Raw genomic sequence first — 72,089 nt, forward strand, 5'->3', positions numbered from 1 at the left:
GGGTAAGATTGAGATATGATTTGGAAAGACATGAAAGAACTGAAAGAAAGAAAGAAGGTGCCAGTGACTTAAAGAGGAGGAAAACAGAAGATCTGAGAGCCCAACCATATACTCTAGTGGGAAAAAAAACAAAGAATGAAAGATAGATTAGCAAAACTGTTAGGGGGAAAAAAAAGAAGAAATCAGACTGAAGGCCAGAAGACCCTCACCTATGTATTGAATTGATGCTAATACATAATTTTATTCCACTATTAATTGACTTTTCAGTAAAGTTTATAGAACTAATATATTTCATTCAATTATTCTTAAATTTTACAGAATATATGGTTGGCATATCCTGAAATAAGTTAACTTAATAGGACTGAGCTATCGCAAGACCTGTCATTTAAGGTATCTTAAAACAATTTGCAAGGAAACAACTAATTTACATTACACACTTAAGAGCCAATGGAGGAATTCAACAGGGTGGAAAGCTTTGAAAGCTCCACCTCCATTAGCAGTCTTTTAGCACCAGGAGGGAAATTGTCATTTCCATAGTAGCTCAGCGAGACCTCAGAATTTCGCCCATCCAAAATCCCTTTTGGACGATTGAAAGCATTCCAACATTGGTCCTTTGAAGAGATGCCAGTGCTCCCTTCATTTGATTAATGCCTTGAATTTTGCTCCCCAAAACTGATTTCTGAACCTTGTTAGATCTCTTAATGGAATGTTAATAGGAAAGTGAGCAGTGTAAAAAAGGTGCTGGCAGGAGACGTTTTTCAAAAAACTTGTGAATTGAAAGAAGTACCTTTTTCTCGGCAGAATGAAAAAAAGTGAGAGTTCTTTTCTCCTCCTAGCCCAGGGGTGGTCAACAAGCAGCTCTGGAGCCACATACGGCTCTTCAGAAGTTAATGTATATGTCTCCTTGAATCTTTGCATAAGCACATGGTGACCAGCTTCCACAGCCATTACATAACGTCACACGATGCGACTACTCGCATATTGCATATTACTGTGGCTCTTCAGCAATGCACGTTCCTAAATTCTGGCTCCTCCTCAGTTTGGCCACTCCTGTTCTATCCCCATGTCTCCCATGAATTATATGCTCATCTGTTATACTTTAGGTGTAAAGTAGGATTGGAAGAATTTTAAAATATTACTTATAGATGCTAAGTTGCAGTTTTTATAATGCAGCAATTTTTTCTCGTTCAAGTTTTGCCTCACACTGAGCACAGGTTTTCTGAATTACACAGACTAACTTTACCAGCACAATTACACTTGACAATTCAAATTCTCTGAACAGCTTCCATAAATAGTTTATAAAACCACCTGGGACACTAAAGTCATTAAGAATAATCAATTTCTGAATCTAATGACTCTGCTGTTACCATTGTATCAAAACTCGAATCTTTATTTTGCTTAAAATTTATCAGCAACAACCGGCTAACTAAACATCCCATTGCATCATTGGGATCACAATGCTGTATTTTAAGTTCTGTTGGCAGATCCTTGCTAAACCCCAGTTTCCAGGGGTTTATTACTCCTTTATCTTATCTCTCTCGGAGCTCTCTTATGATAACATGACATTATTATGTCTCTGACTTAATTAGTTCATTTTTATTGACAATATGGATTAGCAAATCCCCAGTCTCTATGCTTACAACTAATGGATGAAGACAATGCAGCTAGAGAACCCATCAGGGAAAACTTTTTTTTTTTTTTTTTAAAAATCAACAAAAACAGAGAGAGAGAGAGACAGGAAAGAACTGACACTGTGCATTATTAGAATATGTTCTTCATAGTTCGGAAGGGACCTGAGCAGATTATCAAGCCTGACCCCCTGCCATGGCAGGAAAAAGTACTGGGGTCAAACGTCCCCAGCAAGGTGTTCATCTAGCCTCTTCTTAAAGACCCGCAGGGTAGGAGCCAGCACCACCTCTCTTGGAAGTTGGTTCTAGATCCTCGCTGCCCTGACAGTGAAGTAGCGCCTCCTGATGTCTAGTCTGAATTAAATCCTTGGCCACTACAACAGTGGGGTGAAGGACAAATGGCAGAGAGGAAGTATAGGCTGTACATAGGCCAGTGCAGCATAAACCATGGGTAAGTTAGTGCCAAGCTTGATTCAACAAAGTTTTAGTTTTAAATTTTAAAAGCTTATTTCTTCAATTAAAAGATGCTAAGAAAGGAAGCTATAAAAGTAACATGGATGTGGAAACTTGCACTGATAACTTCCTCTCTATAGAAATATCAGTAATGAGCCAGACTATCCATAAGTATCGGAGACTGGCAGGGGCAGATCCACTGAGGTGGGGGTGCCTTGATTCCTGTTCCACCCAAAGTTTAAAACCAATTACCTTGCAGTGGCAGCAGCATTTCTCGTCAGGTAGTGCCAATGGAGTCAATTAGCTTTATGGCTCATTCTCGTCTACCTGACCCCTTCTAAACTCTTCATTCTACTGGTGTTAAAAAAGCCTCTCCTTTTTAATGGTCTGAATATTCGACCAATCAAATTATCCTTTATTGTGCAATTCTGCTATCTTTTAGCTGCTTCTGGTAATGAAGCTCCTATTTCACAGCTATATAGTTATCTCTGTCTTTGCTTCATTCTGAAACTGAATAATACCCTCCTAGACCCGTAGCATATCAGGAAAAAAAGTCTAATTTATATTTAGCTGGAGAGAAATGTATGTTTTATATGTGAGGATGAACGTCAACATCCTCACCATTTGAAAATGTTCTGCCCATGAAGACTGGTGAGGAAGGAATATTGTGCTGAGTCAATGCTTTCTTTCTAGGGGCTCTGCTGATGGATTTCCTGCACAGCCTCTGGTAGAAAATTCACCTTACATATCCTGGCACAGATCTCATGGGACAATCTCAAATTGATTCACCCTAGAGGCAGAGGGATTTCCTATCTCTGGAAAATGTCAGTGGAAAAACTCTGCACATTATTTGTCTATACATAAGCCAAAGCAAATCTATCAAGAGACGCATGAAGTACTGGTATTTTTTATCTACTCTATTCTAGTAGAGAACAAAAGGATGACAAATCATGAGGGCATGTGGTATAAGTATAATCCATATAAGGGGTTATTTTTCTTTGAAGCAATGTAAATCTTATATGATTTCAGAAACACACGTACACTTTGGACAGATATAGATGTTCAAAAAGCCCAAGGCAGAAGTCAGGGGTAATGCGTAGGGGGTGCATGCATGTGCATCCCCTGCAAAAAGGCGCCACTGACACTGTCAACAGTGCTTGTGGACGGTCGCTGCTTGCCACCCTGCTGCCAGCAGTGTTTGTGGGTGGTCCATGATCGCCCCTGGCTACTGCTGCTGCTTCTGCTGCTGGCAGTGCCTGCAGGTGGTCGCCAGCCCATGGTTGGTGTTCACCACCCACCCTCGCTGCCAACAAATGCCAGTGGTGTCTGTGGTAGCTCTCTGCTCCCCACCCCCCCGCCGCCATGCTGCCGCCACCACTACTGGGCTCCCGCCACCACCAGCACAGCTGTGCCCCCCCCAATGCCGAGGGCGTGTGCCATTCATGGCAGAAGTGGTCTAAGATTTGCACTTTAAACACCCAAAGTTAGGTCAGGAGTGAGCCAAACAGATATTTACCCTTCAATGGGTTGCAAGAGAAGGGGGCACATAGGCTACTTGTGCTGGCCAGGGCCAGCAGGTTCTAGTAGGCTCCCCACTGCTGAGTATAGTCAAGCACAGTCCAGCAGCAGGGCCACCCCTCACTGGCTGCCAGGAAGGGCCAAACATACTTCCTCCCCCCATCACTGCTGGCATCTGTCAACTGCAGGTAAGCAGTGTGCTTCCTCATCTCCCACAACCAGGTATGTTTCTTGGCACTGTGCCTGCTCATGGGGGCGCATGGGAAAACCCTGGCTGGGTTTCTGTACACCCATCCAGGGACCTACATCCCCATGAGTGGGCACAGTGCCTAGGAATGTAATTGGGCTGTGGGGCACAACAGAGCACCCTTTCCTCATCAAGAACAGACATGGGCCTCTGTGGCCAGTTTGCTCCCTGGCACTGAATCTGCTTATGGGTGCAGCACCAGGGAGCCCAACCAAAGTTCAGGTCACAGTCGAGCTCCCCTCCCCTCACTTTATAGTCAGCATCAGCCACTGTGATGACTCAGCTCTGTGACAGATTGAGGGTGGAGCAGCCAAGTGGCAGGCTGCTAGCATACCTCCCTTCAAGTTGGAGTTAGCAGGGGGCTGCAAAGACACCTGTGATCCTGGCAGACTGCAACTTCACTTGAGTTGGGATCTATTACATAAGATAGATAGACCAGTCTAAACTAAATAGCTTAAGCCTGATACTACATCAATCCAGGTCTATCTTAGACATTTTTAAATTGGTCTATGTACACTGAACTTCTGTTCTGCTACAGGTTTAGACTGGTTTTTGGTCACTTATACTAATTTGTGCATAATGTCTGTGTTTGGCCCTAGTCCATTGTAATGAGGACAAATATTCAAAACCTGCCTTAAGTCAAAAGAAAGAATGAACTTGGTAGGAAGATGAAGTCAGTCACAAACTGGTATCTGGTAGGGATATATAGGTGTGAGTATATATGTGATGTGTCATTTTTTTCAGAACTGCATTGCAGAATCCTGTTGTAGATTATGACAATCTTAATCTAAAGAAAAAGGAAGTGATGTGGATAAGCAAGGAAGGGACACTGAAAAGCTCATGTGGATGTTGACTCCTTTTATAAGCTTTAACGACATCATAAATTTGATCCTTCAAGCAATAGTGTCTCGATTCCTTTTTGGACTCACCATGTTTCTTGTTCAAAAGGTAGGTAACATTAGTTTTTCTCCACTTTCAGGAAGCCAGGAGTTTGAACCTATTCTTTTAAGTTTGGGACAGCTTCATATTAGTTTCTTATTAGACTTGTGCAGCTCTAAGCAACATTTACTATATATAATAAAATGCTAGTGACACATTACATTAACATTTAGTAGAAACTTCAAGATCTTCATATAATTAGTGAGTTTTAGTCTTTAATATTCAGCGGACTAGATACTACTTTTCCCTTGTGCAACTCATTAGTGCTACAGCAGGGTCCTAACACCCAGATCTGGAGTAGAGGTCAACATTCTCTGGAGCACTATCAGCTGTGATAAATCCTTAACAAGTAAGATCAGAATAAAAAAGTCACTTTTAGATGATTATGTAGACTTGTGTTTTCAACTCTTTATCATGACAAAGGCAGCTGCAGAACCCAAAACTATTCCTTGTGGAATGACAGGGACAGAGGTAAGGTGGATTAAATAAGAATCAATTGGATAAGGAAGTGGTAGATAGGAAGGTTTATTGTAAAGGATTTTATGTATTTAATGTTGTATGCAGTTTCAAGATAGTGAAGTGATAGGTGTCTCCAAATGCACCCAAGATAAATCAATATAGCATCATTCAGTAAGAAATGAATAGAATGAACTTGAATAATGATTTGTTAGCAAGGCAGAGTTGTGTTTGTTAGGGTGACGATATTTGGAAATTGGAGAGCATTGAATCTGCAGCTGAATACAAGGCGTCAGCCTGCGGCCAGCAAAGCTGCTAACCACAAGACAGAATGATATATTAAAAGTAACACTGCAAGACATTAGGCAAGCATATTCTTAACAATATAGTAGTGTTGTAAGATATATAGCTCTTATATATAAGATTTTGCTTATGAATACTTATGCTAAGCCAGCCATTTGCTTATGCTAAGTATGCTAAGTAACCATCTTAACTGTGCGAACCGTTTTTTCTGAAAAAGCAGCGAGTCTGCATAAGTCTGTGTGCTGTGAATGAGGTGAAGTCTCAGGAATGTGGAAGATGGTACAACATGGAACTGAAAAAAAAAAAAAAAAAACACAAACTGGAATGTGAAAGAAAACACGTAACTGATAACAGAATCTGAGATGAACGTGCGCCGAAAGGTGAATGTTGATTGGTGAAGAAGCTTCCAGGTTTTGGTCAAAGTCCGCCCATTGACTGAAGAAGTGAAGTCAAGGTCTTAGACATGCGCAAATAGCAAAAAGACATGTAAATAAGTGAAATGCATAGGTAATCCCGTGCTAATGAAACAATCAGTAAAAAGAGGTGGAGCTTGAGATAGAAGGAGATATGGGTGGAACAAAGGAGGGGCAAAAGGTGGAGTAAATGTTAATGAGCATAAATCAAAAAGTGTATACACATGTGGAAAAACACTAATGTTCAGGGTAGGTCCCCGGTTTGTTGGTTTGTTGGGACCTGGCCCAAAGCCATCTCCATTCTGAATAAGGCTGCTGTGAGCAATGCATGTTGGCGTTTGCTCCCTGCTTGCTCTGGCTAATGAGTAACAGGATCCATGAGAAATTGGATCATCTCCCTAGTCATTGGGCGCTGCATGGAGTTGGAGTCTAACAGCGTTTTCCTGCTTTATTCATATTTTGGGTGCTTCCATAATCTAACTTGTCCTTAACCCTATAAAACAGAGGTCTGGAACAAAGCCTCTAGATCTAGTTTTTACCTACATCTGTGGAGCCACTGGATCTAGTTTTTACCTACATCTTTGCTCATGCAGGGGCTGAGCAGTGAGGAGATGCATGAAGACCAGTACCTATGCTGCTGCCACTTCTCCCTACCCCCACCCTTTCCTTTGCTCCTCAAGGCTTCTGTTCAAGTACAGCTTCCATCCAGATGGAAGTTATGCTGGGGCTCGCTTGGCAGGACAGAGAATGGAGAGGGCAAGGATAGGGAAAAACAGAGCTCAGTAGTGAGGGCTTGAGACAAGCAGTTGAAGTGTGGGCACAGGTCCCAGCTGGAAGATAGCTGTGCCAGGGCCAGGGAGTTTGAAGTTGCTTCCATATTGGTCCTGCTCATTCCTTCCCCCACCTCAGCCAGCTTGGCCCTGGCACAGTTCCTTTCCACTTGGAAACTGCACAATCCAGATATATAGCAGAACGCTTGCATTTGGATATCACCAGGCCAGAAAGAAGTGGTGGGTGAGGCTTTCTTCAAAACAGGAAGTGGAAGTTTCCTGATTTCAGTCACCTTGATATCTGTTGATCCGCTGGGAGGGCAATCCAGCAGTGTGCAGGCAATCGAGGAAGTTTTTTGGACAGCACTGGGGACAATTTCCTGGTACAAGTGCTGGAGTAGACAATTGAGGCCATGCTCTTCTTGACCTCTTGCTCACAAACAAGGAAGAATTGGTGAGGAACATAGTAGTGGATAGGAACTTGACCAGTAGTGACCATGAGATGATTGAGTTGAGAAAAAGAAGGATGGAAAGCAGCAGAGAAAAGACTCTGGACTTAAACAAGCTACTTTTGACTCATTCAGAGAACCCATAGGCAGGCTCTCCTGGGAAGCCAGAATGAGGGGGGAGAGGAGAGCTGGCTGTACTTCAAAAGAAGTCTTACTGAGAGTGCAAGGACAAACCATCCTGATCTGCAGAAGGACTAGCAATTATGGCAGATAACTTGTTTGGCTTAGCAGGGAGCTGTTCAGTAAACTAAAAATAAAAAAAAAGAAGCTTATAAAAGTGGAAACTTGGACAAATAACTAGGAAAGAATACAAGAGCACCACTTGGGCATGCAGGAATGAAATCAGGAAGGCCAAAGTGCAATTGGCAGCTAGCAAGGGATGTGAAGGGTAACAAGAAGTGGTTCTACAAGTATGTCAGTAGCAAGGAGGATCAGAGAAAGTGTGGGTCCCTTTCTCAAGTGGGGGAGGCACCTTGTGGCAGAGGATTAAGAAAAGGCTGAAGTTCTCAATGACTTTTTGCTTCAGCCTTCACAGCCAAGGTCAGCTCCCAGACTAGTGCACCAAGTAGCACAGTTTGGGAAAGAAGCAAGCAGCCCTCAGTGGTGAAAGAACAGGTTAGGGACTACTTGTACACATCCAGCTTTTCTAAGTCCATGGGACCAGATAGGATGCACCTGATGGTGCTGAGGGAGTTGGCTAGTGTGATTGCAGAGCCATTGGTCACCCTCTTTGAAAACTCATGGCAATTAGGACAGGTCCCAGATGTTTGGAAAGGAGCAGAGTACCCATAATTAAAAGGGAAGAAGTTGTATCCAGGGAACTGCAGACTACTCACCCCCACCTCAGTTCCTAGAAAAATCATAGAGCAGATCCTCAAAGGATCCATTTCTAAGCACTTGGAGGAGAAGGCAATTAGGAACAGTCAGCATGGATTTACCAGGGGCAAGTCATGCCTGACCAACCTAATTGACTCCTATGATGAGGTGACTAGCTCTGTGGATGTGCAGAGACTGGTAGGTGTGATGTACCTTGATTTTAGCAAGGTTTTTGATATGGCCTTCTACAACATTCTTGCGGGCAAGCTAAGGAAGTATGGGATGGATAAATGGACTGTAAAATGGATAGAAACCTGGCTGGATAATAGGGCTCAGAGGGTAGTAATCAATGGTTTGAGGTCTAGGTGACAGCTAGAATCAAGTGGAGTGACCTAAGGGTTGGCCCTGGCATCAGTTTTGTTCAGTGTCTTTATTAATGACCTGGAGGATGACAAAGTGTACCCTCAGTAAGTCTGAAGATGGAACCAGCATATCTACTACTCCCCATAGTGTGGAGGGTAGGATTCAGTGACCTAGACAAATTGGAGGATCGGGCCAAAAGGAATCTCATGAGGTTAAACAAGGACAAATACAAAATCCTCCACTTAGGATGGAATAATCCCATGCACCAGTACTAGCTCGAGGTTGGGGGAACAGCTCTGCAGAAAGGGACCTGCAGTGGACAATAAGCTGAGTATGAGCCAACAGTGTGCCCTTGCTTCCAAGAAAGGTAATGGCATACTGGGCTGCATTGGAATGTGCGTTTCCAGTAGGCCAAAGAAAGTGATTACTCCCCTCTTCAGCACTGGTAAAGCCACATCTGGAGTACCATGTTCAGTTTTGGGCCCCCAATACAGAAAGGATGTGGATGAATTGGAGAGTCCAGAAGAGGGCGACAAAAATGGTGAGGGGCCTGGAGCACATGACTTGAGGAAAGACAAAGGGAACTGGGCTTATTTAGTCTAGAGAAAAGGAGACCAAGAAGGGACTTAATAGAAGCCTTCAACTACCTGAAGGGGGCTTTAAAAGAGAATGAAGCTAGACTTCTCAGTGGTGGCAGATGACATAATAAGGAGCAATGGTCTCAAGTTGCAGCAAGGGAAGAGTAGGTTAGATATTAGGAAGAACTTTATCACTAGGAGGGTAGTAAAACACTAGAACAGGTTACCTAGAGAGGTGATAGAAGCTCTATCCTTGGCATTTTTTAAAACCTGGCTAGACAAAGCTTTGGCTGAGATGATCTAGTTGAGGATGGTTCTGTTTTGAGCAGAGGATTGGATTAGATGACGTCCTGAGGTCCCTTTCAAACCCTAACTTTCTATGATTCTACAATTATGTTGTTGAGGAAAGACTGCAAAGTGTACATGTAGTTGCTATACAAGATATGAGGTGAGAAGTTAATACAAAATAATGGTACTAAGTAATTTTACTGGCAGAAACCTTCTACACTTTGTAACAATGTGCTATTCCTTTAGTAGATTGTTAGACATACACATGGGTGAAACCAGGACTGTGATGGGCCTGTGGCCACACCTCCTTTGGCAGTGTGGTGCACAGCAAAGAGAGCATATTGTGCATGTCACAGCCTTTCACTGTGGTCCTGGAAGTCATTTAGCTTTCAGAGCTCACTAGTATGTCAGCACAGCTCCTGCTAGAGCTCTGCATGTGCTATGAGCTCTAAGGTAACTGTCAAACTCTGGAGCTGCTTGAAAGCAGGGACTCTGGGCAGCTTCTCTGCTGAGCTGCTGGTGAGCTCAGAGAGGTCACATCATTTTTGACTCCAGGATGAACATGAACCGCCAATGCGAGGAAGCAGTCAGTAAGGCTAACTGTACCTTGTTGTGCATCAACAGATGCATCACAAGCAGGTCCAGGAAGGTGATCCTTCCCCTCTATGTGGCATTGGAGTACTATGACCAGTTCTGGGCACCGCGCTTCAAGAGGGATATGGCTACCATTGAGAGAGTCCAGAGGAGGGCCACTTTCTTGGTCAAGGGGCAGCAGGGCAGGCCCTACGAAGAGAGGCTAAAGGGCCTGAACCTATTCAGCCTCCACAAGAAAAGGCTGAAAGGGGATCTCATGGCAGCTTACAAACTCACCAGGGGAGGACCAGTGGGAATTGGGGAGGCTGTTCCCCCAGGTACCCCCTGGGGTTACTAGAAAAAATGGCCACAAATTGTCAGAGAGAAGGTTCAAGCTGGACATCAGGAGACATTACTTTACAGTTAGGGCTGCTAGGCTTTGGAATGAGCTTCTAAATGAGGGGGTACTCTCTCCTACCTTGGGGGTGTTCATAGAATCATAGAAGTAGGGTCAGAAGGGACCTTATAGATCTTCAAGTCCGACCCCCTGCTAGGGCAGGAGGAAAAAAAAAAAAAAAAAAAAAACTGGGCTCAAATGATCCCAGCTAGGTAGGCATCAAGCCTCCTCTTAAAAAACCCCAAGGTAGAAGCCAGCACCACTTCCCTTGGAAGTTGGTTTCAGATCCTAGCCACCCTGACTGTGAAGTAGTTCTTATGGATGTCTAACCTAAACCTTCTCCCCAACAACTTGTGGCTGTTATTCCTTGTTATGCCAGGGGGTGCTATGAGAAACAAGGTCTCTCCCAAACCCTTCTGGTCCCCCCAGTGAGTTTAGAGACTGTCACCACGTCCCCCCTCAGCCTTCTCTTGTGAAGGCTGAACAGGTTCAGGTCCCGCAGTCTCTCATTGTAGGGTTTGCCCTGTAGTCCCATTCAGGTGGCCCTCCTCTGGACCTCTGTTCAAGAGGAGGCTGGACAGATATTTGGCTGGGGCACCTGTTCCTGCCTGGAGTAGGGCATTGGACCTGATGATCTGTTTATGTACCTTCCAACCTCAAGTACTATGATATGTGGAACTCCCAACAAGAGCTCCATCAACATGCCAATGAGTTCTGGGAGCCTGCTGCATATGTGATACATGCATTTTCTCTGGAACTGCCCCTAGACATGTAACTTCATTTTACAAAGACTGTGCAGGAAATGTAATGTTCCCTTAATTTCAGACTGCACTTGGATTCTCCTGAAACAAACTCACTGTATATTTCTATACGTCGATTCAAATACAGACATTATCATATGCACTCTGAGGCCCCCATGGCAAGGGAAAATCTGGCCTTCACCCCTTCCCTCCCCCATGGACTGACTTGCACATGCACACCCCACTTCTAACCCAGCATGTATGCACTCAGCCCTGCCCAGCTTCAGATAGACTCCAAGAGGTTCCTAGATTAACCAGTTCATCAGGATCAACCAACTGGTGATCACTGCCATACTTGAAAAGCAGTGTACAAATTTTGCAATCCTGTCAATGGATTTTACTACAGATGTTTTCCTTTTTTATAACAGCATAATGCAATTTAATTTGGGAAGTTAAGTTTTGCTTCAAGTTCACAGATTTTAGTCATTTTGGCTTTTTTTAACTACAAAAAGGCAAACATGTCTCCGTTTCAAATGGCTAATTGGCAATATCTTAGTGCTGTTAAGCACATAACTCAGTTTCCTAACATTTGATAATCGGTTGTATTTTATTTAAGACTAGAAGCTAAGACAAGTCAACAGATGGCAGTATATGTACTTTAGAGAAAGCCACAGTAGTTTACTTTTTTAAAAAACAAAACAAAAAACAAAACAGTGTGCTTTTTACTGAACCAGCTTTTCAAATGGGAGGAGATTCTTGGACAAAACTATAATTTATGGAAGTATTTTTTTTATTTCCTGACATGGTATTAGTACAGTACGAAAATAAATTTATATTACATGGAAGAAAGATACATAGAATCATTCAATTCGGCATTTACTTCAGAATGTACCAAGATGTAGATTCTCTTGTAGACAATGTGCTGGGGTGTTAATACATGTGGCATAGTTATAAGTAAAGATTAAACAAATCTTATCCAAACCAACAATTATTCTGCTAGATTAACACAGTGAATAAGATGTCATACACTAATATTTAGTTACAGTAAAATCTGCCACCACATGTTAAATACAGCAGTAAGAAACAAAAGTTTGACCTTTTCAGCCAATTTATCCATGTGTTATGATGAAATTAAAAACCCTACACCACTTTACTATGCAAGAAGATGATTTTCCAGATGTCTTTTAAGAGTGCTGGTAAATTCATGGAAGGAATGAATTTCTAATAATAAGGAACAGAAAGTGAAAAACAAACCAAAAAGTGGCAGGACTCAAGACCAGGAGAAATGGTAGCCCATACCCAGGAGCAGTACTATAGACACCTCACCTCATAAGCACATCACTGTGACTCTGAAGTCTATGTTCAAGCAAGTTACAAGAGCGAATACTTCAGGCCTGCCCTCAAGTTCTATGTAAGATCATGCACAAGGCTGCCAGGAGATGGGAAAGAAAATAAGCAATGCTATGTAGGACTCAGAGAGACTTTCCTTGGTTAGTTTCTCCTTAACTGAAAGGTAAAGGAGTTACATATTCATTCCTGACCATAGTGGAGTAATAATCAGCTGTCACTGCTATGAAGAAGTTGACAACCAGGACACATTACAGATCCTAGGATTTAGTTGATGAAGTTGCTTAACTGACAGCATAAACATTTTCAATTTGTATGAAGCAAAGGGATACTGGAAGTGTCCATAACTGTATATGTAGCATATGCGAAAATGGATTCAGCTGTGAAGGACTAAGAGAATGAGATACATCCTCATTCAAAAATCCCCCTAATTGGATAATTGACAAAGAATTAATCAAAATGAAGAGAAAAACAGACGAACTAGGAAGACTAATGAGAAATTTAGGCGTAGAACATAAAACTTGTTATGCAAAAGCCAGTCTCCCTAATCCTTTTATACATTTTACAGCTTTTTTTTTTTTTTTTTTTTTTTTTTTTTTTTAAGAAGAGCTCTCATTTTTTAAATAAATGTTCAGTACATCGATAGTCCTTTGTCTTCCTACTCACTGCTGAACTAAACAACTGCATTCTGTGAAAATTAAAGAGAAAAAATATAAGATCATTCTCAGAAAGTGGAAATGCAGGTAGAGGACACCGTCCTCTGCTTGTCCTCTAAACAGAAGAATGTTATTGTCAGTATCAAAACTGTATCCATCTTTTCACTGTGACTTTGAATATTTTAGCTTTATTTTTTAACAGTTGCCTATTCACAGCATTCCACAATGGATAATTCACAGGAACTCATCTAATGTGCATGTTATTACACATTTCTTAGTATAAGCTTCCATATGATCAAGCTCCAAAATAAGCTTCTATTAAAAAAAAAAAAAAGCCGCTTTTTACTTTATAGCTTTAATACAATACTAGGAAGATCACATTGCCTTGTTTAAAATGTGTTGAGCAAGTAGTGGTTTATTTAATTTAACAGAATTGCCTGAATGTAATGAATAACACCTTCTTTCTAAGTGAGCATTTTATTAGAAAGAAAAATTGATATATAAAATATAGCTTTCAGAAATTCTCTTTGAATTCAGCTTGTGTAACTAGCTAAGTGTAAAGTCTCATCTCATGCATATATCTTTCAAATTGTTATCTAGTATGCATATATTATACCTTTCTACAATATAATGCATGGTTATTATTGTTTTAAAAATATAGGTTATAGCAACTAGACAAAAAGAATCATAGTTGACAACCTGTTTTTTTCCCCCCAGTAGCAGTTGAGCAGACAGGTCTCCTTTATTTTTATATGATACTGTATTATTTGGGCGGGGGGAGGAGGGAAGAAGACTGCCTTATCTTATGTGAGAATAAGCTAAGGAAAATAAAATATTTACTTTTTAGTACTTGTTTTTGGAATGGCCTGGGTGTAGAGTACGTCATTTTTTAAGTCCTTGTCCTCCAAATTGCTTAGTCGCTTCAACCCCAACTGAAGCCAGAGGTGCCAAGTATGTGGGGGCCAAACAGCCTTTGCCCACCTTGGGAAGAGGACAGTCATTTGGACATGTAGACAGTTTTATGTTTTTCATCATCTTGCCCCCACCCCAGCAAAAAATAAGAGTCTGCACCAATTACTGAAGCCCATTGAAATTGATTATGAAATACTTCCTAGGAGGGGCTTACTAGAACTCTTGGGATTGGGTCCAAAAGTAGTTTTTAAAACATAAGGATCATCAAAAATGTCCTCCATATTCTAATAAACTAGCAAATAGAAAACAAGTTCAGTAACCACAAAATATAAAATGAAAGAACCAAATTAAAAAAGGAGAACCATATTTTAGCCACAGCAAGCAACAGTCACAGCCCTTAGTGACTACTTCATAATTTGTTTTTTCTGAAACAAAAAACAAATCCTGTTTCAGATTATGCAAAGGAAAAGATATTTTGTCAGTGATCTCTTTTATTAGATTAATTGCATGTTTGGGATACAGTTAGCAAGCTTTTGAATGCAGCGAATTCTTCTTCAGATCACATTGTTCAACTAAAGAGGTTTTAGTTCCCTTCCAGAACCTTCATATCTCCATTACAGAGGTATTGTAAGTATCCAGGCTGATTCTATATAGTTCCAGGCGCTACTTGCATCATACAGCAGGGCTGCATGAGAGCACCTGAATCTAAGGCCATTTTAAACCCTTTTCTTGAGACCTAAATGGGTGAATAAGCATATAAGATATAAGTAGTATCCCAGGAAAATGTCATTCTTATTATATTCAACCAGATGTGTTTAACATATCCATTTTACTCATGATGTAATCAACTCTAGCGAGATTTAAAATGTCAGAACTTTAGGAACCTGGTATCAACTTTACAGTTTTAGAGGACAAATTATCAATACATTCTACGTAGGACCGCCTTTCTCCTCCTCCACAGTGCAGCCAGTTTTAAGACAGGATGCGATTGCTCGATGTCAGCTCTCACAAATATTACATAGTAACTTAGAGCAAAATACTACAGCCAATTGAAACAGCAGGAGAAATGTAGGCAGAAAAGTAGTTACTAATTACCTTTAAAAGTTCCCTAGTATCTTCATTGACCCCAGATCAACAGACCTGCTGCTTTATGTCTGATAAAAGGATACTTCTTTTAGTACAGAGATGCCCAATAACATTAGTCCCAGAACTCCAGAAAAAGTGTATCATTTGCTGATAGTGGCACCACCACAGTACTTTGGGTTTTTCTTTAGTAGTCTTGGGCTGTGATGTTGGCTTAGTTCAATCCTCCTCAGTTTGCAAGACTCGGTAGTATCACAGCTGAAAGTGTTTCTTTACAACAAATAGCTGGTTTCCTTATACCATTTCTCAAACAGGGAAAATTTCAGAATAGAAGTGGGTCAAAAGTAGCTTTAGTTTTAAAGGGCATTTATACACATACATTCTGGTCCCGTCTGCCGCTTTGGAGCAGACTTAATCGATTCTGTTCCGCACATGAGCTGAAGTGCACTGTGCTGCATTGCATGCAGTTGTATAAGCATCGGAATGCACAACAGCGCACAGGAAGTGGTGGCAGTGTGCTTTTGAACTAAAGTACCTTCTAGGCATTTTAGTTCAAAAGCATGCTGCTGCCATTTTCTGCATGCTGTTGCACAATTTGCCACTGATAAGACTGCAAGTGTCAAAGCACCCAGTGCTATGATGCTTGCATGTGTAAAAATATCCAGAGAGTTTCTGAAAGTCATAGGAAACCAATCCTGGAGTCCATTTAACAGCTGTGACAGGACTGCCACTATTGGAGCCTCTCTGGGTAGGGCTCCACCCTCCTGTAATAGGCCAACCACCTGCTTACTCACCTGGCATATCTTGATCTTACTTAATTAATAGATTGTTGTAATTAGCAGGAGGCTGTCCATTTTCTATGTGTCCCGATGACAGGGGGTGCTATCTGCGGCTCCTTTTTCTCCCCTACACCGCAGCCCAAGCCTTGCAGATGGTGCTGGTGTGATCTGACTTTGGCCCTGTTATGTCTCGGTCCTCCTTTGCCCTCAGGGCTCCTCGCTGCCCCTCTGCACTCTTGGGGCTAAACCAATGCACCCCACAACATACTGCACTTTCTCTAGCACCAGGAACCCCCCCGCTACTGGGGAGTCTCTATGAGGCCTCCTCCACCCCTAATAACCTCACCTGGTCCTCCGGTTAAACAGTAAACACAAAACACAAAGCTCCCAGGCTATAACAAAGCTAAACCATCCGGTCAGACAACAGTTAATCTCTACCAGGCGAAAATACTCCAGCTCATGGCAGCAACCCACAAATACTTGTGCAGTCAAACCTTGGCCTTCTCTCTGCACTAGCTGAGCTCCTCACTCCTTGGCTGTCAGAGAAGAAACTGCCACCCTAGCCTCCTGCCTGGGTTTAAGGGCTAAGCCCTGCCCCTTCCTGTCAGGGGGTTTTGCCAGTTGCCCTGGCAACCAGAACCTGTGTTGCCCTAGTGACTGGCAGCTGCACCTCCCCCTTCTCACCACTAGGGAACTCTCTGGAGCCATCCCTGTTCTCAGGTGCAGAGCACCTAAGTGGTCTGCAACAAGCTACAAATGTCCATACAGTACAATCCTCAAACTATTTGTCATTGTGGAATAGCTTAAGAATCATTGATTGATTGGCAGTAACCTGTTTCCATCCATCTCATAGCTACAATTAAGAAATATCCAAAAAGTATAGGGAGTTAACCAGTCACTTAATTTTCATACATAAAATATCAACTGTCATTTGGATAATTCTCTGAACAGTGCTTTTATTGACAATTTTTGCATTTCTCATACTGTCAGACTTTTGATCTCCTGCCTCCTACTATTGCTCGAGTTATTATATAATAACTTCAACACATTGTCTCCCTTCTTGCTAATGTTATACTGACACTTAGTCAAAGTGATCAGTCCACATGAAATAATCTTGTTAGTTATACATACTAACTGGGCCTATAACTAGCTCCAAATCATAGCCAATGAAAAAGAGATTTTGGTGCTCTAATAACATAAATAAAATAACAACACTGAAAAATCTGAGCATTGAACAAGGGGTTACTTAGCTACTGATACAAAGTTAAATATTGCTGTAAAGGTAGCAAAAACTAGGAAAAAAGCAGCATCAAGAGCTGAATGTGGCATATAAAAAAGGAAATTCCAGACACATTATGAAGTGGCATGCTGTAGCACTGTCTAACAGCAAAATGAGCATAGGGAAATAAAACAAATGCTAAATGGTACTTTAAGGCCAAGTACAGACATTCAAAAAGCCTGAGGAGGAATCAATCTAACCCACGTGGGTTTCTGTAAGCAATCTAGATTAGATAGGTAGCAAACAAAAGACACATTTACCTTCTAGTGGGGGGCGGGGTGGAGGTGGTGGTAGGGCATGCAATAGCCCAGGCTTGCATCTTGGGGGCACTTCTGTTCAGCTCCCAGCAGGACCTGTAGCTGAGCACCTGGGCCACTCCTGAATGGCTTCTGAGCATAGGCAAGCCCCCCAACTCCTTGCCACCCCATACCCCTCCACCATAGTACTCCAGAACCCTGTAGCTGTGGGCTAAAGAAAGCCTGGGTACCTTCAGGCAGTGGCTGAACCACAGAGGTCACTGGGTTACCTCAGCACAGGCCCAGTCCCAATGTTCTGCCCCCTACCACCCTTACCCACTGGGAGCAAGCTGCCCACAATGGCTCCTGCTTGCGGGGGGGGGGGGGGGGGGGGGTCATGCCTCGGGTCTGGCTTTCAGTACGCCTGGCTCTGGCCACTCAGATGTGATATGCATTAGCCAAAATCAGACTCCATGGGGCTGTACATCCTCCCCCTCCACTGTCTGCCTGAAACCAGCAGATGGCCAGAGGCAGGAGGCAAAGCTAGGGAGAGGGTTTGTGCTGGTTCAGGTCTGGAAAAGCTCAGGGGTGGGTCCTCACACCATCAGTCTAAATCAGCAATCAATCTTAAGGCACCCCTTGGAAAATACCCTCTCTTACCATTTACTCGTTATTTTGACCATAGACAAATAATAAGCAATTTCTCTGTTGCAAAGACCTCAGGAAAGGCACACAAGGCCAAAATGTTTCTGACAAACAGAGATTTCAAATAGGAATTCACTATCTTTTGAATTGTGCGTAGGTGTTTGCACACCTTATGACAACTTGAGTGAGAATCACCATGCTAGATGATTGGCATGGGGGAAAATAGCAGCAAACCAGAATCCTGGGTGTGGGGGAGAAATTAATGACAGTCATATGAATATCGTATTGTCAGCTTGAACTATGTATCATAAAGTTAAGTAAATTGTCAATACAGGACATCTAGGGTTCCTTTAAACAAAGTTACTATGGTGTACACTTTGCCTATCATTGTGTCATCTCTAAATTTGACCTCATGCATCTTAGACTGTTTTTTGAAATATAAATGGTAATTAGAAACTGCCTGAGAACTGAAGTCTGTGAGAACTACCATACATTTCCCTTTGCAGAAAGATTAAACCACTTTTTTATTAATAATAAAGAAACTGCAATAACTTTATTATTCTCTATATTTTGATGGTTAGCATGAGCTCAATTCATTTCTTGAGTAAGACATGGATGCTGGTATTTTATCCATATTTGTTTTCTTTGATTTGTTAGGATTTTTTTAAAAAGCTACAAGAAGGACAATAGGCAAATCACTCTCTCTCATCCATTAAAGTCAGTTCATCCAGGAAAAAGAAAGAAAGAAAAAAGTATTAGTATTCCTGTAATGGCACATAATAGTATATTTGGTTTTTCTGCAATATTTTACCATTTCTCATTCATTCCAAAATGTAGAGATACAATAAAGATTGATTAATTTACCTGTAGTCATAGGCAGAAAAAATTGTTGCGGGGGCGGGGGCTGAGCACATGCATGCTCACGGCAGCAGGTAAGTCGGTGGGGGGAGGGGAAGATCAAGGTCCCAGCAGTGAGTAGGAGAGTGGCACAGGCAGGACCTACACACCCCAGCCCCTGATCCTGCCTATGCCCTGCTACCACCCTCATTGCTGTGGCCTTAATCTGCCCTCTCTGCCCGCCCCCCCCCAGAGATGAGGGAGGGAATGGGGCAGGGACAGGCCCTACACAGGTGGGGCAGCATGATGGAGATGCGAACAGCTTGCCTGGGGGGCTCTACACTGCTGCTGCAGGCCCCCCAGGAGCGCACAGGGGCCACATGCATGGGATCTGTGCACGGGGTGAAAGTGAGCTGCATCCAGGATCTTCCCAGCATGTGGGGGGTGGGGGCTGGGCCACATTGTGCTCAGGGTGAGTGGCAGCAATGCTGGGGGAGGGGGGAGCTACAACAAATTTTGGGGTTGTCCTTCTCAGTGCTGTCACTGCCACCCACCTGAAATACAGCCCAGTCCAGGCCCTGCCAGGAAGATCCCCAGCCTGCAGTGGCAGCCCACCCCATCTTGTGCAGATCCAGGGGCCCACACTCCCCGTGCTTCCCAGGGTGTGTGCAGTGGCAGGAGATGTGCCCCCTGGATGAGCTACTTGCAGCTGTGTCCTGTGCCCCACTACAGCTGTGCAGCACCTGCCCCAGCCCCACTCCCTTATCACTGCATGCATGTCCCTCCTCACCCCTGCTGCAGTCACCAGAAGCCAGAGGTGGGCTGCCTTGAGGCCCTACAGGTGCCTTGCATTTGGGGCTAAGCCTTGTTAGTCCTCCCCACCCCCATTCCCTCCACCACCTATGCTTGTAGTTCCCATTTTCAGTTTTGTTAATCATCTTTAGTATATGAATTCTTTCAGTCCCCAGTAAAATGCTGTCTCTCAGTGATAATCCAAATAATCTGAGTGTTATACGATAGTAGATTAAGTGTAAGTAAATTTAAATGGAAAGAAGAAAAAAAAAACAAAAACACACAGGTTTTTTTATTTAACCCTATTCTCAGTAAAATCAGAAACCCAGAGAATCTGTTTAGAATCTGATGTCAACCACCCTTTAGTGGTACTAGGCTAGCCTAACAAGTTGACCTTGGCTATTTAGAAAACTCACCAATGCCACTGGTAAACTGGCTAGAATTGAGTTTTGGCAGTGAATTTATTACCTGAAAGGGATTCAAATCACTCCACATCTTCCAGGAAGGAAAAGGTGGAATTCATTCTCAGGGTCCTTTTGTCATAATCTTGTTTATATTCTGTGATTCTCCTTATGCAGATTTAGGTAGACTGTGCATAAATCTTCGTATTTTAATAGTTTAGTTCACCTCTCATTTGTGCTATTATGAATAGTTGAAACAAAATAATCGAACTGAAGCTCTGTGCTTCTGAACTCAGTTTAGAACACTATTTTTCTTCAATCTCAATACTGCTGCTGAACTCAAGACAAAGAAAATGCTCCTTTTGTACTAAAGGTCTGAAAGCTTGATGAATAAATTAGTTTAATACTGAAGTATCTTTGTGGATGGGAGAGGAACAAAGACAGTCTGGAAAATTCTACTAATATGTTCAATAACCATTATCCATCTGAATATCAGTGGAATCATATGACGGCATGTGATCATCTGTGCAAGATATTTATGATGAATTCCAAAATCATAATAAACATTCCAGGTTTTGCTGCAAACTTTTCAAGAAAAGACACAACACAAAGAAACTGAAGACTTTAAAAGGTTCATAGAACTTTCCAAAACTAGGACCTGACCTTAGGAAAGCTGGAATAGTTTAGAGTTCACTGATCTCACATGATGTCTGATATTTTGATTCAGAGGTCAGTGATTTTAGATGTAGTTCCTAGGTGATATAGGCTACAGACAGACATTCAAAAAGCCTGAGGCAGAATTGTTATGTGGCTTTCTGTATATGGTGTAGTTTAGATTGGTAGCAAACAGAACATGTGTTCTCCTGGTTGGGGGGAGATATTATACCAGTCTATGCGTACCAAATTTATTTTCCATTATGGGTATAGATTGGTTTCTGAACACTTATACAAGTTGGTAAAAACGTATCATCTGTCTGTACCTGGATTTAGTGTTTGCTGAAACTCAAAATGCAAAAGAAAAGCCAGAGAGGTTACCCTAGTTATTAGTATACTTCAGAAACAAAAACACAAAAGAAAATGTTTCTATTTTGAGAGATCTTTTCTAGAGTTCCGGTTCACTCTAGTTCTCTTTTAAAATCTCATCTGAAGTCTTTAGGACTGTTGACTAAATGCTCCGTTTTCGCCCTACGTAGCAAAGACACACAGATTTGCACTAGATTGTCAAAGTCAAAGTAAAACAGAAAAAAAGGTTTCATTTAAAGATGCAGACACTTGTACATTTCTTGAGGTGTCCCACAAGTATTCAGTGGTGGAGTTTCATCTACTCAGGTCCCTCTCCAGTGTGAAGGCTGTGGCTCCCAGTATGAAGACACTGAGACTTTTACTAAACAGTCAGGACTACCAAAGAATATAATTTGTTTTTCCTCAATATATCTGACATGGATTTCTGTGTCATGAGTACGTTCCAAAGCAGGGGCGGGAAAGGAATCAATAAAACTCGTCACACCCTTAAACTGAAAGTGGCAGGAGTCGATAAATCCTCTCTAGCCATTTACATAACTCTAATCATTGTGATATCTTAGTGACTTTTAAAACTTGCATATGTTACAGCCCAGTAGTCTAGATCTTGTCTTTTTTTTTTTTTTATCCTCTCTCCCTCCTTCAGCAGGAAGAAATATCATTATTATTTCCAGATAAAAATTCAATAGACTAAAATAAGGATGGAAGTACTCATCAAAAATAAGTATTTGAAACCCAGGGAAATTAGAGCTCAGATTAAGCTTAAGCCAAAAATGTGACTATACAGATATTCATAGCTAAGACTTCCAAACAAAGCGTGCCTGAAATGTAAAAAATGAACTGAAAGTATTCAAATACAACAATTTGCTAATAAGAGTTAAAGGAAAAAAAACTTTCTAAAAAGTTTTCAAAGCAACATAATATTACAGCATGACTAAGTATCAAAGTATCAGCATCATCCAACTGAAAGCAAAGAAGAAAACTCATGTGAATCATTTGTTTAAGCTTCACACTGTTCTACTACCATATTACAAGAAAAAGTAGTGCCAAAACCAGGTAACTTACCCCTCCTAGGATCAGGACTTCGGTTGGACTGTTCCTAAGCTTCCCCACTGCCTGGTATTCACAGTGTCCATCTTAGTTAGCAGGACAACGTAATGTTTTAACTCTCCAAACCAGGCAGAATCCTCTTTTACTGGGGTGAAAAAGTCCTTTTTTGAACTGAAGAGTTCTTGAGCCATACCCTAACTTCAGTCTTCTCTTTCTTGTTCCTATTCAGGTCCATACAATAATCCTTTCCTGGCCAGACACTCAGCATCCATTGTTAACATAGCAGCTGAAAAAGCATGTTTCCTTCCATCATCCTCAGAAGCCCCAACCTGGTAGTCTTACAAACCTTCAACTTGCATTAGTATGGTATTGTTTAAATCCCTACCTTGCTTCTCTCACAAACACTTCAAAACCTGTGCCTCCCTCAAAGCTTTTTCAAAGATTTCCTGAGCTCAATGCTCTTACAGCAATAAAACTAAAATGGCCCACACCTGGATTTGGTTCTCTGCAACACTTGCCTCAATGACTCCAGCTGTCGCACACCTGTGATCTTAGTAACACGAGTGGGAGAGGGGCAGACAGCTACGGTTCTGAGTCAACTCTTGACCTCTATAAAGCACTGTCTCCTTACCATACACACCCCACAAAAAATTATAATCATAAAAGGAGAGAGTTGCACAGATTGAGTAGATAGCTATTGCTGTTTGTCTTTGCAGTCACCCACTATTCAAGTAGTTGACTTGAGTAAAAGAACCTTAGGGTTCTTAAAAGCTGAATGATTTCTCCAAACTACCCATACATATGGATTCAGTAAGGTTCCTACTCCTTTTAAATAGGTATGTAGTAACATTTGTTAAAGTGCCTAAAGGATTTAGAAACCAGACTTTGTACTGACTCTAGTGTGACTGTAGCATAGGCAAGCATAGCTACGCTAACAATGTTTAATCTAGTTAGTACAGGTAACAGAAACAGTGAAGATGAGTTAGCAATCAGTGTGTAAGCCCTCCCAGGCTCATGGGTAAGTAAGTATAACTTGCTAGGCTGTGCTGCAGCCTATACTTCTGTGTCTTTACTATTATGAGCTCTGGCTAGATTAGTTATGATAGGTAGTCCTGCCTACGCTACCCTCAAACTTTGATTTTTGTTCTGCAAACATAGCTTAATTCTTGTGTAGCTATGTAGACATAAGTCTCCTGGCAGGAATAGTGTCCTAAATCACTTAGGAAAACAAGACAGGCTTAAATATTTTAGATGCCTTTGAAAATTTTTCTTAAACTTTGCAATGAATCCCTATACTCACTTTTGTAAGGGAATTGTAAGTGTACCATGACCTTCATATAAGTGATACATTGAAGATCTAAGTGACATTAAAGAATAGACTTGGTAAAATGTAGTGTTTAAGCAGACTATGTGGAAAGAGATGCTGACTACAAAATAGAGTACTCTGCTACTATACAATATTCTACTCTGCTATTTTCCCCCTTCTTTTTAATATATGCAGAAAACCAAAAATATCTTTCCATAGTATATGATACAAATAAATATTCTGCATTTTATAGTTCTTGCTATGCAAAATGTTTACAGACAAGCAAACTTAACCACAAACCTCTGGGGGAAGTACTCTTTTTATTTATATTTTTTACAAACCAGAATACTAAGGCACAGCACAACTCGCATATTATAATATTTCACAAGAAGACTGTGGCACAATGAGAAATAACCCTCCCCCCCCTTTTTTTGCCTCACCTCATGGTTGTATGCTTTAACTAGAAGACAAACTTTCCTTTTGGGTCATTCCTATCCTCCCATTACTCCCAGAAGCCCTTGAACCATATACATCATTACAGTGTAAGAGACTACAATTTGGAGATTCACATTTCAGCTATTTTGTAGAAGTTAAAAAATATATATATCTATCAACTTGATAGCACTGGGGAGAAAGCTTCAATAATCCTATGGGGAACCCAAAATGCAATCCTCACAAGCAAAATAATTGCCTTCACTTCAGTGAAGCAGCGGATAGAGAAAATTATATCCCTCAAGATTATAGTTGTAGTTTTAAAATAAAGCTCAGAACACATGATAACATTTCTAGAACACAAGAGGACGGAGTCAGGACCAGCCCTGGGCATTGTGTTTCCCTAGGCAAAATTTCCACTTCAGTTTTCCAAAATCTTATATTCCATCCCAGCCCATATTTTACTTCTTATAGATTTATTCTTACATTTTGACAGTAACAGGAACTGTCATGCTAAGTGTTTATCTCTGTTTCACAGCAGTCTTATAGCAGAGTATCTAGGATAACATCCCTGATATATTTCTTCATTTCTGACATTTTTTATCTCCTGCATATCTAAGAATTTTGACACTATGCCGGTCAGTCTGGATTCATTTGTCATTTTCAGAAAAGAACAATAATTGTATTAAAAAGTGTACACCCTTGATTTAAAAAGAAAATCTCACTAAGGTCACCAATAATGTAGTCATAATAAATCTTATAAAAAAGAAAAGTGTATCACAAGGCGTCACATATACACACCCTGTACTGTTTCACATCTAAGATATTTCTCCAAAAAAAATGTCAACCTCATCCCCCATCAATGCACACATAAAGAGGATTGGGTTCAGATGTGAGCTCAAACATTTGAATTTTTATTTACTTCAGTATGTTTATGAACATTAAAAAGGTGTAAATGACCTGGTGGTGACACTCATTTATATAGTATATTATGAAACTGGTGAGTGGCCCCTCTGAAATCGGAGGGAATACTTAGTATGAGAAAGTATGGTCAAGTCTGTTCTTTTACAGTGGTAGTAAACTATTTAAAGTGGTAGTAAATTGCTTAAGGAGAAGATAGAGGCATCCCAGCATGCTGATCATCACAATGAGCTAGACTGAGTATGCCTATTTTGGGCAGCACTTCCTTACCTGAGTGGTCCTAGTCTTACCGCTAGTCATTATTAGGGAATGTACCAGTGACATTATGAGTAGATTCTGCCAGCCTTGCCGAATAGTTGGCTGGAACTAATGACATTGTTCTTGGAATAAGGTATTTCAGAACATGAGTAAGGGAACCTGAACTTGATTTGAGGTCTTGACCCTGTCACATAATCAAGCTCAAACACTGAAGTCAGTAGTCACCTTGCGGGGTTTTAATGCGTTGACCACGGTCAGGTAAAATGTAGATGTAAAGGCTGAGGAAAAGGTGAAGTACTGCTACCACTTCATCCCTTGCACTGACCTGGTAATTGAAGCTAAGGCTGTTCTTTAATAAGAAAAGTAAGTTGCCTTGTACTTAATTTATCAGCTAGGTAAAAGATTGTGATTAAACATCAGTTTGGAAGATGGAGCTTGTCGTGAAGAGGGAAAACTATTTTCATAATAAAGCACCGCTTATGTGTAGGAGTGACAGACCTGCATTATAAGCAAATTTGCAAGCAGTATATGAATTGACTACAAATTCAGAACAACATATTATTAGCTAATAATGGCAGTAATTAAGGTGAAAAAATTATTGAGAAACAGTGATAATTCCAGGTAACAAATTTCATGGCCAGGGTACAATTACACCATAATTATGGTGCAAGTACAGTGTAATTATGGCCATTGTGTTATAAGTGTATGTAACCATTTATTATTGTAATAATAACAGTCCATCAAACAATTCAAATCATTTGTTCCATTTCTCTATAGATGATATTCATCAGAAGCATGCTGCTGTTGTTGCTGCCACTGATGATTTTGATTACCATAGTACTTAAAAGACTTAATGCTATTATGTTAAGGACCATCCATTCAAATAGTAGGATACCTTCCCTACCCAAAAAAGCATAAGATGTATATTAGTGATTCAGATAAATAAGGACATGAAGACACTTAGAAAGGAAGTCATTTCCTTAGGTTGTCAGAGCAGTTTAGTGCCACAACCTCAGTTTCTTGACCCAGGCAATTGTATTATCCAGTGGACTACAATCACTCTGTTTTAAGACAGCTCATTTTTTTCTTTACTTCAGTTTATAATTAAGCTATGCTACATTTTTTTTCTGTCCTTCAATATCCATATTTGCAATGGTAAAATTAAAGACTTGCATGAGTTGATCAATCTAATTTCTTTCAGGGGTATCCATCACTTCTTAAAATTTACTAAAATGGACACATTGATCTTTTTGAATGAATATTATATGATGATACAGGTGCTACTGCCTTCATTTATTTGTGTTTAAAATATGGACTGGGGGGGCAAGTATCAGGCATAATCAAAAAGATTACTATCCCTAGTTTTAGTGAGCTTTAATCCCTTTGTGGTTTTTTGTCATTGCAAGCTACTTTTTCCCAACAGGTTTGATTAGGCTTTTAATTAACTCAAACTGGAGGTGGTGTGACCCCTAATTAAGTTTAATTTTGTTTCTTCTGGCAGTAAAATAATGAACTTATTCAAATGAAGCTCACAGTCATGCAAACCCAAAACTGATTAGCAACTAATAATGAAGGATGTCAATAAAAGTGTAAAAGGCTTAGGAAAAAAAGATAATTAAGATTTTGTTCCTAAATTCATTTATTTTTTGTGAGTGAGAATGTTGGCACAAATTACCAGCTGGTACATATCAAAATCAATGAAAATCCACTGTTTGCTTCTGTTAAGGATGTACCTTGTTGATTGTTAGGGTGCTATAACCACAAAACCTCACTCATATTGCATCCAAGCATTTTTGATAAAATGCCTCTGTTATGCCAAGCCTAGAGTTGGGTATGCATCTTAAAAATTCATCATATAAAATAATCTAATTTGCAGAAGATTTCAGAGTAGAGAGAAGGGGGAAAACAAAAAAGGGACAATGAGAGAGTGAGTGATTACATTATTTTGGAAAACATAAAACAACTTGGTTACCTGACATTCATGTACAAACTTCCGTTCTCATTTGTCCACAAAGTTGCATCTAAGGCCAGTCTGTTCCCTTGAGTCAGGGAATCTTATTATGGTTTTTATTAATTGCTTGGGTCATGGTAGCACCTAAATCTCTGCCTAATGTTAGGACTCCATGTGCTAAGCACTTTATCAATATACAGAAAGAGACAGGTCTTACCCTGAAGAGCTTACAGTCCATATAGATGCTATTTATCTGAAGGATAAGGGGAAAAAAGGGTTGTTATCCCATTGCACAGATGATGACAGATTGACTTGTGTAGAGGCATACATTAAGTCTATAGCAGCACTGGAAATAGAACCCCAAAATTTTATGGCCAACACCACAAAGCTGTGTGTCCTTTCCTGACCTGTTTTCATTGTTTCAGACCACTGGGTTGCTTCAGGTAGTAAGAAAGGTTTAATAGCGAGACACTGGATATTCTACTGCAGATTTAGATCTGGATAATTTAAGACCTCTACATCCTGTTAAACATAATTTTGGAAGTGATACTTAAAATACATGAACTATTCAAGGTAAAATTCAAAATGCTTAAACTTTTGAGATGTTTTTCAAATACGGTTTCAAATTTGAATCCTGTCATTTAAAAAAAAATCTTACACTCAATTTAATACACTAGCAAATATGTTTTCTGTGGTAAATATGTCAAAAAACTTTCAGTCTTCACAGAAAAAAAATTTATATCATCCTGTCAAACTCCCCCCCAAATCTAAAGTAGAAAAAACTGGCAAAAGTTATACAGTTTGAGCAGGCTAATTTTATTCACAGAAAAAAAGGAAAAATGCCTTCCAGGAACTTTACTCAATATATTTAAGTAAATACTCTAATATGTTAAGAAGCACCTTAAATTGTTTTAAGCTGAAGGAAGGTATATAATTTACAACACAGCTGGCTGGGTGTAGCGTGGTGAGGTGCACATTAGAATACTTATGGTAGAGACACATTTTCATTCAACTTATGTTTAATTTATCTCTCATTTTAGTGTGCTTGGAATTATTTTTCCTTTATGTTGCTGGAATAAACATCTGTCTTAATGCTACCTGGAGAATTGAAGGCTGCAATACTACCTGTAGAGTCAGGTTTTTGCTGGGCTACCTTTTAATTAGGGCCCTAGAGAACTGTGAAACTCTATTCTACTACAGTCTAGGGGACCTGTGATTTTTATTCTGCTGTCAACATTGAATCCAGAGATTTTATGTCTAGCTGGGGTACCCTTTAACATTTGTTTTGCTTCTGTTGGTGCTGTAACTTGCAGCCAACTCTCCCCTTTGGACATTAGTTATATTGAATTCATCATTTAATAGGATTCCTCAGGTGACAGAAGAGCTAACTGGGAGCTGCTTAAGGTTATCAGCAGTTGGTGGTGTGGAGCTACTTATTTTCCTTTGTTTTTCTTTTGTTTACCTGATAATTAACGTTTGGATGTGAGATGAGGGTCCATCTGTGAGATTTTATTCATTACTTTAAAATGAAACTTTATTTACATTAAAAGTGTTACCAGAGCCTTAGAAAAAGGAAGATATCTCAGCCAAGGTAGGTTATATGCTATGCACAGGATTTTATACCAGGCATGCATTTATTGATACGGTCCATTGTATACTAGCATTGTGATTATTTTTTGCCCATTGACAGGAAAAGGACTTCATGAGAAGGGTTTTCTACCAAATGAGGGGTGCCCTGATGGGACATGGTGAGTCACAGCATAAGCAGGGTTAATGTGGGGCAGATCTGGGTTTAGGCTGAGGGGGATAATGGTTTACAGAATGGTCAGTGGCGTGTTGGGTTGTTATCTTACAGTCTCAATGAGTAGGAAAAAAAAAACAGGTAGGAAATACCTTGAATCGTTTCTAGTTATGTTTAGAAAAGCTTCTGAAATCTCGTAATTTAGGGGTCAGGAGGAACTTTCTTCTTCCATGGATACAAACCTGAAAAATAACTAGGTGCCTACGGCATCTAAGATGGGGTTCATGCCAAAATACCAATACTAGTGTTATTTACAATAATGAATCGGTCAAACAAGCCTTGAATAGTTTGAACGTATATGCTAAATTCCTGTATTTTGTTCTAGCAAAATATATTTTGCTGGTATTTAATTATGACCTTCATGGACAAGTGTTCTTGTCTCATTTTTTTTTCTCATTTGTTAATTCTATGTGCTAGCTTAGGAAGAAGATAGAAACTTATGGGGAAAATATGTCAGAATTGTTCAGGAAAACTTGCTTCACGATTTCACGATGCATACAGTGCTGACATAAAGGTGATCAAGCATTGTTAGCAGTGCAAAATTAAGAGCTGATTCCATGACAATAAAAGATGGAGAGTTGGAGGGGGACAGATTATGAAAGGCTTCAGAGGTTAGGACAAGAAGAATCTGTTTGTAGTTAAAGATGGGAAGCCTTTGGAGAGACTTAAAATGAAGAAAGACTAGTGAGAAAAGTAAAGTAATTTAGACAACTTTCTGAGTTGACCTCATGGGCAGTGTTTCAGGCATGAAAATGAAAAAGGAGGAGATGACAAGAGTTAAAGTGTAAATTGCTCAGGACTTAGTTAAGAACATTGGCACAATGGGTTGAAAGGAATGGCAAAATTTAGATTCAGCTGAGATGTATGGGTCAAAACAGTGGGCCATACCAAATCTGAAGCCACAGTTAAAAGCCAGACCAGTAGGAAGAATGGTTCCATTAACCAATATGACCAAAAACGTGGGGAAATGAGAAATATTTGGATAAAGTTATCATGCTGTAGCTATTGGGTGGAATTCAGTACTTACTGCATATAGTTCTTTGGTTTGAATTAAAAAAAAGACAGAACAAATTATCACAGTTGTCCCTTCTGGATTTAAAATTGTTGTATGTATTAAAATAAAAAAAAAGACTATGGCAATTTAGGAAGTGATGAATAAGCTTATTTTGAACAGAAAAGGAACATTGACAACACAAACAAATTAACAGCCAAAGGAGAAAACCTACACGTGTTTAAATTTGTTCGGCTGTATTATTTCAAAGTACATATCTGTGACATATCTAGAACACTTTTAGGCATTTCTGATATATTATTTAAACAAAAAAAGTTGTCATATCAATAGATCTCTGCCTCAAATATTTACTACCAATTTAAAAAGGAGCTACGACCACAAAAAATACCCCCCAAACTCCACAACAAACAAAAAACCCAACCCCCCCACTCAACCCCACCCCCAAACATTTTATTGAAGCAGGGTTGGTAGCAAACGTGTTGGTATTAAGTGCTAAAGTAAAATTGGTTTACTTTTATTATGGTATCTGAATTCCATTAGATAAAAAACAGTAAACCCTGACACATCCCTCTGAAACATTATAACAAGACCAGCATAACATTTTTAAACCAAGACAGTTATTATACCCTAAATGTTTCTTGCCAAAAAGTTTGACTCCAAGTTTTTCAGAATAAACTTCTATATCCTAAATTATTTTTTTCTGTGCTGATAGTACATTTGTTATTTGGACAGCTGCAATATACAGACCTGTATTATGGAGACAAAATGCAAATACTGTACAATTCTTTTAGTCTTTTTAAATATAATTTCAGAGCAGAAGTACATGGAAAATATTTTGTCATTTAATAATTATTTTGCTTGTGTCACATCTGATTTGACTGGCTAAAGTAGCATGCTGCTAAACACTGTAGCACGGAAAGCCTTTACAGCATCAGTTAACTTCGAACAAGTTAGTAGTGTGTTGTTAATAAGTTTGCAGCATACATACAAAAAAAATACTGGATAGTGATAAAATATTCAGAAGCAATTATAGCTTACATTATTACATTTAATTAATGGGATCAGACATTACTTAAGGGACTTCAGTGCCAAATAAACATACATAAGGAACACTCACTTGAAGCCATTTTTTTCCAGATCTGGCTCTTTATTATTTATGTTCCTGAGTCTCTCTCATTGATAGCTAAGGGAAAAAAAACATGCTCTAAAACAATAGTTACATATTTTTGCCAAAACTTTCCCCTAATATTTAAAATAATTTCTACAGAGATAAACTTGTAACTTTTCCACAAAGCATGATCACATTCAAAAGTAGCAACCAATGACAAGAGAAGTTAAAAATATTCAGGTTAATTATTACCATTTTTAAAGTGAAAAATTTAGCTGCTGGAAAAATAATTCCAAATTTCATCTCGTCTCAAATTCATATTCACTGTACTTTCAGCGGAAAAAATTAGCCATTTTAAGTATTAGTTTTGCTCATGCGAGTAGGCAACTTGAATTGTAAAAACAAAATCATACAGTATATTAACTTTATAATAAATCAAGTTATTAATTTGTGTATTTTTCCCATTTTCAGTAAGTACCTCACATTTTCAATATTACTGGATCTCTTAAAGATTTTTATGAAAACTTAAATTAATGTAAAGAATAGCAGTGTCATGCATTTGTCTTTATAAACCTTCCATTGGGTATTCACCCATGGGAAATTTGGCTGTATCATAGGCACATTACAAACATGAGGATGGCTTTGGATGCAAGGCTTGATTTTTTTTTTTTTTTTTTTCACAGCTAGGAGATTAAATGTTGGATTCAGTGTAAAAGAATTGTTATATATCATTGTACTGTGTTATATTCAAGGGAAATAAAATAAATTATTTTTTAGCATTCTGCCTGTCCAAATGTTCTGAGCCCTGCGCACTCTACAGCCAGAGAATGTATAAGTGTATTTACCTCCTGCTACAGAGCTGTGCTCCAAAATCTGTTTGACCCTGCAGAAAGGCTTATACCAGGGGTGTCAACCATATAGCTTGTGGAGTAGATTCAGCCCGTGAAGCCATATGATGGGTTGACCTCACATGCTGGTTCTGGACCAATGTGCTGTACAACCTGCATGCTGCACAGGGATGTAGGATGCATGCAGCACCCTGGAAGCAACCCCCTTGGTGGTCTGCAGCGCTGCGTTCAGCCCATGTACTGCAGGCACCGCAGGTTCTGTGCCAGCTCTGTGTACCATTTGCACAGTGAGTCCTGTGGCTAGAATGCTGCATGTGGTGTGCAGGCTAAACCCTCCACCCCAGGTGCTGCACAGGAGGTCAGTCCCAGTCTGTCCCAGCAATGTTCCTCTGAGTTGTGGGGTTGGATGAGTTTAACACCTCTGACTTATGCTAAAGTTTTGAAGAGTTTAAGCTGCCCCATTCCTCTCATTCAGGATTCCACGGTTCTGTAGCTGCAAAGTTTTAGCAAGTTACCAAGTTGCCACAAATTTCAGCATTTTTTGGAATACAATTAGTAGCATTATTAGGGTTGGGCAACTGGGACAGGTATCTAGATGCCATTTGGGGAGTGGGGAGAAAAAAAAGCAAATGCTGCTACCAAAGCTGCACAATCTTGCTGGCAGCACAGTGACAGTTTTCTAAAGATACAGCTGATGGTAACCTTTCAAAGCTTTCAGGTGTTTCTGATACTATCCAAGCTTCACATTCATACAATATGGTAGGCATGGCAAGAGCCTGGTAGATGTGAAGTTTGGAGCATATGGTGTCATGATCATGAAAGAATTTCAGAGATGCACAAAGGCAGCAGTGGCAGATTTTGGAAAATATGGCTACCCAGGTAGGGAAAAAGCTCAACATTTTCCACACATTGAGCAGTTCATAGGTTTGGGGGTAGTTTGGTAAAGGATCTTTGTTTTTATGAACCTGGAAGTGAGTCCAACCACTTCATGTGCTTCACAGAAGCAATCAAGTAGACCTGGAGCTCTTCAGCTGAGTGGGCACACATGACACCATTGGCATAGTGAAGATGGTGGTGCTGGTTCTCTTGGATTTAGGAGAGAACCAGTTGATGTTACAGAGATTCCTATCCATGCAATACTGGATGCTGAATCCAAATGGAAGTCTATCAGCAATGAGATGCAGAATAGGTGCAATATAAATGGAAAACTGTTGGGTACAATCACCCATCCTTGCTCGACTCCAGTTCTAATAGTGAAGGTGTCCATTTCCATTTTTTTTTTCTAGCTCTACCTTGACAAAATTGTCCCTAAGTTTTCTTTCATACTTGAATTTCAGTGGAAGTTAGAGGCCCAGTTTTTTAAATCATTGTACAGCAGATGTTAAAATCTTCTGAGTTGGTACCTGCACTAGCAAAATACTTCTTCCTTCAGTGACACTAGAATTTAAGAAACAAACAGAACTTGATAGCCTGAAGGTGAAGGGCACACAGGGAGCTTAACACTTTAATTTGCTTCACTTGTTGTTGTGATTTTGTTGTTGTTGGCCCAAATAATTTAAGCATATATAGTAATTCTGTGGAATTAGGGTTTTCTTCCTCTTTCTCTTTAGACAAGCACCAGAATTTTTAAAAGCAACTGCAACACGCTTTATGCAGGAATGTGCCAAGCTAGCCTCCTACCAGAGTAAATGGAATGAGTAACAAGGAATCTTGTGACTGCAGTTGCATTGATTTTTACTTTTTAGAATTTTTAAAACCTACTCATGGGGTAAATTAGAGTTCTCATCCAGTTCTGCCTCAGGCAAAAAAGACTTCTATTCATTTGTTTCCTTTATTAATTTTTTTTTCCTTTTATTTGGGGAGAGGGGAAGGGCAAAAAATATAAGGTGAAGCATTTACAGTTTATTTGTAATACAATCAGAAATATGATCTAATCAAACCTCTTATTACCCCTTCCCTCTGTTCCTTTCCCTTTTATGTAAGTTTTTGCTTTTTGCTGGTCCACTCAATACCTGATGAGTAGGTTGTTGCCTATGAAAGTTCACATCTCTAAACTAGTTCATCTCTTGCCACCCTGTCCTCCCTTTTGCCCAGCTTCAGTCTGACTATTAACCACCTGTGACTATTTACTGTAATCATAGAAACATAGAAGTCAGGTCGGAAGGGGCCTTGTAGATCTTCAAGGCCTACCCCCCGCCTGGGTGGGATCAAAACTGGAATCAAATGACCCCAGCCAGGTAGTCATCAAGCCTCTTCTTAAAGACCCCCAGGGTAGGAACCAGCACCACTTCCCTTGGCAGTTGCTTCCGGCTCCTAGCCGCCCTAACTGTGAAGTAGTTTTTATGGATGTCTAATCTAAACCTACTCTCCAATAATTTGTGTCCATTATTCCTTGTAATATTACTATACAACAGAGATATGAAATGCTCTACATAAAGTAGAAAAGTTTTTTTTGTTATCATAAAGCTATACAATTACACATCATTAAAACAGTACAGTATCAGCTTTTCTGGAACAGCAGTATGTTTTGCATGTGATAAGACTAGTATTTTTGCTTGGAGTGAACTACAGCCTGGAAGTTGCATGCAACTGTTTTCTCACTGTGCCTATGACCTGTGGTGATCTGCTATACATCTGCTTACTGTTTTCAGCCAGGAAAAGGTAAGCTACCGCAGTTTTTTGGACAGTGACTTGCATTTTGAATCTACCCAAGCTGAACTGCTAAAGGTCAAATACTAATTTTGCTCAAGCAGTTAGAAATTTGTGTCACAGAATTGTCATGGATGGTAGGTAAGCATGTGGTATAACATTATGACAGGCTTGTCAAACAGTATACTTGGAATGAGATATTAAATAAGTATGTCTTTAAAACTAGGCAAGAGAAACACCTTGAACCAGATGATTCCTTATGCCAATGTCAACAGCGGATGTATAATTGTTTATTACATTAAAAAGACGGTTCTCATAGTGACAGTGTTTTTGTTTTTCCAGTGTGAATATCAGATTTTTGTAAAGTCAGTAAGATGCAACTTTAATGTCATGTTCCTTTATTGGGTATCAGTCCATGAAAATCTGTAATCCTCCAATCCTGGCAACCTCCCTGGACTCCCACATATCCATCTTGCCCACCCCCACTAGACTTACTTCAGTTGGGCTCCTGGCACTGGTGCATGCCTGGAAAACCAGGAGCAGGAAAGGATTGCAAACTGAGGGCAATTTAGTGGGACTAGTTGGTGAGGTGGGGAGGGAAGAGGGGGGAAAATCAGAATTAACTGAAGGAATTAGGCTAAATTAGTGAGGCTGGATTTAAATCTTGTGATCAAAAAACGCACAAATATCTTGCTAGTTTTGCCTGCTAAGATAAGGACAACAAACTGCTAAATAGGATAAATATTCCTAGTCTTCAATTCTGCAGTGTTAGACACAATCAGCTTGGCACAAATTGGTCAATCTTATTTTTCATCTCAGGTTATGTAAAAAGGAAAATGCCAATTTACGCAGAAACAAGTCACAACAACAACAACAATCAGACAGCTGTACTGATGTTAAAAAAGTTACTGCAGTTATAGATGAAAGGGGGCTGTTTAGGATGTGCAACCCAACACTGTAACTTTAGTCGTATCTTTGCACATCTCTCTCCTGGTTCTCCTTCTTCAAATCCTTTGCAGCTGTTTATCATCTACAGGTTACTGATGCAGCATGGACTTCTGGAAAAATGCCCAAAATAGAGGTTATGAAGTCAGCCAGAAAGAATTACTGGGGTTTTAATTTCCCATACTAGAGCTAGATAGGTACAGTCAAGAGCGTCTAACAACTAGGTATGCAAGTACTTGCTTACTGTTTCTCCCCATCTTTGATAAAAATGCAACTATATACGCACACACACATATATATATACACATGCACAATTTAACTGGTTCTTATTTTCTATATAGGTATGTCTTCTTTCACCAGCTTTGCTTATTTGTATAGCACCAGGTACCTACTGCTCATAAATTCTGTGACACTTGACACACAAGCTTGAAGCAGACAGAGGACAGAGACAGCAAATATAAAAGACAACAGGAATTCTTCTCCATGCCACAATTAGCAAATTGTTCATAACTGCACACTTTGTAGCGTCTTGGAAATAGCCGAAACATAAAACCAAATCAATAATTTGTCCTTTGGTTGCACCACTTACCTGTTTTTTGGTACATTTCTGACTTTGTTGCTTTCAATATATATGGCACATTGGCAAGTTCTTCATTTTCTAAACTGATACATTCCTTGAGACAGCATCTCTAATTTATTTTCCTGTTCACTACTACAATATAGCTTTGCCTTTGCTCCTGTCTACCCCAGTCTGTGACCATGTCACTATTCAGCATAGTATTAAGACAGAGGAGGTAAGAGATGATGGATTTTGACAACTGCCTTAGGTTGCTTGTACTTTGTTTAAGTTCACACTTGTACATAAAAATGAAAGAACAGGCTCCTGTTATCTCTGCCACTTGCTTTTTTTCTTTTCTTGAGAACTTTTCTTCAGGGTAGGAGAACATAAGATGTACTTTTCTGCTTCCTCTTCAACTGGCACTGATCCCTCTGCTCCCATCTCATTATTCACTGCTTGCTATTGTTTTTTATGCAAAACACAGTACTGTATTAAACTTAATTGTATTTTATTTTATTTTCTGCACTGCACAAAATGGCAATTAAAAAAAAACTTTAAAAAAGTTAAATCCCACAATCCAGCTTTGAACACCTGAGGCTCTTTGCTTCCATTTAATCTTATTGACACCAGCAGGGAGGATTTAGCAGAATGGCATGAAAATCCACTTTGCATCACCACTTAGCATCAGGAAATCCTGTCCTCTTCCTGGCTCATGAGAGTGAAGAAAATATATTTTAGGGCTCTGAGCACATTTTTGGCTTAATGCAATATTTTCTTTTAAATCTATTTTTAAATAGTGTCATCCCTTTTAATGTTGGGTTGATTTAAGAGGTTAATTTGGAATATGCAAAGTAAATGGCTATTCAGAATTTGCTTTGAGTGGAATTGGAGTATGTCCCCCACCCAATTACTACTGTTTTTCCTTCTTTTCATAATAAAGAAATTTTAAGAACAGTTTCAGAGGCTCTCAGAAAAAAACAAAACAAAAACAACTTGCCTACTTAGGAAGAAATAATCACTACCTCATTTACTTATTATGCTTCACCTTCAAGATTAAATAAACTGGTTATATAAACAGTAGCGCCTGCAGCATTTGCCTGCAGTCATTGTTTCCAGTTTGGGTTTATTTATGTGTGATCTGGCAGTCAGAGAAGTTCAGTGATTGGGGGTTTTTTTGTTTTTGTTTTTTTTAGGATGGTTGCAGCGAGATCCTCTCAAGGGTACTACAGGATGCTATGCATTATTAACACTGGTGGGTATGCAAACACCTTGTAATATAGTGGTCCTCCAGAGATAAGCTGGATGCTCCCTTATGAAGGGTTCGTACCTGGCCACCTACTCTAGTCCCCCAGTCCGGCCCTCTTTTCCTCTCTCACCTGCCACATCTTGGTGTTATCTGCAGATGTTTGTTTGAGAGGCTGTCTTTAAGAAGCCACTCTGAGAAAAGGCTGAGGGACCTGGGCCTCTTTAGCCTAAAGAAGAGAAGGTTGAGAGGGGACTTGCTAGTGGTTAAGAGGAGCGAGTGCATCAAGAGCTCGGTGAACAACTGTTCGCTAGGACACCCCGAGGAAGACCAGGACCAATGGATATAAACTCCTAGAAGGCTGCTTCAGGCTTAATACCAGGAAAAACTCCTTCATGGTCAGGGTTTCCAAACTGTGGAATAAACTCCCTCCAGAGTGGTGCAATCACCTACCCTGGAGGTTTTCAAGAGGAGACTGGACAGTCACCTCACTGAGGTCACCTAACTGAGGTTGTCTTCTTGTCTAGAGCATGGGGGCTGGACCCAATGATCTGCAAGGTCCCTTCCTAACAATCTGTAAATAGGTACTTTATCTCCCTAATCCCTATCCTGTCCCTAGCCCCAAGTTTGATGGGTCTGCACAGGGTTTTGTCCCCTTCCTTTCTCCTACCCTTCCCCCCCACCCCCCCAAGTTGCTTGTGGGTTGATGACCAGCCAGATTGGGCTTCAACTTGTCTTGTCCTCCTCTCTGCCTAGTCAGAGTTCTGACCCCCTACCCCTACCATGGTCTCTCACCCTCCAAGAACCATCAAGGTAATCCCCCTCCTACCCCAAAAAACCCACAACACAGGGGGAAAAAAATCTGTGTACTGGGCCCCTCTTCTCTGTGGCTTCCTAGTCTCTCCACACAACCACTTCAGTCTACCAAGTGTACTAATATAATGAGCAGGGGAAAAAATAAAAATAAAACGCCTCATCAAGCAGGCCCACAACAAGCTCCTCAGGGTTCCCCACTTCCCTGGGCCCTGGATATCACCACAGACAGTTCATAGTTTATTTGGGCACCCTCAGCCTCTTCTTGGGGTTTCTCCAAGGTGAACATAAAACTTTTCAAATGTTTGTATCCCATTCCCAGAGCCTTCCAAGGCACAACAAAAAAGGAGTTTCTCAGTACTTTCTGGGTGTTTGCTCCTCTGTTCCAGGTTGATGGAAGTCCCTCCTTTTAAGCATCAGCTTTCCTGGTTAGAGGGGTTTCTGCCCTTGCCCCCTGCAGGGCTGTCTTCCACCACTGCCATGGCCAGCCCCCTGCCTCCGATTTGGGGAAAGTTTCTCTCTCACTCAGTCCCACCTACTTGGTCTATCAGCAGGCTTTCTGCTCCCTGGGTGCAGGAGTGCTCAATCTCTTGTTCTCCTCCCTTTGCTGGGGCTTACAAAACTCAGTCCACAGTTAGATGGCTGCAAGTGTGAGCCCCTGGCCAAGGGCCTGGACTCATCCCTTTTTAAAGGTCCCTGCTCCCCCTCTGTACTGCCAGCTGCTTGCCACCCTCCTGTCCATCTAGGCCCTTTCTTGACTACTGGGGTCTCCTCCACCCTTCTTACTGCAGAAAGTCAGTTATTGCTTTTCTCAGCTATAGAGGTTCTGCTGCCTTTCCTTCTCTGACCCTGTCTTCTCTGTAACAGGGCTAAAGTCCCCTATTACATACCTGCACATGATTTACAAGATAAAGAGAGGCCATGTCCACATATGATGTGGACATTTGGTTCCCCAGGGACAACTAGCAGCAGCACACCTTGTGTTGCTACTACTTGTCCCCAAGGCATGCCTGTGCTGTGTGCTCTCTGGTGCATATCAAGGCATGTCAGGTGGGCTAGAAGGGGCTGGGGCCAGCACTGGGCTGGCCCTGGCAGGTTTATCAGGGGGTCCTGTGGGCCTCCTGGGCTGTAGCCATGTTGCTCCTGCTTTACAGAGCCTAGTCATTAGCAGAGAGTGGCTCTGAACAGCCAGGCTCTGGCTTTGGGTGGCATATGCTGCTGCTGTGTGCACTACTCTGCTCCCCACCCCACCATGGTTTTGTTTTTAACCCTTGGATATCCAGGGGTTAAGAAACCTACCATGCTGTTTCCTTGCAGTGTGGAGAACAACCAAATGTGTGGTATGTAGCACTGCAGACATATTACAGGGCTGCTCCTTTGGATGCAGCCAGAGGTATCAAATAGGAATCCATAGGATCAAAACGACTCTGGCCTATTGTGGACTTCGAGTTCTTTATACCAGAAGAATTCTCCATTATTTTTCCTATAGTCAAAATGATCAAAAGCTAAGAGCTGGCATTTTCCAAGTGGTGCTTTAAGCCTAATGAAAATGAAGTGTACTTTGAGTCTAAGATGGTTGAGAACCAAATCAGGTCTTCCCATTGACTTCAAACTGACTTCATTACTTTTTTAATCCAGCTCCCTGAAAAACAAATCCAAAAGGAAAGCAAATTTGCACTTAAATTCCCATTTTGGTTGCTATAGAACTTTTAATTTTGATGGAAGACATGGAAGTAAGGGATTATGAAGAGAACTTTCATAAGATCCGATGTTTCTCAAAGAAACATACACGTGGATGGGCAAGAAAGCATAATCATAACTTTTTTAATAGACTAACAGTTATTTACAGGAGTAGTCCTTGAAAAAGCCCTGATCCTGCCTGTTTGAACATACAAGGATACCATGAACTTGTGTACCAGTCCTTAATATCAGTACACCTCTACATGGCTGGTACCTACATTCCAATTTTCAGAATGGTAGCTTTAAATCCCATTTAGTATACTGAATATTTAGCAACCCATACACTGTACAGAAGGGAATTGTGTAACAACTGGCATCAGTAAGCTGCTCCTAGTTCTGGACTTGCTAGATGAAGGACATTCTCCACATAAGTTTTTAAATCCAAGATGAGGTTTTCCCCCACCAATTTTGGGGGCAAGAAGTAGCTCATCTTAGATTCAAGTGCTTGCCCAATGCAGGCAGTTCTGCCTCTGGTACTAGCACCAATGTCAGGGACATCACAAACCATAGAAAGGGGGAAGTATGGGGGGGGAGATAATGTGGTGCAAGAGGAAGTAATGTGGGGAGGACTATGCAGGATGCAAGAGAGCTGCTGCAGCTCCAGCATGACCTAGGCCTGGGGCCAGGGTCTGCTGCTGCCGATAGACCACTGCCAAAAACAGAGCAAGTAGAGCTGCTACAGAGTAAGCAGTGGCAAGGGGCAGGCAAGAAGCCAGCAGGGGACAAGTGTTGAGGGGCAGGAGGAAGGGTGCAAGGGTTAGTCCGTCTGCCTCAGTCAAACATTGCAATTACGCCTGCAAATCTAAGGATACTTCTAGAGAGTTATCTGTAGGAAAAAAAACAAACAAAAAACACCACATAATTCGGCATTTAAAAATTAAGGAAAAAATGCGATTGCTTAATCCAATAGCACGTGGCCAAAACAAGTTTAAGCTTAGGCCTATTGAATAGCTTGCTGATCATATGCTTATAGCCACCTACCTGTAAGATCTTTGATTCTCCTTTTCCATTATTTCCACTTCAGTAGAAGGCAACAACAAGAACTAAACTAAACTCTCTACAAGGCCTCCTTAATATCCAGTCCAGTCCACTGAGTAATAGAAGACATCACCAATGCTTCAAAATGTGCAAAGTGGTTCCAAATAAGTTTTCCAGTGTAATTAATACCATACACCTTGCAACAGTGCTTGATGAACATCAACTTATTCATGGATAGCCTGTCCAGTCTCAAATACTATATGACATGTACTTGCATATTTTGAACCCAAGTTTTATTTTGTATTTCGACTAAAATTACTGGTCAGAAATTAATGTTAATTTCCAAATATAAGCCAACTTCATAGTACATGAAGATAATAAAGATTACTCCTAAACACAAGTTGTAGGGAAAAGTATTCTTTCAAACTTCTGATAATTTTAAGTGCAAGAAACTAGCTCTTTTGAAGCTAATAAATGATAGAGCTTCAAGTGGGGTTGCAATGTTATGCTTCTGTTGCAATCCAGTTTAGATGCCAGTTTCTGGCAAATGAGTAAAAATTTTTTGTTTTGTTCCCCCCCAAATATCTTCTCAGATTTCTACTAGCCCATTAATTTAAGAGTCTCTCTCACTTCTTGGACAGAAGTGATAGAGGTATATCAAGAGGTTAGATGGCCTAGCCTAATGTTGTGGTACCAGACAAGAAAAGTCAGGGTACATTTGTTACAGAACACAAAGCAGTTTGATCTATATGAAAGTTTAGCCTTTTCTGTCCTTTGTACTTAGTCTTTGCCCTGTAATTTTTTCCCCCTCCTTCTCAATTTGATTGACCAGCACACTCATGTACTTGGCTTTCTTTTTAAGACTGAGTATTTTCTGATATAAAAGGCCAGAACAATAAAACCATTATGTTATAAATATTGCTTAGAGAAGCACAATTGCAATTACTAGGGAATTTTGGGCTGTGGCTAGCTCTATTTTTAATCCTTGTAGAGATATGAATTCAAGTGTAGAAACTGTTTTATTTGCTATACCAGAGTGAATGTATTAATTAATTTTAAAGCCATTAATGTTAAGCAAAGACGGCAAAAGGATCTCTTTGAGAGAGACACACACAAGAGTCATGACAACTTGGAAGGATCTAAACATAGATGACTGTCAGTAACATTCTTTGATCTAATGGGACATATATATTTCTGCCTCTGAGATGAAGCAATTAGTATAGTTCTATTAAAATGTTAATAGGTTGTTTCAAGAGAATACTGTAGGACTAATAGTAAAACACAATAGTGATGACATATAAGCTAGAATCTTCATAAAGAAGGAAGTTGGAGGTAAAAGGACAGACCCTGTAAGGTGTAGTTTCTGCACCAATTCTGTTGGTGCACTGCTATTTGCCTTCTGGAGTTGTTAACATCAGGCTGCTCATAGACAGTAGGGCAGGAAAGGACCTCATAAAATCATTGGGGAAGGAGGCTGGACCTAAAGGGTAGGAAGTCAGTTAGGGTCAAAGGATCCCAGCAAGATAAGCATCCAAATGTTTTTCTTGAAAAAAGTGTCTAGAGTAGGTGCTTGTACCACCTTGAGGGAGTCTGTTCCAGGCCTTAGTGGCTGAGACAGTAAAGAAGTTTTTCCTTATGTCCAACCTAAAATGGTCTTGCAGGAGTTTGTGACCATTTGACCTTGTCATCCCCTGGGGTGCTCTGGTGAATACATGTTCCCCCAGATCCCGATTCACATGCCTTATGTACTTATAGGCTGCCACCATGTCACCCCAGAGCCAGCACTGCTCCAGGTTGAAAAGTCCCATAGGTCACAGCCTCTCTTCACAAGGCCTACTCTCTTGCCCTCTGATCATGCCTTTCCAAGGCCTGGAAGAGACTTCCACCAGAGGTAGTGAAAGGAGTCCAGAGTAGGTGCTTGAAGAGTCTATTGGATGTTTATCTTGCTGGGATCCTGTGAACCCAGCTGACTACCTGCCCCTGGGGCAGGGGGCTGGACTCAATCTTCGAGGTCCCTTCCAGGTCTAATGTCTATGAAATATTGTGCAAACTAAACTAATAAATTTAAAAAAAAAGAAAAATGCAATAATTAGGTTTCCTAAAGATTATTATAACTGAACTAGCCTTTAAGATTTGTATAGTCTTAGTCCATTGGTTATAGATTAAATTTCCTACTTCATTCTATTGAATCAGACTTGCTTCTCTTCAGAGCAAGAAGCAGAATTTGTTAAGACAAACATTAGTTGAGAAAGCTCAGTAGCTGCTAAATTCCTCAAATATCCATAAACTTAGTTACATAACTCAGGGTGTTTTATCCTAGGTTAGTTTTTCCTCATTATTAGTTACTCACAATTCAAAAGTCCTGTTGCAGTTCTAGTGTGACCTTGATTATGCCCTTGTTCATATAAGAAGTGATGAAAGCACTCTCTCTTATCAGAAGTCTTACAAAAGATACTGCTATCTAGAAGTATTGTACTGAACACTTCTTAGATGTACTTCAGAACCTCAGTCTCTTACTAGGAAAGATTTTTCAGACCCGTTTTTTCCCCCCACTTGGACATGCATTTTTTAAAGTTGATATTAGAAATGTGTGCAGTACTCCAGTAATGAGATCACCAGTGCTGTATACAGTGGCAACATACCACCTCAATGCTCCCATTCGTAGCTAGTCAGAAATTTTCTTACGAGGCTTTGTGCTGGAGAATTTAGGAATATACCAGATTTTAAAGTATTGTCAGTTTCGGTGGATTTTTTCTTTTTTGAAAAGAAGACTGTCTACCTAATTTAAAAGCCGAGTGGTCAGGATGTTTGCCTAGGATGTAGAATACTCAGCTTCCAGTTCCTGTTGTGCCCGATTCAATTTTAGGTCACTGCCATGTCTCCCATGTATTAAAAGAGGGTATGCTTACCAGTGTTTCACAGTTTGTAGGGTTGGAAAGGACCTGAGCAGATGATCAAGGGGGTCCGACCCCCTGCCATGGCAGGAAAGAGTACTGGGGTCAAATGACCACAGCAAGATGATTGTCTAGCCACCTCTGAAAGACCCCCAGGGTGGGAGCCAGCACCACTTCGCTTGGAAGTTGGTTCTAGATCCTAGCTGCCCTGACAGTGAAATAGCACCTCCTGATATCTAGTCTGAATCTACCCTTGTGAGCTTGTAACCATTATTTCTAGTCACTCCTGGGAGTGCACGGGGGAATAGGGACTTCCCTAGTGCCTGCTGGTCCCCTCTGACTAGTTTGTAACAGGCCACTAGATCCCCCCTCAGCCTTCTCTTGTGGAGGCTGAACAGGTTCAGGTCCTGTAGCCTGTCCTCAGAGGGCCTACCCTGCTGCCCCTGATCATGCGAGTGGCCCTCCTCTGGACCCTCTTTGTGTTGTCCACATCCCTCCTGAAGTGTGGCACCCAGAACTGGATGCAATACACCAGCTGCAGCCTGACCAGTGCCGCATAGAGGGGGAGGATCACCTCCTTGGACCTGCTTGAGATGCATCTGTGGACGCATGACAAGGTATGGTTGGCCTTCCTGACTGCATCCCTACACTGCCAGCCCATGTTCATCTTGGCATCAATGATGACTCCGAGATCCTTTTCTGCCTCTCCACTGACGAGAAGGGAGTTCCCCAGCCTGTAAGTATGGTGCCGGTTCTTTAACCCCAGGTGCATCACCTTGCACTTGTCAGTGTTGAATCTCATATTTTCATCTGCCCACCCCTATAACCTGTCTAGGTCCGATTGCAGCCTATTTCTCCCTTCTAGCCTGCCCACATCTGTGTCATCAGCAAATTTGAACAGGGTGCTTTTTACCCCCTTGTCCAAGTCCCTGATGAAGATGTTGAACAGTACAGGCCCGAGGACCAAGCCCTGTGGAACCACACTGCCCACATCCCTCCCGGTTGAAAATGACCCGTCCACTACCACTCTCTGGGTGCAGCCCTCCAGCCAGTTAGCAACCCATTTGGTTGTGTAGGTGTTGACACTGCAGTCCCCCAATTTTTTTTAAATGAGAATGGGGTGAGAGACAGTGTCAAAGGCCTTCCTAAAATCCAGGAGAGACTACGTCCACTGCTACCCCTGCATCTAAGGATTTGGTGACCTGGTCATAGAAGGGCACCAGGTTTGTCTGACAGGATCTGCTTCTAATGAACCCACGTTGGTTGCCCCCAAGCATAACCTCCCCCACTGGCCCCTCATGGACACGTACCAGGATAATTCTCTCAAAAAGCTTACTCAGGATCAAGGTAAGACCAGCTGGCCTATAGTTTCCTGGGTCCTCCTTCCTCCCTTTTTTGAAGATGGGAACCACGTTGGCTCTCTTCCGGTGTGATGGCTTTCTGGGGTTTATAGATTTCCCTAATTTTTGGAGAAGATTTCAAAAAGCTCTTGACTTTATCTGACTGCATAATGGGGCGGGGAGGGAGTCTAGTCCCAAAAAGTTTTGTAGAGGCAAAAATATACTCCTATTTTCACTGCCAAGGATCATGTTTCCCTTGCTTTATGTTGTACATGCATTCCTGGAAAAAACTGTGCATAAAGGGAACCCACCTTACAATGCAAGAAATAGGGATACATTCCATGACCTCAACTGTACTGACCCCCAAACCCATTTCTACCACTTTCACAAGACAATTTTGGTATCACCAACAGTAGACACTACATACAGGCACAGGTGGTGAATGTTTAGTTAGTAACTACAGAAACGCAAGTCACAGACTGTGAACAAAGAGCACAGATCTACACAGGAGACTACCTTTTGGTGAATGTCACTCTTACAATGCACCATACAAAGTAGCTGACTGCAAGCTTCCACTACACCAGTTGCATAAAGATAAATTTACCTTGCATATAACAAATTTTTGGTATAAAAAAAAGGTCACCGCATTAAAAAAAAAAAAGTGAATTTGCATATACAGAACCCACATAAAGTAAAGGAAACCTGTATTCCATTGCACTTTCAGTTGGTTATCCACCATAAATTTGCCTCTCTTTCCACCCCTTCCACACCACAAAACAAAACAACACAACCCTATTCTCAGCTACTGCTTTCCAAGTTACAGTCCTTTATCCCATAGATTATCAGCTTATTGGTTCAGGGTTGTTGGGTGTAGTTGTGCTGGTCTAAGGAGATAAGCAGGTAAGTTTCATTGGGTAGATGTGATATCTTTTATTAGACCAACTGAATAGTTGGAAAAAGAGTTCAGGCACAAACACCCTTCTTCAGGCACCAGGAGATTCTGCTAGTCTTATGTGCCCTTTTTATATTTGAGAGACTACTCTCCTCCAGAGAGATAGATCACACTTATGAAAGAGCCACCTGGATACTATGTGAGGAACTGCTGAAATACAAAAACCAAAATACCCATGAATTGCACACCATTACACGTGGCAACTTCAAAAAGACCATCCTTCCCTGGAACCTATACAGAAAATCCTCAAACAATTTGCAACTCATACTAGAAGACAACCCAATTCTTAAAGAGATCCTTTCCAGAACCACCCATCCTTGCCTTTCAACAAGCACTGAACCTTGTCACAAGAGACGCACCCCGTCTCCAATCTTATAGCTAGTTCTCAAAGGGAACTTACAAAACTCTTTTCATAGAAGGTCCTACAAATCTCACTTCATAAGTCTACTGGATTAAAACATAAAATAAGTCATGGACTTTATATAGACATTGGATTTATGACATATTACAGCCTGCCTGGCATCTAACACACCAGGTAATCTGTCTCAAGCTGACCACTTGCATTCCTTCAGACCATTTCTCTCCCATCTCTATCCATTGTCTTCAAACTTCCACTCATTTGCATATTCATAAGGTTCTCAATATACTTTAGCTCCTTTTCTACCTTGGAAACCACATAATAGCAGCAGTCTCCCAATGCATGTGCCTCAAAGCTTCCAACTATTTAGTTGGTCTAATAAAGAGGACATCACATCTACCCAAAGAACCTTGCCTGCCTAGATTCTTGGTTCCTTAGCCATACATTTCATTGTCCATAAACCTACTAGAAAAAAAGATTGTATGCTTTTCCAATATCATGGTCTTAAGAGCTAGAAACCCTGTTCAATCTCTCATGTAATATTTAAGAAAAGAATCATGGAAAAGTAAATTATTTTTTGCATTCAGGAAGTGTACACCTCCCTTCCAATCCTGGGCTATTGATTAGTATTGTTTCAGCTTTCCCCATTTCTGATGCCTCAATGAGCTTGATAGAAATAAGTCTAAATTGTGGAATAAGGGGGTGATGTCCTTTCTGTAACAAGCAACCATTACATTCCTTTTATTCATTTCATTCCCAACATTACACTGTAATTGTCAAAAACCGACTGGTACAAGTGGGATGTGACAGCTTTATGCTATTTTAGATTTCCCCTTCCCCACTATAGTCTTCAAAAAGGATAACAAATCTTGAACATCTATGCAAACAATCACAAGCCTCAGTAGAACTATACAGGCATTTACAGCATCAGTATTGTGAACTTCTTAAGTAGCAAGCCATGTCAAAACACTTTTTGTTAACATTTCCTCCATGAACACCTTCTTTGCCCATCAGAACCACCAAAGTTCTGGCTGTTCGGGATACTGTAATATTAGAAGTAGGTTCTCCTTTTAAGCTTTTTGTTCTTAGGTCCATGGAAAATTCTTCATCTGTCAATAAATTGTCTCTGATCACCGAGCACTTCTGGCCCCCCAGTGTAAGTCCATTGACAAACAACACAGAGCGGTCCTTCCCCAGCAATGTGCTCACCTCTGCAGGGGTGATGCCAGTAAAGATCTTTCCTGGGACAGCAGCCCACACAGAAGGAATGTCCTTGTAGCCAACTATGGCAGCATCCTGGCAGGTTCCATCAGCCATCATATGGTCAATGTAAGATTTCCAGCCAGCCATGGCTCCTTTAGCGTTAGGAAAAAAACAAAACAAAAATCACTTCTCAATATCTGTTGGGCTTGCTATAGTCTTTTTTTTTTTTTTTTTTTTTTTTTTATATATAAAGACAAGGCAAACAGTCTGTAACCAATCTGGCCATTGTCTTTCCTTCCAAACAATTCCAATGAAAAGATGCATTTGGTCAAGCATGATCTTCCTTGACTATTTAAATATTACGTTCAATTAATGTAAACTGTTTAGAGATGATGGTGCATTGCAGAAGATGAATACGAGATAATTTTGAGAACAGTTCTCTCCAAACCCCCTTGTCTTTGGGATTTAGTCAACTAGCACTTTTTTTTCCCCCTAAAAAGAAAAGTCATCCGCATACTAAAAAAGATCTGCCTCAGCAAACAACTTTTCTTTACACCCTTATCCAATATCCTGAACCCTTGACAATTATGCAAGAAGCTTCTTTCCAAGTTGTATGATAAAACTTGGAAGATAAATTTTGTAAGCCTAGAATTCTAGTCTCACTAACCAGAATTCACCACTCTCTTTTCTATTCCAATTTAAAAAATTTCTGTGTTTTCAAGCCTCTCACCATGCATCTATTCTTGGTAAACAGCACCCAGCCTATTCCACCCTGTTTGTATAAACCTTGAAAATCCATTTTCTGGACCCAAACATTTCTCAGTTTTATTTTAAGATGTCCAATTTCCAAAGGATGCCATTTCTAAAATTGAGCAGTAAATCTACCACCTTTTCCTTCAAATTGTTCAAGATCTAATGCAACCAGCTAGGTTGCTCAATAGCTAAGAGCTGGTTATAGAAGTGATGTGCAAGCTATCATTTTGTGGAATAGTTAAGAGATGTACTACCTTTATTCCTACAGCTGATTGAGAAAAATCCTTTTTTCCAAGCAAACAAGAAGAGCAATTTGGGGAATGAGATTTTAACTTTTTCCCCCTGAATAAATAAAATTTTATACATACATCTTTCCTCCCCCATTTTGCTCCTTGGCCAGTCAGTATATTGTGTGTTGCTCAAGGAACAATTAGCGTTAGTTCAGTACTCAGGTGACAGCACCAATTAAGATTTTGGATGATACCAAAGCAATCACCATGGGTCTTCCCATGTCATCTTGTATTATGAATTCATGGTCCCAAACAGTTTCTACATTTGTGGTAGTTTAATATAAAATTGTGAATCCTAATCCCAAGAAGAGGTCAATATACAGCTAGAGTACTACAAATGACTTCAAGAAGACTGCAGATTTTCAGGAGGGAAAAGGCAACTAGAACTCATTACTATTCAGCTGATAGCAATTATATTTACAGGGTGGTTTATTCTGATAGCTTCCAAAGTAATTCTCGTAGAAAACTGTTAATGAAGTAACACATTGCTTCTGAGGCAACTTCTGCTCAAGTGGTATCAGGCTTGCAATCTCCTGTTTTTAGGAGACTATATTTGTGACAGTTTGCAAGCAATTGTGACCGAAGTATTAGCCACCTTAGACCTAATTGCATCAGTATTGTTCCTTCTTATTTAGGCCATTAATGCATGTGATACTGTGTGTGTGAAGCCAAGATGATCATTAATTAAGCATATTTTTTACTAATCACTAAGCTAGGTAGTCTCAAGTCAATATTACATTTAAATTTAATAAGATGCTGTCTTTACTAATTAAAAGACATTCATTGAGTTTTAACAACTCTGCAAAGGAAACCAAGAATTACAGTGTAATGCTTTAATGAAAAGCCATCATTAATAGGAAGGTATGAGAGTAGTGCTTTACTTGACAAACTTATCAGGGTGACCAGTGAGCTTAATACAATTACTGCATCAGCTGTACCCCTTGCAATCACAGGCCTGGTAGAGGAAAAATGTTGTGGAGTTTGAATAGGTGGTCAGGGAGGGGAGCTATCAGAGCTGTAATGCTGTACTTAATAGCCCCAAACCATTAAAAAGTAGTATATCTAGTTATTGTTTAGCATTGAACTAGAACCCAAAGAAAATCAGTTAGAACCAGATTCCCTGTGTGCTTCTTCCCTACAAGCTTATATAGGCAACTGCCAACATGCAGGTGTACAGATAAAAGGATTTTTTTTTTTATGCACTTTAAAGATTAGTGAGTAAAACATCTCAGACTTTACCTACTTGGCTAAAGCTGAATCAGTCCTTTCCTTAAGCTGTCACAGAAGACAACAAAAGTTTTGAGGGTAGGAGCCAGAGGGGCAGTTTAAAGAGAATATTTAAGCTTTCCATGGCTGCCAGGGGAGAGAGAAAGGTGCAAGATTCTTAGGGAAATTGTTCCAGGGTGCCATAATTGGTAAAGCTACTATGTATTTATGCTTAACCCCCATCCCCAAAAACAAACAAACAAAAAACCCAAAATGAATAAACTACACATCCCCTCACCCCTGCCACTAATCTTTCAAAACTATCCAAATCCCATCTCTTAAGGAGTTATGGGAAAAAAAAGATACTAAGCTTATACCTACAATAGCCATGCTCAGCTTGAGAGTACAATAAAATTCTGAATAGAAGAAGGCATTTGACAAGCAAGTAGGTATTTGTGAGAAGCAAGATGATTGAGGATGAGGTTTTGTTTGAAAAATGAAAATATGAACACTGAATTAGAGTTGTACTCCTGAGCCACTGAGTTCAATCCCTGAATGTGCAGGTAATTGTTAACCCAATAGTTAGGAAGAGATCAGGATTTAATGAACAATACACATTTGCATCTAGTAGCTCAACTCCTTCAATACAAGTTGTAAAATAGTTGTGTGCTTATTTAATACCTTTTATTTTGAAGCCTTTAAAAATAACAATGAAGACCCAAATAGTCATACAATAATATACCCCCAGGAGCTGATGCTTAGGGGAGAAAAACCCTTTCAAATACAAAGTATTACAAGACTTACAATAAAGTAACAAAATATTCTTATGTGGGAATATGCCATCTTTTGGATTTATGATTGTGCAAGTGTCTTTTTTACATGATATCATAGACATGAATCTGGAGAATAAACACAGAACAATATCTTATTCTATGCAAGTAAATTCAAAAGTTCAGGGCATTAAAGGATAACTTATTATTAGAAAGTGGCCAAAAGTTTCTAGAAAAAAAGGGACTGTAAAAACTAGCAACTTGTAGCTGAACTGACTTGTGTTTAAAGGAGGTTTTTTTCTTACCTCTGTTTCTTCACTGATGATTAGCAAATTTTCTCTTTCTGCTAAGGGTTCTCTCACACAGGGCTCCTGCTCTAAGAAAAAGTTGGAAAGATTAAGAGAAACATTTTAAAGGCAATTTACTGTTCTACTTTTCCTCGGCTATAGAAACTCTCACCTGAATCAACACCCAGCCAAATACAGTCATTAGACAACACCTGAATGAGGCTTTTAAAGATACAGGGCAGCACAGGTGCACTTAAGGCCGCATTGCCAAGTAGCAAAACTTAAAGCTTCTTCTAAAGCCAGGAACATTTAGGAAAATATGTCTATATTTTGGGTTTAGGTCATTTTAGAGGCAGACATGTAGGAAACTCAGAGTAGAAAAGAAAAGGATAGAAAACTACAGTCTTTTATAATCATTACCTGACTGTAGCAACCACTTGATAGTTAAGACTTCAGCTAAGCCTGTTTTTGACTTTCACTCTAAAATTCAGGAAACGCCCCCATCATTAGTATCTGAACAACTAGGTTACAGTAGGGGAATATGGCAAAAGTACAGTACTTGCACAAAATGAATCAGGCATGAGATTCTAGAATTATAATAGTTAAAATATGCATAACAGATATAACTACACATTTCCTATGTTCTTGACAGTTTGAGGGAGCACAAAAGGAGAGAGAAAGGAGAAAAGAGCCTGTTTTGCTGTTTCTTCTTTGGTGGAATTAATTTGAAAAATAAGTTTTATTCAGTAGTTTCACCTATTAAAACCTACTAAATTTTGCTGGAAACATCAGGTCCTGTGACCTTTTTCATAATATAAATTTGAAATGATACATTATTAGTTATATTGTAGTTAAGTTCTTGATGAAATTTGCTCTGAGTGTGCAACTAAATTCTTTTTTTCACTTTAAGGATGTCAAAGTTTTAATATTAGGTGGTAGTAGAGTGATAGGTAGTCACTAATAAAGTGTCTGCAGAGGTAGGGAGGAGGAATTACAGAAACTATGAGGGCCAACTTTGTGGAGGGAAGAGGCTTATCCACTGGAAAAGGGCAAGAACAGAACAAAACTGGGTAGGAGCCCTGTTTGAGTGATCCCAATTACTTTGAACTTAGGGTTTGACATTTGAAAGTTTCAGTGCTGTAGTATCTCTGCCTTGGAAATTAAAATCAAGAGAAGGACAGAAACTCTGCCCCCCAAAATGTCCAGATGTGTGTTCTGTATTTCCCTTACAGTCATTTAATGTATGATGTTAAAATCCTGCTTTAGAAAGGATAAACATTAATGATACCTTCAGTTTGACTACAAACTTTCATGTTCTGTTACAAAAGATAAATGATCATACAGGTTCCTGCTAGAATGACTAGCAGGAAGCCACTGTGGGTTACAATCTGGTTTAGTGACAATTGCTGGATAACAATGGAAGTGAAAAAGTACAGGATGTCTTTGGGAATGACCCAGACTCAACAAAACTACAATTTTCAGAATTAAACTGGTCCTAAATGTACAACTGTGCAGGTACTGGAGCCACAATGACACCAATAGAGTTCTGTGGCTCTGAGTGAAGGATTTTATCCTTATTCTTCTACCTCACCCATTTTGGTAATGTTTCTCTACCACTCTGAGGATGTAGCTGTGGGTGGGTAGACTAGGCTGTTCAGTATGTTAATGTTTAATACCAAGCACCTTTAGAGAGATAATTAAATAGTAGATATTTTCTTTTCTTTTTCATTCCACTTCTCACAACTCTTAACTAACATAAAAAACATTTCACTAGGTACACCAGGATACATGTGTATTTTAGACCAACAAAAGTCTATTAATCATTTAAACAAAGGTAGACAATAACTCTATCAATGATGCAATTTTTAGACAGAAAATTTGTAATTATTTTTTTTAATTCTGCAATTGATACTCTGTGCATTTGCCCACACTAAGCCACTCCAAACTTTGGAACCCCAATATATTAGTTTAGTAATCCTTTTGCTTTTCAAGTAACTAATTTTACATTCCAGCAAGCATTTACACTTGGGCTTAACTTTAAGTTGGTAAGCTCTTTCATTGATAGAACTACTCAGAGATGCTTAATGTCTAACATAAATGGATGGAGGTGTTTAAGTGTCCTGTTGTTATAGAGTCCCTATTGTGTCTAAGTATGATGAATTCATGGATTTTCAAGGCTTGAATCAGGTGGATTCACACTTAGGTACCTACATTCACTGAGATGCCTAATAGGTGGAATAGAATCTGGCTCACGCTTTTGTATTGTCTGGATCAGGGTATATTCTTCAGCAAATCATTCCTCTTTTCCCTTCAGTTTATACATCTATAAACTATAGATAATAGAAACTTCTTTTATATTGTTTGCTAAATGCTTTGTGATTGCTAAATAAAAGATAATTTTGAAATTCAAACAAGTATTATTATGATACATGCTTTAGTATTAGTAGATTCTTCAGATAAGCATTTAAATAATCTTTCTAAGATAGTAATACATTTTTACAGATACACTTTGTATAAAAATGCAGAAGGTTTTATATTATGTACTTTTGAAACATTATTTGGCTCATTTCCAGAAGCAATGAAAATATATCTAAATAAGCTGAAATGAAAAGACTGTATGAGTGATATAAAAACTATATATCAATAATGAAAGAGACATGTACACATTTCCTGAAGTAGCACACCAAAGCAAATCATTTTTGTATTGTCAATTCTTGGCTAAGAAATCCAAAGAAAAGACAATTTTGTGGCTCTGATATTTAACTGGCTTCTGTGTTTGCACAGCTTACTATTAACAAACATACAGCTTCAAAATTGCACTTGAAAGGGAAAAAATAAAAAATAAATCTTAAACATTTTTAAGCTACCTGTTTCTAAAAGCCAGTTCAAATCCTCCTCATGAATTCCCATGACAGGAGGATTGAATTATTCATTCATAACATACATTGTTTGGTGTTCATCTGACAATTTGGATATATTTTCACCCACAGGTATAAATAGGTGATTTATTTATACATTATTCAAATAAAGTGTGGAATATAAACATTTATAATTTAGGGCTTTTTTCTTTTTAACAGAACATTATACTTTTAGGGTAAGTCATCAGAAGTACAGAAATACAGACATTATACTTTTAGGGTAAGTCATCAGAAACCAGTCTATACCCATAACAGAACAGAAGTTTGGTGCACACAGACTGGTTTAAAAATGGTGTAACCCAGTCTAAGATTTGCCTCCCCTACCAAAGGTTGAACTTGTTTTCTGTTCTAGCAATCTATACTATACCACTTACAGAAAACCATGTAACTTAGATTTATTCCACCTTGGGCTTTTTGAATGTCTGGACCTAGCCTAGAAGTTTGATTGGCCAAAAGCCTGGTCTACTAGTAGATACCTCATTCGTTTGGTCCTAGCAGTGTTCCAGTCTTCAAACTTGTTACCTCATGTGCTTTTATGCATTCTGTACCAAACTGGCTGTTGTTTCAACTAGTCATAATTGCAGCTGACCTTAAACAGAGGCAAATACTGACACTTGCAGAATTTAGGGGGAGGTTAGATCAAGGTTAGATCAAGTTAAAATTGGCCATCCAATCTAAGATAAGCCTTAGGGTTGGAGGGACAAGCAGTTCCTGGGGGGAGGGATGGGGAGGTCCAGTGGGTTATCAGAAAGATGGGCAGGGTCCACAGGAAGAATTGGAGGGATAGGGGCAGGCAGTATCTATTGGGGGGATAATGGAGACTAACAGAGTTCATGGAGAGTTCTGGCAGGATCAGGGGGGCTCATAGGTTCCATGTGGGGGTTTGGTGGATCTCTTCTCCACACCCAGGGACCAGGAACTATTTTTAGCCCCTTGGCCCCCAGATAAACAACTCCTCTGGCAAAATCCCTATCCCACTTACCCACCCCTCCCTCTCTCTCCCAACTTATTTGCTCACTTCCTAGCACAGGCAAATACCAGTAAAACTGGCATGAGAAGTGACTTGCGGGATGAGTGGTTTGGCAGACTCAGGGGAGGGGTGTGTTGGTTGAATGGGTTGAGGGAGGGGTGGGGTGCGGGGCTAAAAATAGCCCAGTGCTGGGAGTGGGTAGGAAAAGTACAGCCCCAAGGCCAATCCAATCTAAATTGAGTGTACCTTGGAGGCAGGGTTAACTTAGATCAGGTCAGCCATTTTTATACTGATCTAACTACCCTGAACTTCTGTACAGTTTGTACTTAGATCCACCTAACTAGTGCAAGGTCCACACCTGGGTGAACTTAGTTAGACCAGGTGGCCATTTTTAACCCAATCTAACCTCTCTGTAATCTCCCCAAATGTCAGGATGCAGCCTTGGTGGCCATTCTGGATCACTTCTATGCATGTTGCCCAAGTCTAATTATATCGTGAAATACAGGGAATTATCTAGGAAAATCTAGGGAAATATCCAGACCAAAAGGGAAATATGTAAAGAAACATAGTGTCCCCCTCAGTGGAAACAGGCTTGTGCTTAGTGACTTAGGGCATCTTTATACATGCTTCAGGGTAGGGTGGGGTGCTTTAATTACAGCTCTTGGCAGCGGCTCTAATTAATATGCCCACAGCATCTCATGTATTTAGTGTCCCACATTTCAAAATTATGGTGGGCATGCTTTAATTAAAGCTCATTTCATAAGCTTTAATTAAAGCGCCCTCACTGTCATTTTGAAGCATGGGGGTGCTGAATACACGAGATACCAAGGCTGCTGGAGTGTGCTAATCTGCATGCATCAAGGCAGACTCAATTAACTGAGTCTGCTGGAACATGCTAATTAAAATGCATCAGAGCAGGCATCAGGCACATATGTAGGTGCCCTTAGATTCCAAAAAGCCATTTAAGTGCCACTTAGACTTCTTTAAGGTGGTAGAGGTTTTGGTCCATTATATTTATGTTGCATTTTTAGACAAACTTTCAGGTAATCATCAGTGGAGTTCTTTTTCTGTGTACAATTACAAATAAGACATTATTAGTAGTATTAATAGTATGGCAACATAAATAATAAAAACCTGTTGAAAAGGAGAAGAGAGTAGAGTCAGATGCTGATTTACATTTAGCAGTACAGAATTAAAGGACAGAATTATTCAATAACATTTAATTTAACAGAAAACGGAGTGCAAAAATGTTAGAAACTGATGTGAGAGTCATATAGGATTTTCAGAACTGTTAAGTATGATTTAGGTAAGGCCAGAGAAACAAATAATCAAGCAAACAAAACATTTTTGGGAGTCTCAGGAGCTGCCATGTCTTCCAAGACAATGATGGTGCATACTTCTTTGATGCAAATCAGTGGCTGAAAACTGCAGTTTAATGAGATTGTCATTCCAGATGGACACATACTGAAGATGAATAGGAGGCACTCTCTTCAACATTCAGAAGGGACAGGGATAAAGCCACAGAGACTGCTTTTCCCAGGGAAGTGTCAAATAGACAATAAACAGATCAGGTTATGACAGAAGAGCCCCAGGGAATGTGACTGTCAGAACAACTATACTTACTTCCTTTTCATAAGAGTAGTACTGATATTTTAATGGAGACATGCAAGTCCAGAATTCATGGCACCATAGAGATTAATACATTTTCAGTGAGTTTAGTTTATAGCGTGGTTATAAGCTTGGTGGTTAGGTAAGAGTTATTATCACTACATTTTGGCTAGGAAAAAAAAGATGTGAGGAATTATAGATTTAATGGGATCATGATATGTAATTCAAAGGCTCATAATATTTAACTTTAGGCCACTTGGAAGTGAGATACTGTATGGACTAGATGTAAAATCTGAGTGGTCGCAAAGCTTCCTATCATGTGTGGATGACCTCTACCTGACTCAAGAAGTCTACAGGCCACCGAGAGGCAAAGCATTGCTCAACCTGGTACTGGCTACTGTCGATGACCTAATCGGTGACTTAGTGATCAATGGGAAGCTGGGTGACAGCGACCACCAGCTGATCAGCTTCACCATCCGCCGTAAAGCTGGCAAGTCAGTCAGCAACACGGAAGTCCTTGACTTCAGGAAAGCTGACTTTTACAAGCTCAGGAGGCTTGTCAGTGAGACCGTAAGGGACCACGACCCCAGGGGGATGGGAATTCAGGAAGAGTAGTTGCTCCTCAAGGGAGCGATCCTCAATGCATGAGCCAATTCTATTCCATCTCGGAGGAAAGGCAGCAAGAGGACACAAAACGCCCCACCCCCCAGCTCTCCAGGGATCTAGATGACCTACAAAGGCTACAAAGGCCTACAAAGGCTGGAGGATGGGATTCACCTCCAAGGAGGAATATTCTGCACTGGTCTGGTCCTGAAGGGAGCAAACCAGGAAAGCCAAGGCAGCAACTGAACTCTAACTAGCTTCAAGCATCAAGGACAATAAAAAGTCCTTTTTCAGATATGTGGGGAGCTGGAGGAAAAGCAAGGGCAACATTGGACCCCTGCTGAACCAGATGGGACAACTGACAACTGATGCCCAGGAAAAAGCCAACCTAGTAAATGGATATTTTGCATCGGTCTTTCATCAGTCCCATGGGATGCCCATGGCCACTACGGGACAGGGAGGTCTGGGTGAGAGAGATCTCCTTCCCTCCATCAATCCTGTCCTTGTGAAGGAGCACCTTGAGAGGCTGGATACCTTGAAGTCAGCCATCCTTGACAATCTACACCCCAGGGTACTCAAGGAGCTGGCGAGCATCATAGCTCAGCCCCTGGCATGGATCTTTGAAAACTCCTGGCACTCTGGTGTAGTGCCCAAAGACTGGAAGAAGGCCAATGTGGTGCCTATCTTCAAGAAGAGGAGGAAAGTGGATCTGGCTAAATACAGACCCATCAGCCTGACTTCTATCCCGGGAAAGATCTTAGAAAAGACCTCAGGTCACAAAAGCATTGCATGCAGGTGTTGCCATGGACATAGTCTTTCTGGACTTCAGTAAGGCCTTTGACACCGTCTCCCACCCCATCCTCATTAAAAAACTAGGCGACTGTGGCATCGGTGCCTACACAGTCAGATGGATTGCAGATTGGCTGAAGGGTCATACTCAGAGGGTGGCGGTGGAGAAGTGGGCAGCAGAGTCCCCCACTTCTTGGGCCCGTGCTGTTCAATCTCTTTATCAGCAATTTGGATGATGGGGTGAAAAGCAACCTGTTTAAATTTGCTGATGATACCAAAATTTGGGGTGAGGTGGGCACGCTAGTAGGGAAGGAAAGACTGCAGCAAGACCTGGATAGGTTACAGGGGTAGGCTAACAAAAACAGGATGCGTTTCAATACTGACAAGTGCAGGGTGCTACACTTGGGCAGTAGTAACCAGAAGCACACTTATAAGATGGGAAACTCCCTTCTTGAGAGCATGGAGGCAGAAAGGGATCTTGGAGTCACTATTGAGTCCAAGATGAACATGGGCCGACAATGCAAGGTCATGGTTGGCAGGGCTAACAGGACCTTGTCGTGCATCCACAGGTGCTTCTCAAGTAGGGCCAAGGAGGTGACCCTCCCTCTCTACATGACACTGGTCAGGCCACACCTGGAGTACTGTGGCCAGTTCTGTGTGCCCCACTTCAGGAGGGGTGTGAACAACATTGAGAAGGTCCAGAGGAAGGCCACCCGCATGATCTGGGGACAACAGGGAAGACCCTACAGTGAGAAGGCTGAGGGGGGACCTGGTGACTGTCTATAAACTCACTAGGGGAGACCAGAAGGGTTTGGGAGAGACCTTGTTTTCCCTAGCACTGCCTGGCATAACAAGGAATAACGGCCACAAGTTGTTGAAGAGTAGGTTTAGATTAGACATCTGTAAGAACTACTTCACAGTTAGGATGGCTAGGATCTGGAACCAACTTCCAAGGGAAGTGGTGCTGGCTCCTATCCTGGGGGTCTTTAAGAAGAGGCTTGATGCCTACCTGGCTGGAGTCATTTGAGCCCAGTTTTTCTCCTGCCCTGGCAGCGGGTTGGACTTGAAGATCTACAAGGTCCCTTCCAACCCTACTTCTATGATTCTATGATTCTATAAGTTTATTAAAGAGGCCATCCTTAATGGACTGTCCAATTCTAACATCCTGAGGGACAGCCAGCATGGGTTCGTTGTGGGTAGGTCTTGTTTGACCATTCTCATTACCTCTACGACCAGGTGACCTATCACCAGGACAAGGGAGAAGAGATTGCTGTCATATATTTTGACTTCAAAAAAGCCTTTGCTCTGGCATCCCATGATCACCTGTTGGTGAAACTGGCCAATTGCAGCCTGGGGTTGACCACAAACTGCTGGCTGGGGAATTGGCTCTGTGGTTGGACCCAGAGGGTGGTAATTGATGGAAGTCAATCTTCATGGTGCTGATGACACCAAACTCTGGGGCAAAGCATCCACACCAGAAGACAGGTGGATGATCCAGGCCGACCTGGACAGGCTCAGCAAATGGGCGGATGAGAACCTGATGGCATTTAACACTGAAAAATGCAAGGTTCTCCACCTTGGGAGGAAAAACCTGCAGCATCCTTATAGGCTTGGCCAGTGCTATGTTGGCTAGCACTATGGAAGAAAGAGACTTGGGGGCCATCATTGACCACACGATGAACATGAGCCTGCAATGTGATTCTGTGGCTAGTAAAGCGACCAAAACGCTGGCTTGCATCCATAGATGCTTCTCAAGCAAATCCTGAGACATCATTCTCCCCTTGCACTTTTTTTTTTCCCCAGATTTTTTTCCTATAGCTCAGATGGCAGGATCCGTTTTCTTATTTCTTTCCCCGGAACAACCTGCAGGAATTTTTTTGGATACAAAGAATGGAAGGGTTGGTTTCCAAAAGGAGGTCTCAAGTTATCTGACAGACTGATGGATAGTTTAAAATGTTATTCCAAGAGTCACTCAAGAGAAGATAAAATATTTTTATATTGCACTTGAACTGTGAAGCTTGGAATACTTATTAATATTGAAACTTAGCAAGTGGGAATCCCGAGCAGTAGTAGTCAAATACAATGACTTTCCCAATACATTTTGCTTTTTTAAAGAAATAGTTGCGCTAAAGATGGTGAGAGGGCACAGGTGGTAAGAGGAGATACACATATGCAAAGGGTGTTGACTTCAAAACTGGAATCTTTAAGGGAAGGATTAACTATATTTTTACAGAACACAGCAGGCCCTTAGCTCTGACTGATTCCCATTGTTTATTTATTTATGTATTTATTTTTATTAAATTTATTTTCCACTTTCCCCAAATGAGGCTCAGGGTGGCTTATGATAAATAGCAGATATAATTATTATGATAGATAAAAATATTACAGTAACATATTCATGATTATGATCAACAACATTAAGAACAGGGGCTGCATATTTAAAAGGGTAATTTCTACAGTAGTGATCAAATCTGTATTATTTTCTATATTGTTCTATATTATTTATACTACTGTATATTATTTTCTCAAATAAGGCCCTGATTCAGCAAGGTACTTAACAACATATAATCTTAAGCACATGAATAGTGTAACTGCCTTTAAAAATTCACAGTACTTACATTATGCCTGTATTTCAGTGTCTTATTGAAAAAATAGCTTAACTACACTAAGACCAGAGAAATGTAAGACTGAAGGTGCACTTGGTCAATCAAATGTGGTGCGGTTCTAAAACCTCCCATGCTACTCTGTGCCTGGTACCTCTCAAACTGTAAGTAGGGTAGCTATGTTCTTGTGACTCTTTCAGGGCTAAAGTGGCTATTCTGCTTTCAGTTGACAAGGGGTGCATTTACACAAGACATTTTCTGTGAAATTGCCTAATTAGCTTCACAGTAAACAGCTTTGGCATCTACATGTATAGCCCTATTATGATGCAGAAAACAAATACTCTGTAGCAGGTTAGTACTTGTAAATACAAGTTTTTCACTCCACAGCATCACACGTGTAGACAGTGAGGTAGCTGGCTGGGGTATGAGGGTGCTTCAGTGTGGGGGCTGCCTGCCTGCCTGCTGCCCTTGTGGCCTAGCCAGCCCTTCTGCAACACATTGATTTAGGTTGCAGCAGCCCTGGGCTGCCAGACTGACCTCCCAGGCCTCCTGCCCACCAGGGCTGTTTCGACTCAGCCCAATGTGCTGTACTCATGGGTGCACATCTAAATATGGTGCGCAGGAGCAACAAACTCTGGTGCAATAAGCACTGGAGTTTATTGGGTCACATTAAAACGAATGTGTAGATGCACCCAAGATAATGCACCTGTGATAAAGTACACACTTCCATATCATCTTACCTGGTGCAGTAGAGTGGTGATACAGATGTGCTAAAGCTATCTCAGGTACTGGAAACAGAATAGATACATTTGTGAGGTGCTCCATCCAGGCCAAATAGATAGAAACCAGGTCTACCATCTTGTATTTACCTTCTGATGCATTTGAGCACAACAATCAGTTTTTGTTTTGCTAATCTAAAACTTTCCATTTCTCCAGACATTTTAGTAGTCCTTCTGTATACCTAATCCACTGACAAAACTGTAAGAAACAACAAAACATATTCTGTGAAAAGTTTTCCTTATTATTTGCTTTCAACTTCTGCAGTAGCCAATTTTAGACTTGTTACATATGCTATATATTATATCGTTTATGATTTTTAACAAACCACTAGTGTTTCTAACTGGCTACGTGTAGGGAAAAAAGGCGTCTTGAGGAAAAGTTCACTGAGATTCATCTTAATCATTTACTTGATTTGATTTTGCCAGAATTTGAATTAATTTGTTCTTATTCATTTCAAATTTTCTGACAGTGTACAGTCTTGAAAGTAACATGTTTCTTTTCTTTGTTGAATAGTCTGGGATAATTTATTTTCAATTTAACTGCCATGAAACAACTTAAACTTTTTTCCACTGACATTTGAATAAAAATACTGTAATCTAGAAAGAAATACTGTTATAATGACTTATTATCATATGAATAGAGTTTCCTACATTTTTACTTTTCTCTGAGTAATTGGATGGAAAAACAACAATTGTAACTTATTTCCTTATGGGCATATTTCAGTTAAAATATTGTGATCTAGAGAGATTTTATGACTACTGTCTCTTCCTTTAATGTGGTTGTTATTACTGTTGCTTGTTATCTATTCAGGTCTAATATAATTTGAATTTGATAAAGACAGATTTAGCTAAGTTCTCTAATGTACATTGAAATATTTTTTCATTGCTCCTCAATAAAAACTAATTATTTACAGTACTCTATGCCTCTTTTAGAGCCCCTGAAGTCAGGGAGAGTTTTCCCATGACTTGGTGGGCTTTGAATCAAACTTTTAGGGAAAAACAATCCTTCTTCCTTCCTTCCTTCCTTTATATTATCATTGACTAGATAATTTATAATTCACATTATTGTCAGAGTTTTTCAGCAACAGCCTTATTGATTTAACTGTCTGTTAATTATATAAAAAAAGAACACAGTATGGCAGTATGGAAGTAAATATTAATGCCCCATTTTGCAGGGAACAGATATATGGATACTTCTGTCATTTTCTCCCCTAGGGGAAAAAAAAACCCCAAACCCCAGAACCTCCATCTAATCAAATAGTGTATATATATATATTTACCTCTAAAATTAGATCAGTAATTTAGATACCTAAATAAATGTCTTTGAGTGAAATGACTGAGTTTGAAAGTGTTGCCCACATTTTTAAAAGACATCCCATAGTGACATTTGCACACAATGGCCACATCTAGATGAGCATGGCTGTGCGGTATGTAGCAGTACACATATTTCATGGTCTGGTGTTCTCCACACTGCAAGGTAGCAGTGCAGGGACTTTTTTTGACCCTGGGAGATCTCAGGGTAAAAAAGATCCCATGCAAAAAAAAAAGGGGGGGCGGGGGCAATGCACATGGGGACAGCATGTGTCACCCAAAACTGGAGCCTGGTCAGCCAAAGCCTCGCTCCAGCTGCCAGCCAGCCAGGCTCCAAGAAGCAGAATCGCCACTAGTGCAGCCCCAGAAGGCCTCCAGAACCCCAGGTAAGGTTGCTGGGGCCAGCCCAGTGTGGCTCTTGCCTTCCCTATCCCAGTTGGGGTAACTTGCTGCATGTCAGAGGGCATGTGGCATGGGCATTCCCTGGGGACAGGCAGTAACAACACAAGGTGTCCCACTGTTAGTTCTCCCTGGGGAAACAAACATCCACGTTCATGTGGACAGAACCAGTGAGACAAATGGCAAAATGTCTGTTGAGTTCAATGCAAGCTGAATTTCGGGTCTAAAAAATGTGTGAGACAACTTCTTATCAAATGGCCATGGAAATTAGTTAATAAATGACCTTATTGGATGCTAGATAAGACCTTGATGTTCAGCCAACTCAGGACAACAGGATTTTTACATGAAGCAAATAGATTTAATTTACAAATAAATATTATGTACTAATCAGATTACCATAAAAATAAAAATGGTATGTGGATCTCAGAAATTAGTTTTAAATAGGATTTTATTACATTTTCTGGCTTAACAAGCAGGTTGGATGCAAATTTTCAACATTTAATCATGAATATACTTGGATTTGGAAGTATTTTGTATTTAGTGTCCTGTGTCATATCTAGGGACCACTGTAATTCAAAATTTGGCAGGGGGGAAAGTAGGCTCCCTGCAGACTTGGTGTTTTTCAGGGTGAGCTCTCCCACAACTCTGATTGGCTGAGGGAGCCTGCCATGGGGCTGATTACCATTAAACAGCAGCACTCAGGCTGTTCTTCAGCTGTTTTAAGAAATTAAAGCTCACCACTTTTATTAAACAACAACTTTTAAGTAAAGCTCACCCCTTACAATTCTTAATGAAACCTTAATAAAAAAAACTTTATTAAACAACAACATTTACTGAGTGCTCACTTCTATGGAATGCTAATCCTCAGGCAAAGTCCACTCCTGCAAAATCCATGTAACGATTGAAAGTGAGTATGGAGTAGCTGCTGACATTTTCTGGCAACATCGTTTTTCTTTGTGAAGTGAACACTTGGCTATAGATGGAGGTGGCATGCTCCACATCTAGTGTATTCATGGGGAGTGTGAGGCACTGTTTTTCCAGAGTATATGGCTTTGGGAATTCAGCTTAACAGTCCCAGAGTACAGTTATGTTCATGGGCAACTGGCAATCTTTGACACTGCATACATAAGCAGGATATTCCAGCTCATATTGTTTCTCCCACCAAAGAATGGACATGAGCAGCTGAGCATCAAAGCTCAGCAGATCCACCTCGTTCAGGTAATTTTTGTTTATTATTTAAATTTTCCATATTCCAAGCCAAATTTGCCAAATCAAATTCCAAATCTGTGAGCCAGTCCAGAACCATAAGTGGCCCTACTACTGGCAAAAATCCCCACCCCCATTTGGGGCTTCAGATGTTTCCAAATCCTTTGGCAGGCATCCTACTTACAGGCCAAAGCCCAGAGGCTTGGGGTTCAGATGCCCCCGAGTTTTGCTTGCCCTCAGCGGTATGGCTGCAGGAGCAAGCTAGGGAGGAGTCTCCTCTTTCCATAAAGTGGGCATAAAGCCAAGACCTTCCCACTCCAGCAGCTAAGTGGGAGGTTTACTATACATTTCCTTGGCAGGTACTCTCCCCGTGCCAGGAGACTGGTCTTGCCTTGGGTGTGACTAGGAAGACTGCCTCACTGGTCCTGTATTTCCCTTGCCAGGTAACCACAGGAGTACATTTGATCTGAGCTGAATCTGAGCCCCCAAGGGGCCAAAGTGAAAAATTTGCACTGCCTTAAGGAATAAGGCAGCTAGTTGTCTGAACCTTGGTGGACAGGAGAGATTGTACCTGTAATACTGCTGCAGCTTTACAGCTGTTGAATGAAACACCTTGCTGGTTTTCTCATCAACACTTGGAAAGTTAGTGTGATGATGCTATGGCTTCAACATAGCTTAGTAAGTCCATAACTTTGTTGTGAGCCCAGTGGATGGAAGGCTACCAGCCATCAAATCACATAAGGAGCTGTATGAATTTTGTAGCATTTTCTGCCAAAAGGCCACCCGCTCTTTAATGTCTCCCTTCTCCAGGGGCTCAGGAGACCTGTTCTGGGTGCATGCCCCCACCCCTATCTGGGCATAGGGTGTATGGTGCCCCCACCACAAGGGCTCTCCCCCACAAAGCATGGGTCTCCTGAGCCCTATTCTGCCCCATGGCACAGAGAGGGGAGGGGGAAATTCCCTTCCACTCCCATGGGGCAGTAAAATGAAGTGGGTCTTGGGAGAGCTGTGCCAGGCAGGAGGAAGCCCCTGTGGTGGGGGCACCCTGCACCCCCACATCCAGCTGTGAGGCAGGCACCTGGCATGCCTATGCATGCAGCCCCCAGGGCAGGGGGTTCTTACCTGCTCTGCTCTGGGAAGGGCTTTTAAACTCCCTGCCAAAACAGGGAATTAAACATCCTGATTGGCTGAGCCCCAGCAGGGTTTTGGTCTATACTAGGCTGAACCTGGAAACACATGGAACTTCTACAGTGTTTCTAGGTCTCTGCTGACTTTCTTCTCCATTCTTCAGGTAAGGTTTTTTAAAAACTTTTCTCCTCACCCTCCCTCTCCACCATGGTTTCTGGCCAAATTGCAGTTTTACAGAGCTTTGGAGGAGACCCTCAATTTTGGGCTTTCTCCTGAAATCCCCTGAAGCCTGAATTACAGTGGTCCCCAATTGTATCCAAAGCCTGATAGAAACAGTGCAATCACTGATATAAATTTGAATCAGTTCCTTGTATGGTAATACTTTTATATCTAATAGGGCAAAAAAAAATTAAAAGGAAGAAATGGGCAATAAAAAATCTGTATTCCCACTGTGAAATAAAGTTTTTCTTTTTAAAATTGTTTTCCTCTTAGGAATGTAAGAGGTAACTTGAAGATAAATAAAAACCTGACTGATAATGATAACTCTGTGTGTGTGTGTCTGTGAGTTGAGATCTCATAACAAAATAGCTATCTACTCATTTGGCAGATAGGGGGTTCGTAGTGGGATTCTTGCCCTCCTACAGTTAAGGTTAAGAACCCATTTCTATTAAAAACATATCAAACATTCTAAGTGCTCCAAAATTCACAGGATGCTTGGATTGTCTTGAAATTTGATGTACCCCATGAATGTATGAAGAATGGTAAGAAATCCTGGTTTTGGAGATCATTTGACCAAGGAGTTCCTGACGTACAGCTCCCTTCCTCCTCTTTACAAATTTTTCTGAAACTTGACAGATTCCACTAATGCATTTACTTTTCTTTTTTTCCTTTGCCCACATGTAGGTTCCAAATTATGATTTTAATCTGCCCCCAAAATGTCTGTCTTTTGACATTTACCCCAGCTAGTTTGTGGTATCCCTTTTCCCTCTGAGAATTCAAATTTGAAAACAATATTCAAAAAATAATTTGGCTCTTAATAGAGATGCCAGCTCAATGCTTAAAGATAAAGTAGTTTATCTTGTACTGAGTAGCTGAAAAGTTTTCTATCCTCACATTTTTCAGAATATCTGGATGGCTCCAAGGGACTTGCAGTTGAACTTTTCCTTCTGTGTTAGTTTGAATGTAATCCTTGATGAAGATTGGAACCAGATAGAAAATTTGCCTCTTGTCGAAGGGATTTCTATGCTGTGGATCAAAACATTCTGAATATGGCAGGGAATACAGAGCGTGCTCCAAATATTTTCAGAAATAATTATAGCATCATAGAGAGGGCTGGAAGGGACCTCCAGAGGTCATTTTGTCCAACCTCTTGCTTGAGGCAGGATCATACCAATCCAAACCATCCCATGCCAATCCATTGTCTAATCTCTTAGCAAAACTATAGCCTAAACCTTGAAACAACAGAAGATACATCACCATAACCTGCCACAGGTAAAGCTGGGGGGGGGGGAAAGAGGGGGGAGGAGCATGCAGAATGGCCAACATCTTGCTTCTGTAAAGGTTGTTAATATATGCTCAAGAGATACCAGGAAGAGGGCCAAGACCCACACTACAGAGGAAGGAAAAATCCTCACACTCCACACAAATCTGACAATGGGGTAAAATCCCTTTCTGACCCCAAATATGGTGATTGGTCTGACCCTAAGCAGAGCAGCAAGTCCCTCTAGCCAGGAATCTCTGGCTTTAAGTCTCAGCAAGAGCATTGTCATAACCCAGTGAAAATACCCAGCTTTCATAGTAGCCAATATCCAGTGGCTCTGAGGAAGACTGAAGAAAACCCTTCTAACACATGTAGGATACAGAGAGGGGGATGGAATTCCTTGCCAGTCCAATGTGGCAATTAGCAAAGCCCAGAATCATGGGAAATACCCACAATAGAACATAGGCATAGCTATGCTTAGATCATTCCCCAACCAGTGGCTGCCCAACCTCTTCTTGAACACCTCCAGTGATAGACAGATCAGAACTTCTCAAGGTAGTCTATTCCACTACTTCACTGTTCTAACAGTGAAAAAATTCTTCCTAATATTCAGTGTAAACCAACTTTGATGCAACTTCAATCCACTGGGCTGCATCCTACCCTCTAGAGCAAAAGAGAAAAAGTGTTCTCCCTCTTCAGTATACCCTTCACATATTTAACAACTACTATCATATTCCCTCTTAAGTGGCTTTTCTGAAAAACAGGAAATGTCTAGTTCCTTCAATCTCTCCTTGTATGACTTATTTTTCAAGCCCTTTATCATTTTAGTCACCTGCCTCTGGACTCTCTCTGACTCCTCCATATCCTTATTAGAATGCAGAACCCAAAGCTGCACACAATACTATAGATGAAGCCTAAATAATGCCAAGCAGAGAGGCACTGTAGCAAGTTGTCACTCAGCTTATTTTCCCTAGGGTGAATTTGTCCCCACAAGAAAACCAATGTCCATAACAAAACAAAGCAACAAGCAAGCAGCAAAGAGTTAACTCAGAGCTGTGATCCTTTCTCGGACTTGGAAAGGGTTATCCTAGCTTTATGTTGCATACTCAGACCCACAGCCTTCTCTCTGTCCCCTAGATCCCTTCCCTGGGAGTTTCTAACTGCCTCGGTCCAGTTACAAACTGGTTCAACCTAGCCAGGTTAGACTAACCTGCAAAGATTGACTCAATTCAGACTTAGGCTTTTTGAATGTCTGTCCCTAGCTCTGATGACTCTTAATCCATGGCTATCTCTGATTGCAGTTTCTGTGGTCATCATACTGTCCAAATTCTTCCCTATCAGCATATTCCTTTGTTTCACAAGCTCATCACACGCAAACATCCTAATTTGAGCTTTCCGGGCCTTCTCCTAATTTGGTCTATTCCTTCAAACCCAGAACTCTCAGGCCCTACTCTCTTGGGCCTTGTGAGCTGGTGCCACCTTATCTCATGTTATCCACAACTTCCCAGGCTTTGTATATATCTGTTGGCCTTGTTGCTTGCCTACATTAAACATCCCATCTGCCTTGAAGGCTGTGGGAACTGTATGTGTGACAACCAGGCCTTTAGAAGTTAATTAACCCTTGCTGCTGTCCTGAACCATTATTCTAATACATATATATTTACCAACAAGCCAATTTCCAAAAGCAAACCTCTAAATGTCATTTTCTAGCCATCAACCCAGAGCCAGAAGGCTATCTCATTAACCCCTCCACAGCTGGGCTCCCATGCCTGAGCCATACACCCAGTTACAGGCACTATTACCTGCCACACCTTGCACCTAACGCTTCCCAAAACTGCATTTGCCTTTTGTGTATCTGGATTACACTGAAGGCTTATTGAATATGTCATCCATCGAGGCTCCCAGATCTTTATCTGTAGTGCTGCCATCCAGCCAGGTGTCACCCATTTTGTATTTGTATTTTTGATTACTCTTCCTGAGTTGTAACACCTTGCATTTTTTAGCAGTGAACTTCATCCCATTAGCTTCAGCCCAACTTTCCAACATTTTTGGATCCTTCTGAATTGCACTCCTGTCCTCCAAAGTGTTCCCAATCCTTCCCAGTTTCTGCTAACATTTTTGAGCAGTTTCCTATGCCATTATCCAAATTATTAAGAAACACATTGAACAGCATGGGTCCCAGGATGGACCCCTGTGGGGCTACATTTGAAAAGTTCTGCCATTCTGACATAGATCCATTTATAATTACTTTTGCTTACAGCTACCAAATCAGTTGTCTATCCACCTTACAGTAGTTTTGTCCAGCCCACATTTCTTCAATTTGTTTTTGAGAAAGTCACATGGGACCTTAGCAGAAGTCTTCCTGAAGTCCAGACATCCTGTACTGACAGCATTCCCTTCATCCATCCAAGCAGTCACCCTGTCAAAGGAGATCATGTTTGTTTGACACAATTTGCTGTTAGTAAATCCATGTTGCCATTTTAAGAGGGGGCACTACCCTCACCCTTTTCCAGTCCTCTGGCACTTCACTGGTCTCCCACAGCTTTATGAATATCATTACCAAGGGCCTGAAAAAAGCCAAGAGTAGAACAGTCCTCCATTTTTTAGCACAATAACCTAATAGTTAAGGATACAGAATAGCACAGGATAGAGAGGGATGATGTCCCCCTCACCCATAGTGTGTTCAAAACTGTGTTTTTCTGACTTCTCAGCCCCTTGCTCTAACCCCACAGGCTAGGCAAGGCATTATCCTGTCTCCTCTTCATCTTCTTCTTGAAGCTGTTCAGCTGCATCTTGCATTTAATATACATTGGATAAAATGGCTGGATGGCAGCTTCTGCTCCGCTGGCATCAAAAGCCCAGGCCACAACTCTATCTAGCTAAGCCACACAATCTGTACATTGTTATCTTCTTTCTGGCAGTACAAATATGCCTCCCTTAGCTGTCAGTGGAGCCAGCTTCAGAAGGAAGCTGTTGAAGAGCCAGAGAAATAAGTAACATCTGATGTTGTGGCTGAAAAAGTATTCTGGGAAGTCAAAGAGGTGCAGGCTCAAACATCTTTGAGTGGGAAGGGCCTGGATTGTAGTTTAGGTCTCCAGCTTCTTGGGTAAAATGTTGGAGTCTTGTTTTGATTAATTCATAAATGACTATTTATGGGGTTATATCCAGCTATAATTTGGGGATTTATATTCCCCCAGAGTAATTGTATATAGAACCAGTACCTGCTCAATCAGAATATAGCCTGCCACATGTTCTCAGCTGCTATGTGTGTGCTTGCATGTCCATGCTACTCCTAGAATAGCTCAAGGATCACAAACTGTACATAAGTTCTAAAACAGCTGTGTCACTGCTATTTGTATGCATAACAGGAAATAGGTTGTGAATGGGGCTGGCTGAAATAGAGCAACAGCCATTTGGGTATCCAAAAAATGTAACTGTGGATGAACTGCCAAAGCAAAAGCAAGGAATACAAATGATTGCAGATGTAGCATTGGTAACATGCCTAGGTTGTTTTGCAGCAATGGTTCTCAATCTTTTTAGACTCAAGGCACCCTCAGAAAATGCTAGCTCTGTGCTTTCATTCATTTTTTGACTATGAAAAACTTATAGAGAGATTCTTCGGTGGCAAAGAAATTAGGAAGTCCACAACAAGTCAGAATGTTTTTGACATAATGGACTAAAATTAGAAAACTCTGGGCTTATCTTGTGAATCATATTTGCACATCTACCAATACTGAGATAGTTTGGCACCCCTGCATACTACTGAAAGGATTTCAAAGCACTCCAGGGTGCTAGTGGTCCCTGGCTGAGAATCACTGGTTTATAGCTTTGGCTTCATCATCATGGTATGATGTGATCCTCCAGTAACTGTTGGTCATGGCATTTACAAAAAAGCAGAGGGCACTAAATATTAAGCTAGATGCTTTTAAAATGTGAATGGCTTAGTAGGGTGGGAAGGAAAAGGTGGACAAGAAATTGTGGCAAGGAGTGATTTATGTTACAGGGGGGTCATAGGATAGAGGCATAGAAAAACAAAGATTCATCAGTCTTCTCTCACATGGTTAAAGTTACTGTAATCATCTGTAATAAAGTGCTCAATGTTTTGGGACAAAGACCATATCTGTAACTTTTCTTAAAGGTCTTGTTTATAACTATAGACTACACATGTTTCAATAGACAGCAAAATCCATATTCCCTTATAACACTGTATCTGCATGGAAGAATGAGCTCCTAGGAAATTCATACCATATTTTGCCTTTTCCTGGGCCCAGTATGGATTTACAGTTGAAAAGCAAACCCATATGATAACTATATCTGGGTGCATCTACACATGCCTACATGCCTATTAATGTGCAGCAATAAGCTTCAGTGCATACGGCTCTGGAGCTTATTGCTGCTGGGCATGTGTATGCATGTGTGCCCAGGATCTGAGCACATTGAGCTCGGTCAGAGCAGCTGCTCCTCCCAGCTCAGCATGCTACATTGGGGTGGCTGGGCCATGAGGGTGCTTCAATGGGGGACTAGCTGGCAGGCAGGCCCCTCACTGAGGCACCTTTGTGCCCCCAGCCAGCCCCTCCATTGTCTACATGAGCATTGCTAAGGAGTTTTTTATTCTGCAATTATTATACCAATTATTTGTATTTACAAGTACTATTCTGCTACAGAGTAAATTAGTTAACTCCAATCTAAAAAGGGCTCACGTGTAGATGCTGAGAAGTTTACTGAGTAGCTAATTAATCTATCTGCAGTAATTCTTGTGTAAATGCACCCACTGTCAAGTTATTAACCATGATCCCTACCTCTTGTAACAAATATTTTATTACTAGTAGCAGTAATAATAATAGTAATAATTATTGTAATAATAATCATAAACGTATCTAAGAAATTCCATGATAAAAATATTATTTCAGCATGAATTATCTTGTGCTCTTCCAGGGCATTGTGTTCAGTAATACTGAAACTTCCATAAAACAGAAAATATAGACTTAAGGGATATGTGAATATAGATTTTGGTCCATTTGGAATACACACACACATATTTCTAGTTCATGCACAGACCCACTTGCTCTTTGAGCTGTTCTTAAACCATGCTGTTCTGGAGTCTGCTATACCTGCTGTCCAGTGAAATGCTTAGACTGCTACACCAGAAGAATGCCAAATCCACTGTCTTTTACAAACTTTTCATAGTTCCACACATGATGTCATCTAGATCTGCACTTTTGGTTACCTACGACTGAAACCACAACCCATATTCATCTGCTATTTTGTGGCTAGCAATCCCCTATGGAATAAGGTTGTTGAGAATGACACAGTCTACACAATGCGTCACTGACAAAAAAGCATAAAAGATCTCTCAGCATACTGAGGCATTTCCTCAGTACTGTAATGTGGCATGGACAAGCAGGGAATATGTCCTGACTACTGCCTAAGGAAAGGGGCACCAAAAAGATGTGGAGGGTTACCTCACTGTTGCTTTCCAAGCTGCCTGAAGGCAATGTGAGCCTTAGAGTGTTCTGAAAATCATAGTTTGGTAGAGCAGCTGATTGGGGGGAGGGATGAGAACTAAATCCCTTTTTTGATGCTGAATTTTGCATTTTGTTTTTCTGGACATGGCCTTTGGCAGGAAAAAAAATTCATGTGAAATATTCCC

At 40.7% G+C, this 72,089-nt stretch overlaps 1 protein-coding gene across 1 annotated transcript; it reads right to left on the reverse strand.

Moving 5' to 3' along the window:
- Window positions 1-47,063: 47,063 nt before the first annotated feature.
- Window positions 47,064-47,486, reverse strand: LOC149870664 (profilin-1-like). The gene has a single exon (XM_090034737.1). It carries the CDS (start codon window positions 47,484-47,486, stop codon window positions 47,064-47,066), a length of 423 nt encoding a protein of 140 aa, XP_089890863.1.
- Window positions 47,487-72,089: the final 24,603 nt, after the last annotated feature.

The sequence above is a fragment of the Crocodylus siamensis genome, chromosome 2 (genome assembly GCF_052110815.1).
Source record: "Crocodylus siamensis isolate JL-2025a chromosome 2, ASM5211081v1, whole genome shotgun sequence".
NCBI lineage: Eukaryota > Metazoa > Chordata > Crocodylia > Crocodylidae > Crocodylus > Crocodylus siamensis.

What these genes read in the sequence shown, in the direction of transcription:
- LOC149870664 (XM_090034737.1), bottom strand. Translation starts at nt 47,486, where the DNA reads ATGGCTGGCTGGAAATCTTACATTGACCATATGATGGCTGATGGAACC.